Source organism: Chelonia mydas, chromosome 6 (genome assembly GCF_015237465.2).
Source record: "Chelonia mydas isolate rCheMyd1 chromosome 6, rCheMyd1.pri.v2, whole genome shotgun sequence".
NCBI classification, from domain to species: Eukaryota; Metazoa; Chordata; order Testudines; family Cheloniidae; genus Chelonia; species Chelonia mydas.
Window position 1 is genome coordinate 80,515,542 of NC_051246.2, and position 72,089 is coordinate 80,587,630.

Genomic DNA, 72,089 nt, shown 5'->3' on the forward strand with positions numbered 1-72,089 from the left:
GTAGGGTTCCCGGGGGCAGTCAGGAATGGGGGGGGTTGGATGGGGCAGCGGGGGGCAGTCAGGGAGCAGAGGTGGTGGATGGGGGCAGGAGTTCCAGGGGGAGGCATCAGGGGGCGAGAAGTGGGGGGGAGGGGAGGGGTCAGCTAGGAGGTTGGGGCCAGGCTATGCCTGGCTGTTTGGGAAGGCACAGCCTTCCCTAACTAGCCCTCCATACAATTTTGGAAACCTGATGTGGCCCTCACACCAAAAAGTTTGCCTGCCCCTGCTCTAATCCTTGGCAGCACTCCCCAAGTCCCACCATGGTAGCTGGATGGGAGGAGCACTCCAGTACCCCTCATCTGTATCTGGTTTGTAGTGTCAGGGAAGAGTATAAAAATATTGCTCGGGCATGTAGGAAAGATATCAGGAGGGCCAAATCGCACCTGGAGCTGCAGCTAGCAAGAGATGTCAAGAGTAACAAGAAGGGTTTCTTCAGGTATGTTGGCAACAAGAAGAAAGCCAAGGAAAGTGTGGGCCCCTTACTGAATGAGGGAGGCAACCTAGTGACAGAGGATGTGGAAAAAGCTAATGTACTCAATGCTTTTTTTGCCTCTGTTTTCACTAACAAGGTCAGCTCCCAGACTGCTGCGCTGGGCATCACAAAATGGGGAAGAGATGGCCAGCCCTCTGTGGAGATAGAGGTGGTTAGGGACTATTTAGAAAAGCTGGACGTGCACAAGTCCATGGGGCCGGACGAGTTGCATCCGAGAGTGCTGAAGGAATTGGCTGCTGTGATTGCAGAGCCATTGGCCATTATCTTTGAAAACTCGTGGCGAACGGGGGAAGTCCCGGATGACTGGAAAAAGGCTAATGTAGTGCCAATCTTTAAAAAAGGGAAGAAGGAGGATCCTGGGAACTACAGGCCAGTCAGCCTCACCTCAGTCCCTGGAAAAATCATGGAGCAGGTCCTCAAAGAATCAATCCTGAAGCACTTACATGAGAGGAAAGTGATCAGGAACAGTCAGCATGGATTCACCAAGGGAAGGTCATGCCTGACTAATCTAATCGCCTTTTATGATGAGATTACTGGTTCTGTGGATGAAGGGAAAGCAGTGGATGTATTGTTTCTTGACTTTAGCAAAGCTTTTGACACGGTCTCCCACAGTATTCTTGTCAGCAAGTTAAGGAAGTATGGGCTGGATGAATGCACTATAAGGTGGGTAGAAAGCTGGCTAGATTGTCGGGCTCAACGGGTATTGATCAATGGCTCCATGTCTAGTTGGCAGCCGGTGTCAAGTGGAGTGCCCCAGGGGTCGGTCCTGGGGCCGGTTTTGTTCAATATCTTCATAAATGATCTGGAGGATGGTGTGGATTGCACTCTCAGCAAATTTGCGGATGATACTAAACTGGGAGGAGTGGTAGATACGCTGGAGGGGAGGGATAGGATACAGAAGGACCTAGACAAATTGGAGGTTTGGGCCAAAAGAAATCTGATGAGGTTCAATAAGGATAAGTGCAGGGTCCTGCACTTAGGATGGAAGAATCCAATGCACCGCTACAGACTAGGGACCGAATGGCTAGGCAGCAGTTCTGCGGAAAAGGACCTAGGGGTGACAGTGGACGAGAAGCTGGATATGAGTCAGCAGTGTGCCCTTGTTGCCAAGAAGGCCAATGGCATTTTGGGATGTATAAGTAGGGGCATAGCGAGCAGATCGAGGGATGTGATCGTTCCCCTCTATTCGACACTGGTGAGGCCTCATCTGGAGTACTGTGTCCAGTTTTGGGCCCCACACTACAAGAAGGATGTGGATAAATTGGAGAGAGTCCAGCGAAGGGCAACAAAAATGATTAGGGGTCTAGAGCACATGACTTATGAGGAGAGGCTGAGGGAGCTGGGATTGTTTAGTCTGCAGAAGAGAAGAATGAGGGGGGATTTGATAGCTGCTTTCAACTACCTGAAAGGGGGTTCCAAAGAGGATGGCTCTAGACTGTTCTCAATGGTAGCAGATGACAGAACGAGGAGTAATGGTCTCAAGTTGCAATGGGGGAGGTTTAGATTGGATATTAGGAAAAACTTTTTCACTAAGAGGGTGGTGAAACACTGGAATGCGTTACCTAGGGAGGTGGTAGAATCTCCTTCCTTAGAGGTTTTTAAGGTCAGGCTTGACAAAGCCCTGGCTGGGATGATTTAACTGGGACTTGGTCCTGCTTCGAGCAGGGGGTTGGACTAGATGACCTTCTGGGGTCCCTTCCAACCCTGATATTCTATGATTCTATGATTCTGCCCCAAACAAAGGAGGGGACAGGGAAAGAAGGGATAGCAAGTGCCTCACACTAAACTCACCTTGCTGTCAGAGCTCACTAGCAATCCCTGGAAGCCTCCCAGATCCCAGGAAAACTCCCATTTGTATGGCCAGTCTCACCCTTTTAAGCACCATTTCTCTAGGTGAGGCATGTTCTGCAGGTGAGCCTAACTGGTGCTGCCTGAGTACAGGAATGCGTGTTACCCATTCCCTCCCCTCCTCCGACAGAAAGGCTGTGTCCCATCACACTGACTAGCAGCTGGTGTGCTTATTTATCTATTTGATGGTCTCTTTACTTTCCTAACTTCAAAATATCCATCTACCTTGCACACTTTACAGCATAAAGCAGTGACTTATTTTACATTAACCCTTCCAGATACCAAGCAAAACTACAAGTGTCAATCTTGGTCAGTAGTGTATAATTGATGATAAATTAAATAAATAGGCTTAAGCTGCAAAATTCAGATCTGGAATACCTGAAAATTCCAGGGGTATTTAGAGCAGAGGGGTTGACCCATTATAAAGGTAAAGGTCATTAGCTAATTTTAGTTCCAGGTTTGAATTTTAAACACTCACAGACTCTAGGTGTGTTTGTATCCAGGGTTTTAGTTTAGGTGTGTTTCCAGAATGGATTCTTCCATAAGTGAAGTTCTCTCATGCAGAGGAGAGCAGTTCATCTCAGTATCATAATTAGACACAGTTGTACTTCTTAGTGAGAATTCAAAATTAAGGTTTGTTGGAAAGAAGGCACAACACTTTTATTAGCTTCATGAGCACTCAACTAGGTCTGATTCTGCTCCGGTTTCTTATCCAACAAATTCAGGCATTTAACCCAAGTATTTGCATAGCCACTCCCATAGTAGAAACTTGATTCTTACCTTTGCAGTAGATCATTATTTAAATTTAATGGGAACTCCAGATTTTCTTATTGTTGTCTTTATTGGTGTTGATACCCTTCACATACTCCCTGGCTCTCTCTACTATTTCACGCATCCTTACAGGCTGCCTCTGCTGACCCTCATCACTTACAACCTCTCCTGCTTCCTTGATTCCAATCTCCATCTTTCTCCTTACTGCCATTCACATTGCTCCCTAGTATTCTCAATCCTAGCCTTGTTCCTTAAAACACTTTGGCCTATTCGTTTCTCCTGTGGGCTTTTACTAAAGGGAAGCTGTTCTTTCGGTTTCACAATCCCATTGGCTTTTTAAATTCTTAAGGCTTTGTAGCCATTAAAAAAAAAAGTACCTTCTTCTTGACCCCTAATCCTCTCTGCCATGCTCTGCTATGAACTCACTCACACCCTGATTCATTATAACTCCCTGCTTTACAAAAAATGTTAAACTCTTAATTAAAATAAAAAATAAAATCAGTTTTGTCTCACCATCCTTTCTGCTCCTCCTTGAGACTGCCTAATCTCACCCCACTAATCCCTCTTCTAAATCCTCTTTATAATGTAAAGAAAAATCAAATACTTTCCATTGCCTCCTTCCTACTAATCCTTTATTCTCATTCCTTTACCCTCCACAACAGCTCAATACCTGCCTATATTACTTATTGTGAATGGTTCTTTAAATAGAATGAATGTGGGTTGGGGCTAAAACTAGGGATCAGGTGGGATTCAGAGATTGGAAGGTCTGAACTGTGCATACAGAGTGCACGTTACAGCAGTCATGGTAGCCTAGTCAAAAATGGCATGACTTGGTGTCAAACTACAGACCATAAAGTCAATATGATACATTCTGATATCTGGGCTGTGCAGTATATATTAAGGTTAAGGCAAAGTCTACATTACTTTAAATCAGTCTATATTTTATTTTGACCAGACAGCAGATTTCTATTTTTTCCCCCACAATACTAACAAATTTACAGTATTGTTAAGTAGGTAAAGGGTAGGAACTTTTTTTTTTTTCAACTAATTTAAGATAATGTATGGTTCTTTTTGCAATTGCTCAACTGTAATTAAATCACAGTATTCTGCTGCTTTGTACCAATCATGCTTTTTCTTTTATGTTTATTATATCATTATAGCATATTATTGAATGCTTAAACTGAATTGCAATCCTTTTGCTAAGTGCCCTGCCTATTAGCTTCAGTTTAAATTTTTAAAAAAAAGTCCATCTTTGGAGCTTTTTTCTCAATAGATGGGGAAAGTTTTGAAGGTTCCTCAGAGAAAAGAAATATTTCCAATGAGAAACTGGCTATGTACATTCTCAAGCACTTGAATATAATTTACCTGGCACTTGAAAAAGCCCTTAACCACTCCAATATCAAGTACTGACAAATAGAAAGAGAGCTCACACTCAAGTGGAACTTGCATAATGAAAAGATTTATCTGTTAGTCTCTTTTTTTACATTTATTTACATTTTTTTGGAATGGAACTTATTTATAACATGAAACCCGCCTTCATTTCCTTCTCCGTAAATATATTATTTACTTATGTGAGGCCAGAGATCCAAATCCAGCCCTGGTAGATAAAGGCTGAAAGGAACTACCAGGCTGGTGTGGAAAAATCCATTGGTGTCTTTGCTAGATTTTCAACCTACTAGTGGGAAGCTGCAGTGGATCAGGTATTGGGTAAGAGGGAACTTCTCCCTGCTAGCACTGCTGGCACAGCCACTGATGCCCGGAGCCGATAAGGGAGAGGAGTGTTGTGTCCTGAGTAGCATCTTCCAGAAATAATCACGCACGGGCTGTATATAGTTTCAAATGAAGATCCCACAGACAACTTGTTTAATCCAGCAGCTCCCAGAAGACAGCATACAGCTGATGCAGCTTCTCAAACCATAACTAACTGAACTCCCTAGTAAAACTCCAAAACCTGGAATAGACTACTGTAACCCAGCTGATATATTCGATACGCCATGAGAAACCTGGCACAGATCACAGAATGAATTCTCCATAAACACTGCAAAGATTGTCAAGGAAATGAAGAGTCTATTGTTGTTCTGGGACCCAGAGTGAAGTAAAAGATGCTGGCTGCAGGTAGCTGAGGACCTGGCCCCTCCTTTTCACAGGAAAACTTAGAGGAGGGAACTAAAAGAGAGGAAATATCTTGCTGAATTTTCTCCTCAGTTGTTCCATCCAAGAGTGATGTTAGCTCTTCCCAAGGAACAGCCTCCCCTAACCTTCGTGGATACTCAGCAAAACTTCTGGCTCCACTCCTTAGCAGCTTGGCTAAATAGCCGGGATGCAGCAACTCCCAGACCCATTTCAAAGGCAAGTTACTGCCATGGAGTGGGGTTGCAGAAGTGTAATAAAATCTTCTAAGGGAATCCCCATGAGGCTGGTGGGGAAGAAAGATATGCACTCTGCCCACACCTCTCTAGCTATTCTGTGGATCTCCAGGCCTGCAGACAGACCTCTTTAGGACATTGCGTGGAGGAGTGGGTGGGAGAAACATGTGTGTGGAGGCTCCCACCTGTGGGAGCCTGATCTAGTCCTGACTTCCAGAGTCTGCTGGCTGGGGAGGTGTTAGACAAGAACACAGCTGGAGAGGGTGGCAGGGTGGGTGGATGTCTGAGTTGTCTTCTATAATTTCTCTGTGTAAATATCACTGTGACCAGCCATGGTAGCAATCAGATAATTTATACTAAGTTCTTTGTGCAATGAAGAATCCTATAAATGTGCTATTTAAAAAAAAATGGAAAGGTCAGATTCTCCACAGTCAATTGGACAGTATTGGAAGGGACCAATCTGACATTTCCTCTTTGCCCTTCAAAGAAAATTGTGCATGGCACCAGAACATGCCAATCTGTTTGAGATAAAGCAAATGCTAAGTTTCTAGCCCAAACTGGTTCTGCTACAGAGTGAGGCCAAGAATATATTATAAAGCTATTCTAAATGTGACTTACACTGAAGTTTTTAAACTCTCATACCTCTGTAATTTTTTAAAAATTCAATTTCCTCATATTTAGACAGAAAATTCTCTAGTCTCTTATGAATAATATATGAAGTGGAAAGGAACATTTTGGAGGATTTTAGCATCTGTTTACATCCTTCACCGTGACAAGGCTATTTTCCAGATGACTTGGAACATTGCTCCCCCAACCCATATCCATGCATGAAGTGGGCTATCTATAGGGAAAGCCCCCACCTTCCCATATATCAGTGGAACTATCTGTGAATAAAATGCTACTCAAGATGAGGGAGCAGAATGGGACCCTCGATTATCAATGTGATTTTAGGAAGCACGTGGGTCAAGCTTCTCTCTCTTTTCCTGTGCATTTTATTGGTGGGAACCTGTAACTTGAAACCCGCCTTCTGTTCTCAGTTGTTTTGGTATAAAGGTATTATTCACACAGTAATGTCTGAATGCTTAGGGCAACCCAAGGTTTATTTAGCATTAGCCCTGGCAAGAGCTGGTGCCAGGCAGGGAGCGGATGGGGCTCCAGGCCACTAAGTGGAGCAGCATAGGCAACTGATTGGAAAAGGTGAATCGTTGTCTAGCCCAGGCTTGTTCAAACCATGGGGTGACTGGTGGTATCTAGTCAGTGTTTGGGTGGGGGCTGATACTCTTGTTTGACTCTATTATTTACACAATAAAAATAAGAACGTACACATGGCTGCCTGGGATTTTCTTTTCAATCCAACTAAACATCTCACTCATGCACACATCAGGGAGCGATTAGGGTTTCCCTGCAGTGACTCCCCTGGACCATCATGATTCATGGTGGTACCAGCAATGACAGCATGTAGACTGTCTCTCTTCCCACATGCTTAATGTCCCTTGCTGGTGCCCAGCCAGCCAGCAGACACTGGAGGAAAAAAGGAGGAGGCAGCAGCCAGTTGCTTCTTGGCTGTACCAACAGGGAGATGAATAGGAGACAATGAGATTCAGTTTGGGTCAGGCTGCCAGATCTGGATAAGCTATTCACATAAACAAGTCACCCATCTGTGGTGGGGTGTCCATCCCCCACAAGGCAAAGCAGGTTAAATTACGACAAATAACCTTTGAGGCTGCACCTGGAGAAGAGCCAGGGCTTGATAAAAGCTAATTGATGTAAACATCTAAAAACGTGAAATTGAGCAATTAAAAACCCCTCTGGCTGTGAAATTGATCAAAATGGACCATGAATTTTGGTAGGGCCCTACTTATGAAACATGCAAGGCTAGGTGGTTGGTGTGCTGAGACTGATCGTTGCTACACTAATTGAGACTGTTTCACTGTTGCCTTGCCCTCCTCCTCCTTGTTTTATCTACCTGTCTGCCACCACAAACTAGACCGTGATCTTTCTGGGTTAGGAGCTGCCTTTTTATTAGCTGTGTGTATAGTCCTTAGCTTAATAGCCCTGAGATACTACTAGTGATACTACTGGCACTAGTAATGGCCCCGTTCTTCATAAGCAATGCAGCAACCAAACCTTTGAGGTTACAGCTCAAAGGAAAAACAACAACAAGGTCTGAACAGTCCTGTAGCCTTCCATGCTGAAGGCTATTGTCACAAGAGTATCTACTATGAGTCCTTAATTGCTAGACGAGATTTGGCAAATTTAGCTTGAAGGTAACATGGATAAGTTGCACATTATTCCAGCATTATGGGAATCAAAGACATACTGGTAATGATATTCAGTTAGCTTGGTGGAACTTAGTTTAGATGATCTGGGAACTGGCTGAGACATGCTACCTGCTTCTCAATATCACAGATCCAAATGAAAGAATAGAGCATGAGATGAGGGAGGCTTGTGTAGTCTTACAAACTAGCTAGTACTGCTCAGTTTGAGTGAGGGTGTCACACTCTGGCCCTAAACTAGAATCCTATACAGCTGTGGGGTTTTAATTTTTTCTGCTAATACCTGCTCACATTATTTGCAGCTCCATGAAGCACGGAAAGCACTGTACAAATCAGACTGAATGAAACAGAAAACTTATCTTCCTCCAAAAATTGTTCTCTGTGGACCAGATTCCAAAGTCATTACAATGGCAAAATTCCCATTGACTTCAGTGGGAATTTGGCTGCTGCAAGGACTTCAAGAATAGCTACTTGCTAGCCAATGTGGGCCTTTGATTATCCCAGGCACAGAATGGGGAGAGGCTCCTGCAGGTCATTTCTTCTGCCTCTGACATGCCTAAGACCTCATATGCCAGGTGGCATATGGGTGCTCTGGTGATCCATGCTCCACTCAGTGGCTGGCCAGCTCATAGTATATGAGGAGATGCTGGAGTACTTCTCCCTGCCCTGCTGGGAGTGTATATGTGGATGAGCTACCTTATGTTTCTCTCAGGTTTGTGGTCATCAGTCTTGGTGCCCTCTTTTGTCCCTCCCTTCCATCTTAAGTTTGGGTTGAGGCTGCGTATGTTTGGTTATCACCAGCTCTCCTGGAGTGCTGTGGGCTTGGCTGCTCACATCAGAAAGGCATTTCTATTTAGGGAAAGTTTTTTGCATACACTGTGTGCTTTTTTCCTGCAATCAGGGGTTTTGTTTCAGGTTGTTTTATAGACAATTAAATGTTTGTTGCAACTTTGGGCATCAGTCTACTGTTTTGGGGTTAACAGTGGCTAGTTTGCAGGATCTCAGCACAAGCTTGGGACCTGGACTTCATGCTGTTTGCAGCTCAGGTCAAATTCTTATTGGCTGTTAGGGGGTTGGTTTAGACAGTCACTTGGGGTAGCGTGGAGGATCTTCACCAGATAGGAATCTACCTGACAATTCAGAGCAGATGCTCTGATCCTTTTTGTTCTGATATTTAATGGAGTTAAGAGTTATAAATTTTCCACTTTGTCGGCCATCACTTTGGATGTTTCAGCTAAGTCTGGCTAAAACACTAGATAATATATGGGTGTGAATAATATCGCACTTGTAGGGAAATTGATTAGATGGTCTAATTGCTTTTTCCAGCTCTGACTTCTGACTTGTTGATTCATTTTGTGTGTACCCGAAGACACTTAAGTTAGCTGGGTAATCTTTTGTCAAGTTCTGGTTTTCTAGGAGTAGCAGGAAGTAGATATTTCACTACAAACTAGAGTTGGGCAAATGTTGAAAAGAGAAATTTCACAAATATTATTTTGACACTCTAAACAAATTTTCCAACTATATTTGTACCCCTTTTTTGTTCATTTCCTTCAAATTTTCAACCAATGTTGAAAATACAAGTTAAGTGAATATTGCAGAATATTTGCAGAAAGTATATAGTAATTCAAAATTGTGTGTGTACAGTCTTAAGGGCATGATCTGTGTTTGTACAACAGGCCCCTGATTCTGGATGGAGCTTTTGGGCACTATTGAGAAATAAATAAAAAATACTACTTGCAGCAGGGACCTGATTCTAAGATTTATGCTCACCCACTGAGGGAGCAGACACATGTCTAATCAAAGAGCTTGAATTTAGAATTCTTGCAACTAATTGCTTGGAGTTGAATTACAGACTGAGAATAATTCACAAATGTTATTCTTCAGATAATGCAAATAATTGATAAACTCTAGAAAAATCACCATCTGGTCCTATGTAATTCATGAACAAAAGAAGAGTCAAGATGTAATAGATGAATGGGTTTATGATTATACACCCTCCTCTGTTGCTAACAGGTGAAATCTGTTGAGCGCTGCTATGCTATGTTCAGAATGGAATTTTGGTAATGGCTGTATTTCATCGTCAGAGTCCTAGACTGTTAAAGGAAAAGGAAGGTCATTTAGCACAAAAAACAGTGGTCCTTGGCATATTGAAGATAACTGCTTAACTTCTCAGCTTCTTTAAGTTATCCACATTGCCAGGAAAACAGAAGATATTCTCTATGGCAGAAGATACATGATTTGGCTGAGTGCCTCATCTCTCATTGCAGCAGGCTGCTGAAAGAATAGAAATTTGATTGCATTTCTTCAGCTTCAGTCAGCTAGAGTCAGGCTAAAAATATAAAACATGACTAGAGCATTGTTTCTAAATAAAATGAGTTTGAATGAAATTAGCAAACTGCTTACTGACCAATCAACTTTCAAACAGCTGCATTAAGCTGTAGTAAGCATCCTTTTCATTCTGAAAGTTCCCAATGGGCAGGAGATACTCTTTGAATTCCATGGTCATCTCACAGACCTTTGCATCATAAGACATTTTCACACAAGTTGTCTGGGTATTTGGATAAAATTCAAAAAGAGGCTTATACTTCAAAGAGTAGGAAAGCTGACTTAAGCTTTAGAATAAATACCAAAAATCTCTTACCTTTTCATATTTGTCGTTTGTTATAATCCTTGCAAAAGTGGCCTCAGCAATAATAGGAAAAAAATTCACAAGATTGGCTTGACAGACTAACAAAAGCATTATATATAAATGCTGGTTAGGGGACAATTATGGTGGATTCAAGCTTCAGAAATGATAAATGCTCATCTAAATTAAAATGTACATGAATTTTCAGTGGGAATGTTTCACCATGGAAAGTATAAAAAGCTTTCTTTTGGGAATGTGACTTACATTTTTTCTTTAGCATTCATTCAATGGAAAGTTTCCCCTGGGTGCCAAGTGCAAGGACAGTGAGGCCTCATATCCTGCTGATTTTATGCTTTAATTATTGTTGTTGTTGTATTCTGGTGAGTCCCATTCTTTTCTACAAGTTTAGGACTCAAAGTCCCTTAGACAATATAGTGATGAGTGTAAACGGATTTCTTTTGTAAATTACCTTTTGATTGTGAGGTGGTTAGCTAATGTATTTCAGGTGTAGTATTATGGCAGTGTTAGTGATTATATAGTTAAGGTTGCATGGGGATTTGCACTTATATAAAAATTAAAATCCCACTATTCCATTCCACATTAAATTATTAAGATTAGTCTCCATATTAAAAACTTTTGTTTTTGTGTCAGTATTTTATACACAATTTAACTTTTTATGTTTCTTTGGGTAAAACTATTAATTTTGGCAGAGGAAACATTTAAAATGAGTCACTTGTGAAATTTTCCCTGTGAGTCTCACTCTTGAAAGAACAGTTAAACCAACCCTGCAGTTGCCCCATACACATTCCCATAATATCTCACTTTTCAAATCTACCATTTTAACACATGAAGTTATTTCTCCTATCATTGAAACTGAATTTAGCACCAAAAGTAATTAGACATAATTACCCTAATACAGTGACTTTGGGCCCCTAATGAAGCTGCTTCATGCTGTCTTGGAACTGGTCTAAGCAGCCATCTGAAGATTTACCTGAGGTAGTGATGTAGGGGAGACCCCAGTGATATAGCAGTGACACAGCAATCTCCACACCGTCCCCTTCTGGAGTTAGCCTTACTTCTCTTTACTTTGTGTGGCTGCATAGAACCTGGGCACAACCTAACATCCATAATGATTCCAATCAATGCAACTTCAGTAATCTGAACTTTTAAGTTAGCTATTTTTTCTGTGTGGGAATGTAATGGGCTAAATTCAGCCCTGGTGTTAGCTGCTACAGCTCTACCTAAATCAAAGAGATCACACCAAGGCTAGTTATAGTTCTGTAAATGCAACCTTTGAAATACTTGAGGTTAGCACTCTTATCCCAATAATAATGTCTTTGAGTCTCCCTTATTATTATTTTATTATATAAGACTTTAAGGAGCTTAAATTCATGTTTCAATCAATACTATACCATTGAAAATAACTGATTTTTAAAATATACAGCAGACATTGATTTTTCATATGCTACAATGCACTCATACAATCACCACCATTAACAAACTGCTGCAAGAAACCATTTGCTAGGGGAAAACACAATCTTGGCATTTTTTCCATTTGTTAACTCATTACTTTTTTATGATGTTTCTTTTTTTCTTATTGAAGCTTTTTTCTTTTTTTCTTCAGGTCACAACAAATGAGTTACCTTCTAGGTGAGAACACAAAGTGCAACAGCTCACTAAAATGCCACAGAGAGGTGCTCTAAGCCCACTCTAGTTATTCACAGCAGCTCTGCTGAGAGCAGATGGATCTGCGCTCAGATCCTCTCAAGACAGGATTCTTTCTGATTTTAGTACTCTTCCATTCATTTATTTAGCACTTATCGTGCAGCAACATGTGCCCAGCAGTCAGAGCTTAAAATAATGTCAGTGACTGCCACTACACTAGCAAGCCAGGTGAGATTCACCCCACAAAATGAATTCAACCAGAACGCTAATATCTAGAATCTCATTTTTCATAAATAACACATTAGTTCTAATAAAACCCTTTATAATTTGATTAAAATTATGCAATACGTGAGTTGTTTGGGCTTATTTTATATAGACCTCAATCCTGAAAACAGTTATGCACCTGTTTAGCCTTGCTCATGTGAGTAATCACCTTGATTTCAGTGGGACTACTCGCACAAGTAGTGCTCAGTATGTGCATAAAAGTTTGCAGCATGTGTTCCAGTAAGTTATGGACTAGAATTTCCCTTCTGGAGATCTGGCTTCCAAATCTGTTTCCAACAGAAATAAAATGAGTTTAGACAGGTGGGTGAGCAAAACTTTTTGGAATATGTCCATGCAGTATATGGCTTTGAGCAGTGCAATTAAAGGAAGGTTCACTTTCTTAAAGTCCTTGTGTGTCCATAACTATGTGCAGGACTTTCTAGACAGAAAGGGCCAGAATTTCACCCTATCAATGGCAAAGTTCCCACTGAGGTCAATGGAGCCAGGATTTCACGATCGTCTCATTATTAGAGCTATTAAAGCAGAACACTGTATACAAATTTCTCCCGCTCTAAGTGTGAGGAAATTTGCATCCCCATTCAGATCAGGGTTTACACTTCAAGCTTATTTCTATAATGGACCAAACTGAAACACCAAATTTGAACAGCCCCAAACTTTGAGGAAGTTTGGATTTGTATGGCTCAGGCCTCATTCCCAGTCATCATACATATCCTACTATTTACCGTACAATGAAGAGCCACTGTGTGTGGTTTTCAGAGCCTTTGTTCATTAGGCTTTCAGCTTATTTAGGCACCTCTTACAGGTGACACTACATTGTTAAGTGCTTTTACTTTTATATAGTATGTCTATCTGCTTACCCTTGTCAGGTATCCTCCTCAGAAGGCTCTCATTAACGATTCTCTTTTTCTACCTTTTATGTATAGATATTCACCAGCCTAAGAGTCTCTAAAAGCTGCTATTAACCCTACTAACTATAGAAACAGTAGACTGGTATGAAAAGTTGTGCATTTCCTGAGGTAGTGCTAAGTATTGCCTCATCAGCATTCAACACCACTGCCATAGCATAAAGGATAGAAGGGGGAAAAATCCTACAGAAATAGGAGAAGATAACAAAAAAAAGAAACAGTGAGCAGAAAGAAAAGCTCTTTATTCTTTTTTCTAATGGGCCCCACTCCCAACCAGCATTAACACTAGCACGTGGCGTGTTCTGCAAATAATAGATCAGCAATGTCACATCTGAAATTGCACCTCTCTAGCATTCAGGTGTTACAGCTAATCAGACAGCAGCCAGACTTTTGGAGGAATTACCCAGGGGTGTATTACAGAATGAAAGTGTATGTTAGATCATCTCGCAGCAATTATAGTAAACCACCTCTGGCTTGAGCCAGAATCACTGTTTCTTCCCACAGCTATGTCTCCGTCACTCTCCTATTGTCTGTCCCTTTCCACTACTTGATATCAGACCAATTTGGCTGGAATTAGTGAGGCATAGTAAATACCATAACTTCTTCAGACATTGAAATGACAGTTAGCTCTTCAGCAGTTCTCAATCATGAATAGATCTTAGTGAATAATTGAAAAGATCATCAAATTATTTATCTGAAAAGTATTGCAAGATGTATTAAGTAAATGATTTGATGCTTATTGTTAGACCCGCTCTAGTCAAGAATGTAACTTTTTTCTTCTTTCCTTTTTCTTTTTCTCATAATAGTCTCTGCAGCTAGTTGTAAATGCATTGAAAAACCCCTGCTTATGTAGGACGGAGAGAATACAGACAGTGATTTATGGTATTACAGCACTGTGCAAAGTTCAGGTGCAGTCAAAATCTCACCAGTTTCTGAATTCGGAGGGAAGAAAAAGGCTCAGCCTTTCATGTGCAAAATGTGAGTGGAATTTGCACATGCACAATTACTACAACTGTGTATGTATTTCCACATATGCACATGACAAATTAGTTGTCTAACTGACATTTTTCAGGTCCAATTACTGTGTGTATAATTTCACACATGGCAGGTGTACATGCTTACCTGCCAAGTTTCATGCAGCTACATGTGTGATATTTTTTGTCAGGGACTTCTGCAGAGAACTCCCCCAGGCAGCTGTGGGAGAGGCACAAACTTATTTCCTGTAGCCCTCCAATATGGTAGCAGTGAGGGTGTGTGGGGAGCCAGAGGCAGTTTCAGGGGCTGGAACTGGGAACTATATTGAGTCTCTATCCTAGCCTACTCAGCCTCCATCCCACCCTTCAACCCTGACCACTCCACTAGCTCCTGTTCTGCTATATTGACAACTCACCACCCTTGGCAGCAGAGCATTGGAGCCAGCAGGGCAACCAAAGACCATCCAGATGGGAGACAGACTGGCTGCCTTCATATCTATCCCCACAGTCTTAGGATTTTCCTATTCCTCACTCTGTTAGCAGGTGTTGGAATCTTGTAGAGAGCTGCAGGTCAATTAGGAAGGTTGCTGTCTCATTAGGGACTCATTTGCTTACTTGTTAAGGAAGGTGTGACTCCTCTTAATCCTCTATGAACGGAAGGAGGTGAGGATAGCTTTCTAGCAGAATGAGCTAGAACAAGCACCTACTTTAGGGGGACAGATATCCTTATGAGCAGACAAGCCTTAAACTGGGGTGAAGTAAATATGGCAACAACCAAGCCTGAGGAAAAGGCTTGGCTGGTGTTTCCATGTATTGTTTTGTAATTTTAATTTCTCATCAGTACACCTGACTCCAGCAGGTGTGATTTTTTTTAAAAAAAAATTATTTTATTCAAATGTTAAGTTTTGTTTGGTACTAGGGACAACTCTACCCATTTGCACCAGTGAAACTGACCATACACAAAGTGCTGTCAAATTCACAACTGAAAATAGAGAGGAAATATATATTCTGAAAATATATATTCTGCCTATCCAGGCACTTGCTCTTCCAAACTCTCCAAGCTATTAAAGATAAATTAAATGACTGTATTAAAAAAAAATAGAAGAAAAAGTTAGTTCATTGTTGGTCTCTGCTCATTCCACTTATGTTGTCCATATCAAAAATCTGATGGAAACTGAAACAGCTGTCAGTAGATCTATCCAGGTGGGAAGGAACTTCTTTATGGATAGTAGTAATGAACTGAATCATGATTAAAGAAAAAGTGACCTTGCTATGCCCTAAACCACAGAATATGTGAGCAATCTTGCAATTTTTGAGAGTTGAATGTGTTTTTATGATACTTTGGCAGGACACCAAAGGTTTTTTTGGATATATTTTTTTTGACACACTGAAGTTTTACTATTGTAACTTTATCAGCAAGAAAGAATCAGCCATCCAGCAGTCTGTCTGGCAGTCTCAGACTCCATTTAATTTCACATTTCAACATTTAGTTAAATCTTGGTAGTTAATTATTTGTAACGTTACTTTAAACATAATGTGGAATCACACAATATAACTGTCTAGCACTGGGAACTATACATTCAAGAGAGTGTAGAGCTAATATTTTGAGTTTGGCCTAGTTCTACTAACTGTTAAATAAAATGAATTATCATATGACCAGCTACTGGTACTGCTCCTGTAATCTTATCTGCTTGGGCAGGCGCTTACACCCATGTGAGGTCCCTTGTTGTCAATGGGACTCTGCACAGATGCAGGGTTCTGCTTGCATGGGTGAAATTGCAGGATCAGAGTCATACACAGTGAAATTATGTCTATGTTAGAAACTACAGAAGATGAAGTCTGCAACAGCTTTTTGACTTACTCAGTGACTGAGCCTTACTTACTGACAAATAATAAAACTTTGACTAGTTAGAAAACAGCCTGTTTTTTTGTGAAACTTCAGCTGTTCACTGATTGGCTGAAGCATACTTGAAAGTTGTTCCCTCAGCCAATTATAATGCAGGTTGTATAAGAGAAATGAAGTCTCTCTAGTAGAACATTTTCTTAGGATCAATGTCTCTCAATATATCTCGGCATTTACTTTCAATAGATGTCTCGCATCTCTGCCCTGGCATTTATCTAACAACGGGGGACTATTCTCCTGTGACAATGTTCTAAATCCATTGAGGTTACCTCTTTTACTCTGTGTGTGTGTGTGTGTGTGTGTGTGTGTGTGTGTGTGTGTGTGTGTGTGTGTGTGTGTGTGTGTGAGAGAGAGAGAGAGAGAGAGAGAGAAAGATGTGCAGTAATGAACAGAGCTATAGAAAGGAGCAAACTGCAAAATAAAGAAAGATCTAGGAATGTATGCTTGGACCAAATGAGTGAAGTTAAGTCTAGTAAAACCAGACAGTATTTATAAAAAAGTGTTCATTGCATAGTTGGAACTCAGTTAATATTCTGTATGGCTGAGTTATTTTGGGGCAGGGGAGAATTGTATGCTATCTAAGTTGTAGTTCATTATGCATTCCAAAGTTATTAGAGGAAGTGCATTGGGAATGGGACTTGCTTCACCTCTACAACAGGTGTATCCAGCACTCCTCACTAGCTCAGCCCTACTGTCTTTCAGTGGATGGGAGAGGGCACCCATACATTCTTCCTCTCGGGTCATTGATGCTGCTGTCAGTGTAAGACACTCATTCTTGTTTGTGATCCCCAGACCTAATTTAGGAATGCCTCTTTCACAGCTTCATTAGAGGGGAGAGAGATAACAGCACTGCCTTTCCCTCCCTAATACTGCCTCACTATTTCTCATCCCAAAGCATCTTTACAGACATGGGGAGCAGTACAATCACTATTCATTCCTGTCCGGGGCTTGTTCCTCCATTAAGCCCGTCCTGTTCCTGTGTATAATGTCCCGCCATCTAGTTGTCAGTTGGCCTCTAGATCTGCCTGACCTTGGTGGTATTTGAATTATTTTCTTTGGCATCCTATCATTTGTTTGTCTTTGATGGTTTCCCCACCATTTCTTTTTGATTGCAGCCAACCCCAGACCCTTTGTGAAATTAATTGCTTACCTGTCCATTCCCTAGAAGACAAGAGTACATATCAGAAAAAAGCCACCATTATAACTGACACCATTTTTAGTAATCTCAGCAGAGAGGTCAAAGATTAAATGAGTCTGAAATCTGAACTGTCATTAGATTGGTCCCACACAATCTAGGTGACTTCACAGCTTACTCTCCTAACTTTCTCATTTGTCTTAAAATCATTCCACTTTATACCTGCCATCTTCTGAAAAATCTCATCTCAACTGCTTCCAGTCTTCTGATGTCTGTTTCATTTAATGCAGCTGCTTCCAGACCATAGAATAATATGGTTAGTACACTGATCAGTTTTCACTTTCGTACCAACAATATTTTTATCAGTCCATAATTTCATCAACTTCTGTGCAACACTTGTAGCTAAGCACATCTCCTTTAACCTCATTCTTGATGAAACTATCAGCATTGATCAATCTTCCTTAGGATTCATAAGCTATTATTTGTAAAATCTTGTGTACCTGGCAGCCTTACTGGTGCGGCGTAATTTGGCCCTAAATAAGGGTTTCATTCACAGGTCATTTACGTATCAGTGTTTGTGGGAGAATTCTATTCTATATTTGTTCCTACACCACGCTCAGCTCCGTAGTATCCGAGTGCTTTCCACTAATGCATTAAACAATGTGACTAGCATTTCTCATGTGGCAAAAATAATGGTGTTGCTGCCTCTTGTCCTTGAGCTGCTTTTTTCTTTAACATCCAATAGTTCATGCTGTCTAGTAGGTGTGATCAGTATCTCTTCTGAAAACAGCTATTGCAGTTTTTAAGAGAAAGTTAGTCAGTTTAGCCTTCCCCAACTTGCTGTTACAGCTCCAGGCCCGAGCAGAGAGAAAGGGAATTGCACAGCTCTGTGCCTGATGCTTGGATTAGAAGCAGCCATTTCAACATTCGGCAAAAGGGTCTAGTAAACAAAAATATGATCCATTAGCACTTACAAATGAATGACTATTAAATTGAAATGTGGTGCAAATGAGTCAGCACCATTAACGTTAACAAACCAAGCAGAGAGATTACTAACTTTAATGAGAAAGCTCTTTTAATAATACAAAATATTTTTTAAATTCGTGTATGTGCATGAGGATTCTGTCAGATCTTTCAACAACCTTAATATTCTTCTGATTATCCCTTTGAGAAACTAGCATATTCTTAAGGCTCATTCTTGGCTTCAGATTTACAGGCACACCGCACTGCGTAATTTTCTAGTAGTCGGCTACAGTGCATGCAATTTCAAGTGCAGTAGCAGATTTTAAAAGGTAAGTGGCAATGCAGACTCATGTATGTAAGGGTTGGATTGAACCCTGAGGGTCTGAAGTATATTTGTTTTTCCACAAGGGATGCTGGATCACCACTGTGGGAAAAGATAAACTGCCAGGTTGGAATAACAGCTGGGATGATGTTGAGGATGCACTAATATGATTACTCTCATACAAGGCATTATAATATCAATGTCAACTCAAAAATTGTGCATACCTATTCTGTTTCAATTTGAACATGTCTTTTGGTGAGCTCAGAAAGAGCATTAAGGCCTGCTCAACTGGATCACAGCCAGAGAACATCTGCTTTGATGAGGTGCTTAATAAATGCTATTTTATTGAATATTGCTATATCTAATGAAATTAAATTGTGTAGCATCTCCTTGTTTCCTCCTAAGACTTGGAGTAGCTTTTGACAAAGTGAACAATCTCCAGGCTGTTTATCTTCCAAGGATTTAATTGAGCATGTTCAGATGTGGAAATGCATAGGCAAAGTACTGAGGATGTTCCACAACAATGTCCATTCCATTAGAATCAGGCTAGGTGTCACCACTCTGCTTTGGAACTTGCTTAGAGAAGTGTATTTGATTTTAAATACTAACATACTTGCCAAATAAATTATGTATCTGTACTTCATGAAGAAGAAAAAACAGGAAATGATAATGCAGTGTTAACGCTTAAAAATTAAGCATTTAGAGTTGATATTCCAAAAGTTAAGGTTGAGTATTGCCTTAAAATAATCTTTTTATAACAATGAGCTATTTGTCTAATATACCTTAATTTTTATACAACCTTAGGTACAATACACATACCATGGGTCAGATTGTCTCTATTAATATATTCTTGACAGGTGGGGAACTGTCAGGGAGTCCCACATTTTCAAGCTGTCGCAGTCCTAATGTAAATCAGCACAGCCTAGGGTTGACTCTAATTTACAACAGTTGGCTGTTATAACAAAGGGGCCACATGCCAGCTGAGAATTGTGTTGAGAGCACAACTCCATTCAGTCTCCTTCCTGCCTCATCATGCCTGCTATGCCATATGAGGAGGATAGCATAAGAGCTGGCTCCGCTGGCTTTACACCAACTGAGAATTCCCTTGTTGGGGAAATATGCTACAGTCAAATTAAGTCACCTGAATGCAAGTTAGGCAGAGTGAAAGGGACGGAATTGGCGCTAAGAATTTGGCCCTCCATGCAGTTGCCATACTACCAACTTGTTTGTCATTGACTATTACTCAGCTTAGCTTATGGTTAATTCATAACTTTTTCTTCTACCCATGGGGAAACCCAGAGGCACAGGATAAAGAGATGATTTCCATATAGTTCTCCTTATGTTCTTGCTACCCTCATGGAATAGGTCACACAACCTCCCCACAAACCCTGTGGTCCCAAGAGATCAATGGAGGATACCTTTTTTGGAAAACCAGTTTATGAGTGTCAGTGATTGGTTGAAACCCCAAATCTGGACCCTACAGATCATTCTAACCTGAAGAGGCTTCTATCTAATTACTAATTTTAATGGGCCAAATCCTAAAGAGTCTTGATTTCAGTAGGAGTTTGCCTAAATTTCCTTTGTACTCATAATCCCTATGAAATTGTTCATGAAAAGTACATATGTGCACTGTTACATATGTGCCTAGCATGCTTTTCTAAATTACAGATTGTTTTAAATTTTCTCCTGATCCAAACTAACAGCAAAAAAGGGTTCACAGTGTAGACTACCCCTTTGTATAGATTTTTAAATACATAAGTTTAATTCATAGGTTTAAGAATTATTGAAAGATTCATTTCCACCCTAACCATATGAATTTAAGATAATGCTATGGTATCATTTTTATACCTCTGACTTTATCAAATCACTGGCTAATTTGGTGCTCCATTTATTCTGGAACCAAGCCATTTGTATTAAAAATAACCTAACTTTCACCTCTTATTTTGAGGAATTTTCTGCACTAAGCAACTATCTGATATTTCAATTACAAGCTGTAAAAAAAAAAAAAGTGACCACAATTCAGCATGAGAGAGAAAAGGAGCCTAAGTAAAATCTTTGTTATAACAAATGAAAATTTCTGAGTAACATAATTTTGTTATTGATGGGGGTCCAGGTTGTGAAATCCTGACTTACTTGAAACTGACATGGATGTCAAAGGGATTTTTGTCTGAGGGGGGACTGCAGGACATTAAAACTCACAGTGGTATGAATTTTTACTGTATTTTACAACCATTAAGTAAGATATGTTGTCTACCCTACAGAGTTTGCACTTTAAGGGGTCTGATCCTGCAAACACTTATACATGTCGCTGGTGGGTTTCTCTGGCAACTTCTATTTCCCTGGTGCCAGATTTAAGTAATTGGCAATCCATCAAAAGAGGAATTCAGTTGCCAGAAAGAGACAAGACACCTCTCCTGAAAGAAAAACATTCAACCCACCATCCTGCTAACCAATGACTAGTATCATGTTCCCACACACACCCTGGCTTTCAGATTGAAGATGGAGAGACACTAGTAGAGGTAGTCTATCTATTTAGCATGCATACTCATCTAGAAGCTAAAATGATCTCACATCTTCCAAGGGATTATAGAGGCGGTGACGGTTTGCAATTCACCACACCAGCGCTTCCTGCTGGTCATCTTGCAGATCAGCTCCACGGGTGGCTATGCCGATACTTGGTGGTGTCTTGCCCACTGTTACTTCTGCTCCTGGACCTGTGTCACTCAAAGGACTACAGTGTCCTCTTCAGGACACAGCCCTCTGGCTGTGTCACATTCTGTGCTCTCCCTTTTTGAGAGAGCCCTTCAATCCAACAGTCCATCCACTTCCTCAGTGGTCAGTGGGGGTGAGGGACCCAGACCCGCCTATTACTCTGAGTTCAGGCTCAGAGACCTCGAAGATCACAGCCACGTGCTGCATGCCCTCCAACCTCACAGTCTATTTCCTTGGACTGCTTTCCTGCAGCCCCAGTGCCTTCTCCGCCCTTATCTCAGGGTCTCTGCATGCCAGTCTTAGCAGTCAGCCAGAAACTCGCTCTCACTCCCCTGATCCTGCTCATTACTGCTCTGTCCAGGGTGCTAGCTTTTTTCCTCCTGCAAGGCAGCTCATTTTTCCTCCTGGAGCTCCACTGACTAACTGAAGCTACTCTGCCCTGCAGCCCTTCTTATATGGGTCTGCCCAGCCCTGATTGGCTGCTTCTCGCAGCCCCTCCCTAATTGGCTGCCTTCTGCGCAGCCTCCCTAGGGTTCTATTACCCCTTATGGGCCAGTGTGGGAAGATGCAAAGTAGGAATATTCTCAAACTGTGAGTTCTGCCAGGAGGGACTTTACAATGATAATAGATGGGTAAGAGGAAGCAACATGTGGGGGGGGGCATGAAGGATCACGTGCCGCCTGAAATTTGTGGCTTGGCCTGTACTGAGCATGCTCAGTAATACTGCTGAAGCCGGCTGCCCTCACTCTCCCCCACATGGCTAGGCACAGGTCATCTCTGGATTACAGCTTTAACAACTATTGTAGAAACTGGAGACATTGGAGGATGACCTAGAATATATAAAACATTGGACTGAAAGGAGATATTAAGGAGGTGGGGACCAATAAAGGTATCTCTCAATTTTCAGAACTTTGGTTTGATTTTATTTGATACATGTTATTTTTGAAAACAGTTTAAGGATTGCATGCGCCCCACATCTGGTGCTCTCACTAATCCTGGGAGCAGATGCCATACAACAATTGTTATATTCTCCTTTATTCATGATGAGAAATGGGTTCAGACTAAGATGAAAGAGAAAAAGTGACTTATGATGAGAATCCCTATATTCCTTGACCACCTTAGAGCTGCTAAAAGTTGACTTTTTCCAAAATGGAACAATTTCAGCAATTATTTTTCCCCCTGCTAAACTCTGAGGATTAGCTGAAGGAACTAAATATGATATTAAAGGTTGCCTAGAGGCAAAGCTCAACTCTTTATGGGGAAAGCTGAAAATTCATTACATAATGATTTTAACTCAGAACTCATTCCTCCTGGAATATTTGAAGTTGATTGCTGAAGGATAAATGTTTTATTTGTCCTGCTTTTACTTTAGTTGACTTTTTATTTCTAGAGGGAACTGCATTGATAACGATTGTCCATATAGACAGATTCTGAGCCAAGCAATATTTGTGGCAGAGTAGCTGTATAATGAGAAGGATTTCTTTCCTTCATTATTTAACCTGATATTGAATTCTGCCAGTTTGCCATTTTGTAGTATCTTGCTTGGGGGTCATTTATTTGAAGGCCCTTCTCTCCTTTGAACTTAAATTGACTATTTCTTCGGCTTGATTTTTATACTTTTTAATGTTCCCATTTTTGTTAGCATTGCAGACTATTTTTAATTTGTGGACCAGGGCTAACTTCTTACCATAGTCCATCTTTTGCAATGGTGTTACACCTGCAATGAATTTCACCCACTGGGGCCTGATTCCTGGATAACAGTATAGCCCAACTGATTTCAGTGACATTCCTTCTAATTTACACTGTTATGCATGAGAGAAGAATCAGACCCCCTTTCTTTCCATAATATGGCATGTGAATTTAGTAAGAGAAAACATAGAAAATGACTCTAAACCAAGTTCTGGGGTGTGCTATATTCAGTTTTGTTATTTTTCAAGTCTAATATCTTGCAAGCCATCAGTGATAGAAATTAATGTGTATCCCTTAGAAAAGCTGGAAACCCTTCTTTCCTGATGATACCTGTCACAGTTCTGCTAGAGCTCCCCTTGGCTAGACACTCACCAAGTTGTTTTGTTTGGATTCTAACATCCTCTACTAGAACTCCATTTGTGTGGGCTCTCTGGGTTTAAAGTTTAACTCTTCAGGGGCATGCAATACTGAAAGCAAACAGACTTTCTAAAGGATTCTGAACACGATTCTTTACTTCGCATGCGAGAGCCACTCAGACCTACACAAAATAATAATCAAACCTATACACATTTCCTTGCCTCACTTTCCTCACCACTCTGGAGAGTTCTTTGGACTTGGACAGAGTCCTCTGGAGTATCCAGGATCCGTCCCCCGCAACTCATGGCTTATCTTCAGAATCATGGAGTCCTCCTCTGCCCCCAGGTCAGTTGTTTTCTCTGAGTTTGGCTGGTCCTGCAGTTAAACAGGACACCCATACTATGGAAGCATGTTCCTCTCTTCTGCTCCAAACTTCCGGTGCATTGCTCCGAGTTCCTCTAGTTCACATGCCCTCTACCAATATCGGATACTTGTTCTGCTGTGGAGGATTTTCCATTCCCCTCCCTATAGAGAAGGTGGAGGGACTAGCTTCTCCCAGCTTTAGCCAACCTACTGTCCCAAGGTTTTTCCAGCTGAATAGGGGCCTATTAAGGTTTAACCATCAGCTATTGTGCCTGGTCTAGCAGAGACCTACTATTATCCCTGTCAACAAATGGTAGATTCCACATTGAAGACTTCCATGATACACCAGTTTCCAGACATAACATCCACCGAAATTCATATGTTATACAAAAACAGATTTCCAAAATCACCACAGTATCCTATAACACAGTGGTTCCCAAACTTGTTCCGCCGCTCGTGCAGGGAAAGCCCCTGGCGGGCCGGGCCAGTTTGTTTACCTTCCGCATCCGCAGGTTCGGCCGATCGCGGCTCCCAGTGGCCACAGTTCACTGCTCCAGGCCAATGGGAGCTGCTGGAAGCGGCGGCCAGTAAGTCCCTCAGCCCGCACCGCTTCCAGCAGCTCCCATTGGCCTGGAGCAGTGAACCGCAGCCACTGGGAGCCGCGATCGGCCGAACCTGCGGATGCGGAAGGTAAACAAACCGGCCCGGCCCGCCAGGGGCTTTCCCTGCACAAGCGGCGGAACAAGTTTGGGAACCACTGCTATAACAGGTCTGTTTTTGTTGACCCTGCAGTTCTGACTCGTGTTTACTAACGTTAGAGTTACAGGATTAGGCTAGGTATTTCTTGAATGTTGCCGGCTCATAAATTATCAGACCACTTCTCCCTCCCCACACCTTCCTTCGGCACAGATGTTTCTGTCACTCAGCTAGTTTGCTTTTGTTACTAAAGACCAACTTTCTAAAGGATTTCAGCTTCACAACCTATAGCCCCAATTTTGCAATGAGAATCCACATGGATATAGAGTTTCAACACCAAAAACTTTTAAAACCACTGTACAATATCTCTAAAAAATGTCATAAATAAAATAATACATGATGGGATTGTGTAGTTTTTGCTACCCTTTGATTAGGATGGTCTCCATAATCCAGGTTATGGCTTGGTTCACACATGCAGAGAAGACAATACCAATAATAAACAACATTTTAATTATCATAGTGCCTAGGAGCCCCACTCATAGACCAGGCCTCATTGTGCTTGGTGCTATATGGACAAAGAACAAAAAAGACAGTCCTTGATTTTACAGTCTTAGACAAGAGACAGATGGATACAGACAGATGGGGAAGTATAAGGAAATAGTGAGACAATATTGATCAGCCTGGTAGAAAGTAGCCTCTGCAGACTAGCAAGCTAACAGTTGTCAAGACTTTTGTAGACATCCTGGCAAAGAAGGGTTTTGAGGGAGGATAATGAGTTAGTTTTGTGGATGTTTACAGGGAGTTTCTCTCAAGTGTGAGGGGAAGCATGGGAGAAAGCACGAACACTGCTTGTTTGAAAGTTTAACAAGTGGATGATGGAGGCTGACAGCATGGACAGAACAGAGGTGGGAATTGACTATTTGACATTGAAAGAGAGTAGATGGGGTTGGGATAGATCATGAAGAGTCTTGACAGTGAAGACAAGCAGCTTACGTTTGATATACCAGTGAAGAGGGTTTCAGTGAAGGAATGCAAAGAGGGGGTGACATGGTCAAAGGAATGAGTATGAAAACGATCTTCACAGCAGCATTCTGAATGGATATCAGTGGGACAAGATTACATTTGTCAAGACCAAAGACAAGAACGTTGCAGTAACTGCAACGTGAGAGGCTGGAAGAGAATTTTAGCTGTGTGGATGGGTTGGAAAGACTATCTTACAGATGTTATACAGAAGAAGTCTGTAACACTTAGATATAGCCTGGATGCAAGGCCCTAGAGAGGGCTGAATTGAAAATGACACCCAGGTAACAGGCCTGAGTGACAGGCAGCTTGGTGATGTCCACAGTGATCAAGAAAGTAGGTTGTGGGGATGGTTTTGGGGACATTAAGAGCTCTGTTTTAGTCATGTTGAGCTTGAGCTGATGGCTAGACATGCATGAATATATTTAGTCATTCCTAGATTGGGTCCTTGTCTGACAAAATTTAGCTCAGAGCTGTTTATGCAGCACATCTGTTTATAAATCCAGAACTAAAACCAGGATTTTGTGATGGGGATTATATCAGTGGTGTAGCCCGATGTATAAATTATACATATGTTGATTACTTAAGAATCCCCAGTTATCACTTTGAGGCTTGACAGGTTCTTCTCTCAAGATCAGGCTCAGTATTATTCAAATTATTATATAGTTGGGAACCCCAACGTGCACAGTCGCAACACTCACTCTATAGGAACTCCTCTACATTTACAAAATAATGTATTAATATTAATACATTTAGCACAGTCACAAACACCCCAAGTCAGTAAGGTAGATATATTACAGAATGTACATCTGCACATCCATAGACTCACACCATCTCTTGCAGAACAACCTGGAATGTTAGCCATCATCTTCCTTATCACCAACGCCTTCCCCATCATCACCAATGGCAATCATTCTTGCACCTAGCAAGGACTACATCTCCTTCTCCTACTGTCCCTAGGCTGGGATGGCACTTCTATAATATGTTACGCTGATGCCACTATGTTTGATGTACATTCAGCTGGGGATTTCCCCCTTTTCCTTATTTGTATTTCCTCACCTTACTAACGTTGGTATGTCATTTTTTCTCTAGGTTCGTTTATCAATGATCTAAACTTATGATCACATATGTCAGTTTGCTGCCTTGTCCCTTTAGTGGTTAGGTATCTACAGATTTAGCTCATGTAACTGTCATACACATCAATTCATTGCTGTGACACTTCTGTGATTGGATCATGTACCTGTGGCCAGAACTTCCCCTTAAACACTCTATTTTCAGTTTTCCATTTGGCTGTTTATCTGTGCAAAGTTCATAGGCCTCAAGCATTATGCTAACTTACTGAAGCTAATGCCTTACAGGATACAGGCCTGTAGGTTCCTTGCATTACTGCTGAATATAATTCAAAGCAGAATATAATATAAAGCAGTGAATATAATAAAGGCAAGCTAGCCCACTGTGCTACTGTGACTAGATTTTAAATTCTTTGGGGGCAGCAGACATCTTTTTGTTCTGTGTTTGTATAGAACCTAGCAGAATGGGGTCCTGGCCATTGACTGGGGGTCCTAGATAATACAAGTAATAAATATATTGGCATGTGCCATGCACTATGACCCCAATCCAACAATGATGGATCAATGCACTCGTGCAGAGCTCATTGCCGTAACAGGGTGCCTAATAGGAAACCAAGGCAGGTAGGCACTATGTTCTGAGTAACACAATGTGCAGAAGGAAACTCTTTACTAAGATACTGCACATTAACTTGTTGTTCTCTTCTTTTTCGGTTGTGTTATTTAGTCCTTGACACTGGTTTTCAATTTGTTAGTAATACTAACGTCTGATGAGGTTCAACAAGGACAAGAGCAGAGTCCTGCATTTAGGAAGGAAGAATCCCATGCACCGCTACAGACGAGGGACCCAGTGGCTAGGCAGCAGTTCTGCAGAAAAGGACCTACAGGTTATGGGGGACGAGAAGCTGGATATGAGTCAACAGTGTGCCCTTGTTGCCAAGAAAGCTAATGGCATTTTGGGCTGTATAAGTAGGAGCATTGCTAGCAGATCGAGGAACGTGATCATTCCCCTCTATTTAGCATTGGTGAGGCCTCATCTGGAGTGCTGAGTCCAGTTTTGGGTCCCACACTACAAGAAGGATGTGGAAAAACTGGAAAGAGTCCAACGGAGGGCAACAAAAATGATTACAGGTTGGAGCACATGACTTATGAGGAGAGGCTGAGGGAACTGGGGATGTTTAGTCTGCGGAAGAGAAGAATGAGGGGGGATTTGATAGCTGCTTTCAACTACCTGAAAGGGGGTTCCAAAGAGGATGGCTCTAGACTGTTCTCAGTGGTACCAGATGAAAGAACAAGGACTAATGGTCTCAAGTTGCAGTGTGGGAGGTTTAGGTTGGATATTAGGAAAAACTTTTTCACTAGGAGGGTGGTGAAGCAATGGAATGGGTTACCTAGGGAGGTGGTGGAATCTCCTTCCTCAGAGGTTTTTAAGGTCAGGCTTGACAAAGCCCTGGCTGGGATGATTTAGTTGAGAATTGGTCCTGCTTTGAGAAGGGGGTTGGACTAGATGATCTCTTGAGGTCCCTTCCAACTCAGTTGTTCTATGATTCTATGATTTCTGCTTCAGTGTCAGCAGCAACTCAAAATAAAACAAATCTGAAAGAAGTTTAACAAAAATAAGTTTTATAGACAGAAGTTACCCAGTATCCAGTTTTTCCATTTTCTCTAGTATTTTTCAGCAGCAAACTGTCTTCCAGCACAGTTAATACTGCCAAATAAAAGACAATTTAAACTAAACTTTTTAAAAAAAAATCATTGCTTTTATATAAAATAGTTTTTCTGTACCCAAGGTGTCATGATTTAATGATCTTGATGTTAATAAATGATTACAATAGAGTATAATAACAGTAGATTTGGGTATGACATGAGCAAATTTTCATTTAAAGTAAGAATATCCATTATAATCAGAGACAGGGTACTTGAACTGAGGATCACCACTTTGTTAAAATAATTTTTTAAAAATGGTATTTTTAATAGAAAACATCACATGAATACATGAAGAGCAGTGCACTTTTAAAAATGTTTTCTAGAAGTCTATTTTGCCATTTTGGATTTTAGTGTTTAAGCAAAAGAAATACTTTAAAGCTATTTTAGCTGGTACAAGGCTATGTTTAATTTTATTGGAGATAATAAGGCATCTGAATCCATAAAACTGCCCCGTGTTGCGCTGTATATGAAAACAGACAACCAATCAAATAAATGTTTAAAACCACAAAGCCTAATTATAAATGGAAGTAGATAACCACAACATAAAGTTATAACTCACTCTAGAGGCTCCACAAATGTCATAAACTATGGAAGTGCAATTTGAGTCGTTTTTGAGGATAATTTTAGCTCCTTACATTTGCTTGGTGACAGACAATAATCTAAGGTGTACAAATTAAACAGGGCTTCCATTATTAACAAAGCCTTACAAGCAAAAGGCTGTATCTCAGCATGATGGCTTTTACAAAATCTTCAGAGCTTATTTCAGCACTTCCCATCCACACAGCCAGGCTGCTGAAATTAATGAGAAGTAGTGTAAAGTTGATGTTAGAGGTTGTGGGGAGACAGAGAATATTGCAAATACTTTTGAGCAGGTGTTTTTCATTTTAAAATTAAGATTTGCTACTAAATCTGAAATCTTAGGTGCACAAGCCTCATTTATAACATGCTATAAAGCTCCAAGAGCATGGGAAAGTGGAAAAGGATAGTGGATTGGTTCGAATCATAACAAGAAAGCCCTTTTTCAGTCAGAGTTGTCTGTTGTCCACACAGATGGGCATCGCTTTCCTTATTACAGTTCCCATCATGGTTCAATCAGCTACTAGGATTTTCTCCAAGTGTCAGCTGCAAAGCTATCATCTTCGTTTGAAACAACAAATTTCATCACCATACTGTAAGTTGAATGTAACTTAGGTCTTTTAGTTGCAATATGGTTCAGTGGTGTGCATATATTCCAGGTCTTGCTTAATTAGCAGGGATTAATTAGAGTAACTAAGAATGATAAATCTGGTCCAGTGAAGCGCAATGATTTCTCTGCCTCATTCTTCCACACAGAGGATGCTGAGGGGACACCTATTTTTGAGGCAACAAAAACAAGACACAATTAGAGACAAAGGGAACAAGGACCAGATAGCTCTTAAGTTCCCTCAGAACTCTTGGATATAAACTAAGGACATGATTCACAAAAGTAATTGTGCATCAAAGTCTAAATTTTAGGCTTCTCTGTGATCCACAAGACTTCTGCCAAACCCCATAGGTGCCTAAATTTTCAGGGCAAAAGTTCCCTCCGTGCCTATGTTTCCACCTCTGGGCATGCACACTGTTGCCTCCCTCTAGATGTCTTGATCTCTATCTCTCACCTAAACCCCAGGGCAATTCACAAACCAGGAGAACATAGGCCTGTGAATGCCTATCTAGTAGGTGTGCTCAAAGGCTGCTTATTGAATTGGGTCCTATTCAGAGCCTGACTGGAGGAAGAGGAGGAGGTGCCCATCTTATAACTTTTACCCCTCTGGTTAGAGCACTTGCCTGACATGGGAGAGACCCAGATTCAGTTCCACTGTGGATAACTAGAGTCACTGGAGCAAAGGGAGTGGACTATGGGTCTCCCCCGCCTAAGTGGGTGCCCTAACCACTGGGATACAGTGTCACTCTCTCCCTCCACAGGGGAACACCTTCAACATGGGAATTTGAGGGGTCGGGGTCCCATGTCAGAATATCCCATAGTTCAGTGGTTAGAGCATCCTCCTGGAAAGTGGAAGACTCCTGTTCAGATCCTCTCCACCTCTGGCAAAGTGGGGGGACTGCATCATCAGTGAGTGCTCTAACCCCAGGGCACCACCACCTCCTCTTCTTCCAGTCATTTCTTGTGGAGCGAGGCAGGGACCTAACTCATCCTCACAAGAAATTCCGTAGGCACCTAAGCTCCCTGACTCTAGGGGAGGGGTTCCTGGTTGTGGATCACAAGCAGAGAGAAGTTCTAAACTCCATGAGCGGGGTGGGGCTTAGGGTTCACTCCTCTTGTTGGCTAGTGTCATGGATTTTGTGAACCACATTCTAAGGCACCTATCTCTCCCCATGCACTGTGTAGGGAACCTAGGTGCCTAACTCAGGCTTTGTGAATTGCAATGTTCCTGAGATGTTTCTAGGTGCCTAAAAGTTAGGTGTGGCAATGCTCAGTATCACAACATCTAAGTCCTTTTGTGAATCTAGCCATAAATGGCTGAGCTGTCAACAAAAATATGCAGTCTCATTATGATCAGTGATTATACCAGTTGATTGGAGGATGGCAATGTTGTTACTCACTTAAAGAAAGTGCTACTCTCTGGAATAACAGATCAGTAGGCCTGATTATGGTACCATTTAATTGTTTTAAAACAAGAGTTAGTGCACAAAACACCCACAATAGATAAAAATGATATCTGAGGGACAAACCAGCACAAAAATGATAGCTCAATATCTGTGAATCCTTAGAGTGGCTAAGAGGTGGAAAAAGGAGAAATGGTAGATATATTTATTTAGATTTTCAAAAGGGGCTTGTCCCTCACTTGAGATTGTTAAAGAAAATAACTAGCCCTGGGGCAAGAGGTGAAGTTCTGGCATGGCTTAAAACTGGATAAGAGACAGGCGGACAGGTCATTGGCTATGGCCAAGGAAGACTCAGCAGAGGTCAATGAGCAAATCTCTTCTTTGCTTTCCTGCAATCTCAGCCTGAAGACATGGGCCTCTATTTCCTATACCATCATCAGGGCTAGATCAAGTAGTTGGTATTAAGTTTATCTCAGTTGTACTACATCTCAGTACTGATGCTAGAATGATGAATGTGTAGACATGTGATATGGGAACTAGAGGTGCTGAAGTTCTTTGATTTCTATTCACAAGAGATTTGTGGAAATCTTTTGTTTCATTTTGGGTTAAAGAACAAAAAGTCAAAATTACAGGTTTGCATGGTTTCCATGGAAATCCATAATTTGTCCCAGGCTTGCTTAACATTTAATCTAGGCTCACTGAAAAGCTTGTAAACCTCAGCAAATCTTTAAAAACTAGGCTAAAGATTCAAGTGCATAATGTAAAGAGAAGCAAGTCAATTTAAATTATCAGTTGATTTCATGAGACAGGTTTTGCACAGTTGCATTGGGAACATTAAGATTACAAACTCCATTATTGGTTTCCTTGCTTAATTCAAAATTTCTCATCTCTCCATGCTGAATTAACGTTAAACATATAAATGTAAACAGTATTGGAATTCAATGTAAAAAAACATGCCATGTTTACTCCAATGTCCATGCACAGTAGCCTTGAAGTTTCACTCCATTGTCCCATTCAGCCGTAGAAGACATATGAACAATTCCGCTCAGTAAACACTGGAGTTGATACTGTCACATGGCAACATTATATGTCACATATGATACTGTCACATGGCAACCCATTATACCTGGGAGAAGGATTATGCTCTTCATTTGTAGATATAAAGCTCTGATCGTGTTTTTTATTTGATGCATAATGGCACAGTGTGTGACGTATATTACAGAGTGGGTGCACATTTAATACTCATTGTACATATGGGCACTGGAAAAATGCATCATTCTGATTTTAAGGTAGCCCAAAAGCTGTGCTAAACCTGGAACTTGCTCAGGTCTATGTCCCCTAAAAACATAACACCAGTGCCAGTCCTTTCAATGTCTCTTTCCCTAATCCTAATGCTTCTGAAAAATCTGGCTCCTTCTTTTGTTTGGCTCTGTTAGTCACGGGCATGTGGTTGCTTCTATATCCTCCAGACTTCTCTGAAAAACCTGGGGAGAATCCAGGAACACACAGGTTCCTCTGCAGCCAAGAAGAGAATCTAATTTGGTGCCACATGCATATTCACTCCTGACTTCATAGATAATATTGTAGTGTGAAGTGACCTTCTGTACCAGCAGTTCCACTACCCCTGACACAGAACTGGCATGTCTGTCTGTAGATTGGTTCAGGTCATTTAACAACATATTGACAATCCTGCAATCCAACAATAAATTCAAAGAAAGGTGAGATTAGTGACAGATGTTCCACACAGGACTGCCTAGGTCATTACAGCAACAGAGGAGAAGAGCTCTAATATTGCTGCATCCCAAGAACGGTCCGACATTGGGCACCTCTACATAGAGAATTAAAGAGAAGAGAAAGTGTCTGTGCTTTTTAAGTAAGACTGAAATCTGACCACCAGATGATTCTTCCCTCTTAAAAATTCGGTCTTTTCTTAAATGCCTAATATAAATATATTAAAATATATTTCTGTATAAATAGCTTGTGTCTTGGCACACTTTCTTGGACTTCAAGAACTATGATACCACATTCACTGGGTGGTTCAGGGAAAAAACACAACCACCCATCAACACATTGTTAATTCTTTATCCTCCAAGCTGGAACACAGACAATATGATGTGAAGTCAGAAATAGAAACTTTATTTAAACATGTACAGTTGATGCAAAGAATCATTACTATAAGTTCATGCACATGGAGTTAAGTTCACAATTACATGAAATATGTATTATTACTTTTGCTTATATGCTTTCCTTCTCTAGATATATGCCTGAACAGTTTGCATTCATTTAGGGTGTCATTTCCCCCCATTTAGCATTAGAAATATTTAATTAAGTTTATTACAAATAAAAATAACTCGCTAAAAGTGCCAGTGTGTCTGTCTCTCTAGTCTTAAGGAGCTGATGCTGTGAGGTGTGAAGACAATGGGAGTTATGGGTGTGGGTAGTACCTACCAGGATTTAGCTATAATTGTTTAAATAAGATACATATGGCTGTCTGAAGTTAAAAACTGATTATATTCTGTAAATAATTATCTCACTTTCTGCCAATCAGATCTTTCTGAACTCATAATTTAGTACTTTGAAAGACCCTGGTTAGAAATCAGCTGCTGAATAATACCACAGACTCTTTAATTTCTATTAAAATAAGTTATAACTAAGTAAAGCTAAATTCCCTTACCTGGAGCTAAAGGCATACTATTATTATCTTTACTAGAAATAAGTAAAATAATGAATAAACTCTTACCTTATTTGGAGTTGCATAGGCAGAGCGGCTCATCTCTGTTTTATGGTCACCTCTCAAACTGAAAAAGATGATACCTTTATCAGGTATAAACATATTCTACCATTTGCAAGTCTCCTATTCTGATAAGAGCAGCATCAGTGCTTTCCAGTTGTGGATTTTGGGGTTGTTGGTGCAGGAGTATAAAAAATAAACTGGTTGATTTTAGTTGCAATTTAGTTGAGCTCATAAAAACGAAAATGGCTTTTGCAATCATTTTGCAGGAGACCAGCATATTTTCCAAAACAAAATGTAATTTAAAATAGACTTTTTACATGGCAATGCAGTTAAAAATCCAAGAGACTTTTTAGGGGTCATTGTTATTCTAGACATCATAACAGCAGCCATATTAGCATAATAGAGATGTAATCATTTAGTCTGATCTTACAGGGAGCCACTGCAGCCACCTGTATCACAAATCTGTTAATTACAGCCATCAGTAAATAGGCCTTGACATGAAGGACCATCGGTGATAGCGCCAAAGCCTGTGCAACTGTCTCCAGGTAAGCTTTGAAATGACAAATCCAAACAGTTTCAAAGGAGATTTTAGGTCTCCATGACTGCAGATTAAAGTGTCTCCAAGTAGTCTTTGACATTACAGTCCATAAACAGCCCCTATAGATCCATTAAGTATATTATACCAATAATCTATGAATTGAAAAAGTTGACAAAGCCCTGGAAACAAATTTTATTTACACAACACTTCTGCTTATATGAAACACTATTTTTTTCTGCATTCCTCTTCCTTTTAAGGGAACCTCACAGAAAACTGAAAATATTTATTTAAATCCAGTTTTGTATCTGTTTCCTAGATGTCTCCTCCCACTTTCTTTACTACTGAAGGTATTTGCAGTGGAAACCGGAGTTTTGTTTCTTTAGCTCCTTAATTCCCACCTAATTCTCTGTGACATTGCAACAAATTGCATGCGAATAAAGGGTTATTAATAGATTCATAGAATTTAAGGCCAGAATGGACCCTTAAATCTTATGTCTGGTGTCTTGTATATCACAGGCCATTAAATTGCACCCAGTTATTCCTGTATTGGGCTCAATAACATGTGTTTGACTGGTTTCAGAGTGGAAGCCATGTTAGTCTGTATCAGCCAAAAAAACGAGGAGTACGTGTGGCACCTTAGAGACTAACACATTTATTTGGGCATAAGCTTTTGTGGGCTAAAACCCACTTCATCAGATACATGCAGTGGAAAATACAGTAGGAAGATATATATACACAGAGAACATGAAAAAATGGGTGTTGCTATACCAACTGTAACAAGACAAATCAATTAAGGTGGAATTTATCAACAGGAGAAAAAAAGAACTTTTGTAGTGATAATCAGGATGGCCCATTTCAAACAGTTGACAAGAAGGTGTGAGTAATAGTAAGGGGAAAATTAGCATGGGAAAATAGCTTTTACTTTGTGTATGACCCATCCACTCCCAGTCTTTATTCAAGCCTAATTTAATGGTGTCCAGTTTGCAAATTAATTCCAATTCTGAAGTTTCTCGTTGGAGTCTGTTTTTGAAGTTTTTTTGTTGGAGAATTTGCCACTTTTAGGTGTGAAATTGAGTGACCAGGGAGGTTGACGTGTTCTCCGACTGGTTTTTGAATGTTATAATTCTTAACGTTTGATTTGTGTCCATTTATTCTTTTGCGTAGAGATTGTCTGGTTTGGCCAACGTACATGGCTAAATCACATCATCTTCAATCATGACTGGATGCCTTTCTAGAAGAAGAATCCATCACTTTCCTTGCTAGTTTGCTCCAATAGTTATCACCCTCATGGTTAAAAATTGTGCCATGTTTCTAATACAAATGTGTCTGGTTTCAGCTTCCAGCCATTGGTTCCTGTTATGCTTGTCATCCCTAGATCAAAGAGCTCTTTGGCACCCAGTATTTTCTGTCCAAACAGTGATTAAGCCACCTCTCTGTCTTCTTTTTTGTATGCCAGATAGACTGAGCTCTTTAAATCTCTCACTGTCAGGCAGTTTCTCCAGCCCTCAAATCATTTTTGTGATTCTTTTCTGCAACCTTTCCAAAAAATGTTGTCTCCGGAACTGGATGTAGCATTCCAGTATGGTTATGACATAAAGTAAAAAATAAACAGCAGAAATAAGTGAACTCTTAACAAAGATCCTGATTATACACAAAAAGCATCACTAGCAACAGGGCCAGATTAAGGCAGGGGCTTTAGGGGCTGCAGCCCAGGGCCCTGGCTCAAGGGGGCCCCACAAAAATAAATCAGAGGCAGTGATCTCTGGGGTGCTCAGGCAGGCTTCCTGCATGCCGTGGCCCCACGCCACTCCCGGTAGAGGCTGGCTGCTGGCACGTCTCTGCAGCCCCTGGCGGGGAGCGGGGAGGCAGCCCTGTGTGCTCACCCCGCCCCCAGCACTGTCCTCACAGCTATGGGGGCATTGCTTGAGGGCACGGGCAACCCACAGAGACAAGCTGTCCCCCTCCCCATAGGGGCTGCAGAGATGTGCTAGGAGCTAGCCACTTCCTGGAGCAGCATAGGGCCAGGCCAGGCAGGCAGCCTGCCTGAGCCCTGCTGCGCCACTGGCCGGGAGCCACCTGTGGTAAGCGCTTCCTGGCCGGAGCCTGCATCTTGCACCCCTTCCTCCATCGCAACCCCCTGCCCCAGGTCAGAATCCCCCTCCTGAACCCAAATTCCCTCTAAGACCCCACACCTCCTCCTGCACCCCAATCCCCTGCCCCAGCCCCATCCTGCACCAAACTCCCTCTCAGGAAAAAGACTTGTATACAGGGGCCTGTAGTGAAGCAGTGTGGTTCCCTGCTGTCCTGGAGAGAGACGAGCCCCTCTGGACACCAGAGTGGGCAGAGCCAGGGAGCTCTAAGCCCACCCCCCAAAGGGTCAGGCGTTGCCCCGGAATCATAAAGGCCCAACCCCAGGGCTCAGTGGGAAAGCAGCTGCCGGGGAGTCCAGACGCCTCCGGCCTAGCTCGCAAGTGGGAAAGCCCAGCGGCCTGCGGAAGACCTGAGGACTGGCTTGACCTGCCCCGCGCCAACTACCCAGAGAAGCTGCCGAGCCTGCCCCGTGCCAGCTATCCTGAGGAACTCATGGTGCTGGATCCCCCTGAGGACACCACTCTGACCCAGGTATCTCAAGAGGGGGAGTCTGGAAGTAGCCTGGGGGCAGCCGACTCTCGTCTGGCTGCAGCACTTCCAGAGCCCATGTCAGTGTGTTGTGGCCAGGATCCCCACTGACTCAGCAGCGGGTCTTCTACCGCTTCTAGAACCCCGGGCTGGGAAGCAGTGGAGTGGGAGGGTCTGCGTCTCACCTGCCACCCAACTCGTGGGTGGCAGTCTTCGCCTCTTCCAGGCCCATTGGAACCTAGGGCCTGAGCCTGCTGTTACTATATATGGTTGTTACTCAGCCCCTGCCTGAGGGCCTGAGCGCCTGACTCCCCATTGACCTGCCCTGACCTAGGGCCTGGGCTTATTATGTACTGTTACTGCTCAGCTCCTGCCTGAGGGCCTGAGCGCCCTGACTCACCAGTGTCCCGCCCTGACCCAGAACCTGGGCTCACTGTGTTTATTTGTACTCTCACTAAGGCCGTAGAGGAAGACTCCCACGGCCAGACTAATTCCCCGCAAGAGCTATTCCCAAAGGGGTTGAGGTGGTGTGGTTCCCTACTTCCCCAGAGAGAGATAAGCCCCGGCTAGCCTCTCTACACATGGAAGAGAATGTGGGCATGATCCCTTGACCCCTGTGAAAAGGGGTCTGGGGGGGAACGTACCCCAGACAGAGCCATGGATATGGACAAATTTCTCAAGCTCCTGACCGAGAGCCAGGAGCGGCAGCAGGCGGCCCAGCTCTAGCAACAGCAGCAGCAGCATGTGGCCCAGCTCCAACAGCAGCAGCAGCTCATCCAGCAGCTGAGAGCATAGCAGCAGCAGCAGCAGCTGATTCGGGACCTGGGGGTTTAGAACCAGGATCAATAGTGGCAATGCCTGCAGCAGCTGGCAACGGCACCGCTGCGCCAGTGCGGCTGACCAAGATGGGACCCGATGATGACTCCGAAGACCTTTTGGTAACTTTTGAGAGAGTAGCCCTGGTTGCAGGGTGGGCCCCTGACCAATGGGCCACTCCTTTGGCCCTGTACTTAACCGTGACAGTCCAAACAGCATACAGAGAGCTGTCTACAGAGGATGCATGGGACTATAACCAGGTAAAGGCAGTGATTCTGGACGCCTTGGACGTCAGCCCGGAAACCTTTAGGCACTGGTTCTGGAGCCAGACCTATCCCACTGGCACCAGACCCCGGTTAGTGGCCCAAGAGCTGAAGGAAGTATGCAAATTGTGGCTACACCCAGAGTGGAGGACCGCGGACGAGGTCACGGAACAAATTATTTTAGAATAATTTGTACACATCCTCCCGGTGTGAGGAAGGACCTGGGTGCTTCGCCGTCGGCCAGCGACACTAGCCGCTGCCGTCGCTTTGATGGAAGTCTTCGTCGCGGCCGAAGCGCCGGTGGGGCCAGCTACCAGAGGCCAACCCCCATGACCAGAGTGCCCGAACCCCGAAAAGAAAGGGGACGCTGAGACCAAAGTGCGGAATCTCCCACGCGGGCAAGAGGCTCGCTCGGGGCTTCCAGCTATGTCAAGGTTCCTTCCCCACTCTGAACTCTAGGGTACAGATGTGGGGACCTGCATGAAAGACCCCCTAAGCTTATTCTTACCAGCTTAGGTTAAAAATTTCCTCAAGGTACAAACTTTGCCTTGTCCTTGAACCCTATACTGCCACCACCAAGCGTGTTAAACAAAGAACAGGGAAAGAGCCCCCTTGGAGACGTCTTCCCTCCAAAATATTCCCCCAAGCCCTACACCCCCTTTCCTGGGGAAAGCTTGATAAAAATCCTCACCAATTTGCATAGGTGAATACAGACTCAAACCCTTGGATCTTAAGAACAATGAAAAAGGAATCAGGATCTTAAAAGAAGAATTTTAGTTAAAGAAAAAGTAAAAGAATCACCTCTGTAAAATCAGGATGGTAAATACCTTACAGGGTAATCAGATTCAAAACATAGAGAATCCCTCTAGGCAAAACCTTAAGTTACAAAAAGACACAAAAACAGGAATATACATTCCATTCAGCACAGCTTATTTACCAGCCATTTAAACAAAAGGAAATCTAACGCATTTCTAGCTAGATTACTTACTAACAAGTTCTAATACTCCATTCCTGTTCTGTTCCCGGCAAAAACCTCACACAGACAGACAGATCCTTTGTTTCCTCCCCCCCACCTCCAGCTTTGAAAGTAACTTGTCTCCTCATTGGTCATTTTGGTCAGGTGCCAGCGAGGTTATCCTAGCTTCTTAACCCTTTACAGGTGAAAGGGTTTTGTCTCTGGCCAGGAGGGATTTTATAGTTCTGTATACAGAAAGGTGGTTACCCTTCCCTTTATATTTATGACAGGCTAGATGTCCCAAGCTCCCACCTCAACAAGGATCTGTGCCCCCTGTGCCGAATGTCCAGAGGACCCATCAGAGTCCCCCCCAGGGGCCCAATGAGAGCTCCCACCCAGGATGGTTAACTGGAACTCAGGCTCTGCTTTGTATGCTGGAAATATGGATACTTACAGCCCGACAGCACTGAGATGGACTGCAACTTCGGCCATGTCTGTGCGGGAGAGATCCGGGCCTGGCTGCCACATGTCCCCAAGATCACAGTTCCGGTAATTGTCGGGGACCACCCAACCCTAGCCTTGATTGATTCGGGCTCTTGGCAGACGCTAATCCATCAGACCTTGGGGCCCCGGGCCAACCCCTTACTCGGGCCTACGGACAATTAGCCGCCGTCGATGGGGCTGTGATTGACCCACATGGCGCAAATCAGTGGCCCCGGTTTGAGCTACGCCGTGACCATCTTTACCGGGTGGAACAGGATCCCCGCACCAGAGAACCATGGACCCAGCTGCTGGGGCCTCGGTGCCACCGATGAGCAGTAATGAAGCTCTCACATGACATCCCTGCCGCAGGGCACTTGGGCCATGAAAAGACTCTCGCCTGGATTTTGACGTGATTCTTTTGGCCCAGCGTTCACCAGGAGGTGAGGAACTATTGTAGCTCCTGCCTGGAGTGCCAGTTAGCAGCTCCCCCATGGGTACCCAAGGCCCCTTTGGTTTTCATGCCCATAGTGGAGATGCCATTTGAGTGCATGGCCATGGACTTGGTGGGCGCGCTCCCGAAAAGTGCCGTGGGATTCCAGTATGTGCTGGTCATTGTTGATTATGTCACCCATTTTCCCAAGGCTGTGCCATTGTGGAGCACCACCGCCCGGACCATCGCCGGCAAACTAGTGAAGGTCTTCGCCTGAATGGGCCTGCCCCAGAAAATCCTAATGGACCAGGGCACCAATTTCACCTCCCGGCTGTTGCAGTAGGTATGCAAGCTCCTGGGAGTTAAACAGTTACGCACCTCCATCTACCACCCACAGACTGATGGACTGGTGGAACGATTTAATCGGACCCTGAAGGAGATGCTGTGCAAGTTCCCCGCAGAGGAGCTACTCTGGTGGGACCAGCTCCTCCCGCCCTTACTGCTGGCAATCTGTGGGGTACCTCATTCATCAATAAAATTTTCCCCATTCGAGCTGCTATATGGCTGCCGCCCACAGGACCTATTAGACTTAATGCGGGAGACATGGGAGCAGTCTCCATCTCCAACCCAGGGCCTCCTGAAGTATGTTCTCCAGCTCCAGGAGCACCTCACTCAGGCCAGAAACTTAAAAACCATGCAGGAAGCCCAGGAACGAACCTATAACCAAGAAGCATGGGTCCGTGCCTTTGAGCCAGGTGATCGGGTCCTGCTCCTCCTACCGTCGAGCGAATTGAAGCTGCTGGCCCATTGGCAGGGACCCTATGAGGTGGCCTGGAAGGTTGGGCCTGTCACCTATGAGGTCCACCAGCCCAACTGGTGCAAGAAGACCCAGCAATATCATGTGAATCTATTGAAACCATGGCAGGAGTGGGAGAGCCTATTAATTAACCCTTACCCACTGGAACCAGAGTTGGGTCCCCACACGCCCCTGACAGAGGACCCTGCAGGCCCCCAGCTCGGTGACACATTCATGGAGGAGCAGCGAAAGCAGGCCCAGTGTCTCTTGCAGGCTTTCAGCCCCCAACTAAAACCTCTCCAGTGCATCATCAAGAATCTACAACCTATCCTGAAGGACCACCCATCACTCTCACAGATCTTGGGAGACAGGCCAGTCCTTGCTTACAGACAGCTCCCCAACCTGAAGCAAATACTCACCAGCAACCACACACCACACAACAGAACCACTAACCCAGGAACCTATCCTGGGTTATATTGGTTTTACCTTTACGGTCCTACCCGGTTACATGACCCTGGTCCATCATGCTATCCAGATCAAACCAGGGAAGGTAAGCCAGGAGATGACCAGGCCACTGCCACACCGAATGTGGCAGGAGGTCAAAGAGGAAGTACAGGCCAGGCTAGCCCTAGGAGTCATCGAGCCATCGCAGAGTGAGTGGCGCAGTCCGGTGGTCTTGGTACCCAAGCCTGATGGAACACGGCACTTCTGTATAGACTTCCGGGTGGTCAACAAGATCTCAAAGTTCGATGCATATCCCATGCCCTGTGTGGATGAACTGCTCGATCACCCAGGGGAGGCCTGTTTCATCACCACGCTCGACCTCAGAAAGGGGTACTGGCAGATCCCACTTGACCCCATCTCTAAGGAGAAGACAGCGTTCGCCACCCCAACGGGACTTTACCAATTTATCTGGATGCCCTTCGGCCTCCATGGGGCCCCAGCGATGTTCCAACATCTAAAGGATCACCTTCTACAGCCCCATCAAGACTATGCAGTGGCGTATTTGGATGACATCGTAGTCTACAGCCGCCAGTGGGAGGACCACCTGGAACGCGTAGCCGTGGTCCTGAGATCCCTGCGAAAGGTGGGACTAACGGCCAATCCAAAGAAGTGTCGCATTGGGTGGCAAGAGGCAACAGACCTCGGATACACCATCGGGGGAGGACAAGTGAAGCCCCTCGTGGGGAAGGTTCAAGCACTGGCAGCCTGCCCGCCACCCACCACGAAATGCCAAGTGCGATGATTCCTGAGGCTCGCCAGCTACTATCAGCAATACATTCCCCAGTTCGCTTCCATCTCAGCCCCCTTGACGGGACTTTTGACTAAGGACAGCCCCTGGCACATGACGTGGACTCAAGACACCTTCCGGACACTCAAGGAGTGCCTCTGTGGGGAGCCGGTCCTAAATAGCCCGGACTTCGACCGTGACTTTATCCTCCACATGTATGCCTTGGAGGTTGGGCTTGGGGCCGTCCTGTCCCAAGAAATCGATGGAGAAGACCACCCGGTCTTATATCTTAGCCAGAAATTATTCCCCCGTGAGAAGAACTATGCGGTAATAGAGAAAGAAGCACTCGCGGTGAAATGGGCCTGTGACGCCCTGCGGTACTACCTCCTCGGGGCCCTATTTAGACTAGTCATGGACCATGACCCACTCCAGTAGTTAACAAGAATAAAGAACAACAACACTAGACTACTGCGCTGGTACCTGGCGTTACAGCCCTATGCTTTCACCACCCGGAATAGAGCTGGCAAAGACCATGTGAATGCCAACTTCCTGTCCCGCCTAGGAGGGATGGAAGAGCCTGGCGCTGTCGAGCGGGAGCTAGACTAGAGGGAGGGGGGTGTAGTGAGCCAGTGTGGTTCCCTGTCACCCCGGAGAGAGATGACCCCTCTGGACACTGGAGTGGACAGAGCCAGGGAGCTCTGAGCCTGCCCCCCAGAGGGTCAAGCATTGCCCCAGAAGTATAAAGGCCCGACCTCAGGGCTTACTGGGAAAGCAGCTGCCGGGAAGCCCAGACACCTCCAGCCTAGCTCACGAGTGGGAAAGCCCAGCAGCCTGCGGAAGACCTGAGGACTGGCCCTGCCTGCCAGCTACCCAGAGAAGTTGCCGAGCCTGCCCCGCACCAGCTACCAGATGGAGTTGCCAAGTCTACCCCTGGCCAGCTATCCCAAGGAACCCATGGTGCTGGATTCCCCTGAGGACACCACCCTGACCCAGGTACCTCAAGTGGGGGAATGCGGAAGTAGCCCATGGGCAGCCGAGCCTAATTTGGCTGCAGCACTGCCAGAACCCATGTCAGTGTGTTGCAGCCAGGATCCCCCTGACTCAGCAGAGGGTCTTCTACCACTGCTAGGGCCCCGGGCTGGGACGCAGTGGAGTGGGAGGGCCTGTGTCTCCCCTGCAACCCTGCCTGAGGGCCTGAGTGCCCCCCTGCAACCCTGACCCAGGGCCTGGGCTCACTGTGTTTATTTGTACTCACACTAAGGCCGTAGTGGAAGACTCCCATGGCCAGACTAATTTCCCGCAAGAGCTATTCCCAAAGGGAGTGAGGCGGTGTGGTTCCCTGCCACCCCAGAGAGAGACGAGCCCCGGCTAGCCTCTCTACAGGGTCCCACAGGAGAGTTAATATTACACAAAATGTAATAGCCCTGGGCCCACAGGAGAGTTAATCCAGCCCCGACTAGCAGTAATCTTGGAAAGAAAAATAAACACACACACACACACACATATACACATAATCTAGACTGTTCTCAGTGGTAGCTGATGACAGGACAAGGAGTAATGGTCTCAAGTTGCAGTGTGGGAGGTTTAGGTTGGATATTAGGAAAAACTTTTTCAGTAGGAGGGTGGTGAAACACTGGAATGCGTTACCTAGGGAGGTGGTGGAATCTCCTTCCTTAGATATTTTTAAGGTCAGGCTTGACAAAGCCCTGGCTGGGATGATTTAGGTGGGGATTGGTCCTGCTTTGAGCAGGGGGTTGGACTAGATGACCTCCTGAGTTCCCTTCCAACCCTGATATTCTATGATTCTATGATAATCCAGACTATAGAAGTAGAATTGTTTTCCCAGACTGCAATGTTTGCAATTTCAAATGAACCATCAGCTGCTCCTTATGTGTTACCAAATAGAACATGCCTAAGGCTTGATGTTAGAAAATTTTCTGCAAACATTTAGTGGAATTCTGATTTTTTAAATATTTTTAGTTCACTTTGCTGCAAAGGTTGAAATTTTTGACCACCCGAATTGAGTGCTGTTTGGGGGAAAGATTTTATTCAAATGTTTGGGGGAAAGATTTTATTCAAACATACCCTATAGGTGTATTTTTATACAAGTGTATGAATGTGTGAATGTGTATATTTTAGCTGGAAATGTCCATCCAGCTGTCATACATTGCTACTTTAAGCTCTTCCTTGGGTTTAGGGTCCATAGAGGATTGCTGTGATGGAGCTCTGCCCTTTCTCTACCTCCAACATGCTTCTTCTTAATTGTGAAATGTCCCCCTCCCTTTCTGATTTGCCCTCAATGCTGAAAGAGGGTGCACTAAGGGGCAGGGCCCACCAGCAAGATAGATGTAACAGCAGGGAATTATTTTCTAGGGATTTGTTACTGAGTTATAGCCCCTTTGCATCACTCGAGGGAACCCAGCTTGTAAATCTGGCCCATTGGTTTTGAGGATTTGGAAGTGAAGGTTGCAAGAGAATGTACGAAGCTAGAGAATGAGAAGCTAAACACACTGTTGTCATTCTTATCCATTAATATCCTCTTCTTTCCACAGCCTCCCTTCAGTGAGAAAACAGAAATAACGTGACTTAAATGACCAATTACATATTTGGAATAGTGCATCTTCAAATTAATACTCACAAAGAACAGCGTTATGATCATTCCATAGGTTGAATTATGCTCATTGTCAAAAAACAAACACATTCAAAAAATTGTGTCCTTTTCATAAGCAAACCAGAAGAAAACTAAGCTAATTTCAATAGACACACTGACCGTATGTTGTTTCCCATGAATAATGTGACCAGTTCTAATCTTGACACTATAATCATTTTCAGCCATTCTGGTCTGTCCTGCCAGTGGCCCACATGTTAAAGATTGTGTACTGTACCAAAGCCAATCAGGTAAAGTCTTCTGTATCAAAAATCCATTCATTATCCAACACCACTGAGATGGTTTTACTGATGACATATGCTGCAAATAAAAGACTAAGGCAGAGCTGTGTGGTTTAAATTAGATCCTTAACACCAGGTTCTAACATCTACAGTCCACTTTGTGGTCAAATGCCTTACTTGTGCTGGTTCACAAGCCACTATTATCTCTTCATTATTTCTCCTGAAGACCCACCTCTGCCATGACGGCTACCAATTAACTATAATAGTAAAATTTTCCTGCAACAATGTCATAATTACTTGTGTCGTAGACATCATTGTAGAGGAAGATCTTCAGGAGAAATTTCAGGATCAATCCTGAAAACACACGTGTTCAACTTTATGCATTTGTTTAGGATTATTCATGGGGCAACATTGAGCATGTACATATTATAGCACCAGAGCCTAATGAAGAGAAGCTGGTGGACTTGCAGATCATATCAGGAAGCATTACATGCGTAGGAGATGGACATAGAAACAGACATCTGTTGTATAATCTACGGATTACTGACACAAACATTAACTGCTCATTTACAGTATAAATGCCAATTTGGAGACTCTAACACATGCTCATTGGCAGGATGGGCCATAATGACTAGAAATTATTATAGGAATTATAGAATTTATATATTTAATATAGAATATTTAATATATATAATATGATATATTTATTTAATATAGACATTATTAATATATTACTATATTAAAATATATTATTGCAGGTGGTCAGTTTATTCATTGAAAACAAGTTATCTGCTTAAATTAGTTTTTGTTTGTGATTTTTCCTATGAGGAGGTCAGTTTTTTCGGAACGTGTTGGCCTCAGTTCCCCTGAGAACAATGGGTGGAGTTAGCAGCCATTTTGAAAGGACAGTTCTCCCTGGAATTCTCTGTGGTAAAACAGCATTATTCAGTTTCTGCCGAAGAAGTAACTTTCAGCTATGAAGAATTTGGGGTCTGGGCAGAGAAGTGACCATTAATCCTAAAATACTTCCTTCAAATGTAGCATATAGACAAGAGTTCAAATGTAAATTATAAGGGAAGTTGTGTTTGTTATTCCATTAGGGAGTTCATTAAGTATAACAGAGAGCTCTGAAACCAAATGTTACATTTCTTAAAGGGACCATTTAAAATTAATTTTAACTCCTAAACTAATTAACATATTTACTTGTATATTCTCATAAAATTCATTCTATACTCAAGAAGTACTACAGTTTTGGAGATGTTGTGCTGTATTTTTTCATACACAAGAGGTTGAATATTTGCATTAAGTGCACTGTGCAACTCATCATTTGAGTCTCCTTACTTAAGATTACCTCCATAATAAGTAGTGAGTTAATCATGGCTCAGATAAACATCATAGCATTAGCACTTTTTAGTATCAGGATGTGGCCAATTGATACCTGATTATCCTACTTGTTTGTTGTTTCCCTTTCCGCTATTCCAGCTCTTTATTTGCATTGTATTGGGCTCTGTCTACACTACAAGCTAGAGGGTGTGATTCCCAACTCACATCCCTTATGTGTATAACAATAGTGTAGCTGTGGTGGCACAGGCAGTGGTGACATGGCTGAGCCTCTGCCAAGTACATACTGACAGGGTTCATGGGGGTTTGTACGTGGCATGTCTAAGTTGTGACACCACCTCTCATGCTACACTCATGCTAGCTCTTCCTGAGCTAGTTTGAGTATGTATACATACTTGGAATCACAAGCCTAATTTGTAGCATAAATGTAGCCTTATTTAGATTGTAGGCTTATTAGGGCAAATTTTTTGTGTTAGCAGAAACAAGTAATAAATCTTAAGAACAATAAAAATGAGCACCGGTATAACTGAGATCAGAATCTGGCCCTTAATGTTACTTTTGGTAGTGTTTTGTTTGTGTGTGTTCACTTAATAATGCAAGCGTTTCTAAAGTCATTAGACAATTCCACCCCTGCTATGTAACTCTTTTTATTTATGATAGCTGCATTCTCACTACTTCAGATAAGAATTTGCAATCAGTACTAAAAACTCATTATTGTGCAATTGTTCCCTCATGGTTTCTTTGTTTGCATATTGTAATTATGGATAGCATTAATTGTTCAAGCTACTTTTGCTAATTATATTTGTATTCCTATATTTCAAATGTCTAGTACATATTTTCCATTTATGGAGTATAGTCTTGTTTTATTGTGGTGTCTCAATGGGTTCGTTATTTTTTACTGCTACACAATATATACATAAAATACAGGGCATGAATATGTGATTGCATGGAGAGCTTTGCTGAATAAATATTGGTCCCAGTGTTAGGGGAAACAGATTTAAAATTAAGATAACAGATAAATAAAATTATTTTATTATTAAAAGGGAGTTTTAAAACTTAGTCTTATTGGTGTCAGTGGGATCCTATGTGGGTCAAAGGTCTGCTAGCCACTGAAAGATCAGAATCTTCCTTTTTACGAGTTGCAGAATGCAGTTTGTTTACTTTGCTAGGACAGTGACAATAGACAAATATGTTTCAATTTCATGATCACATGCACTTAGAGCCTGATCCAAACCCGAAATGCTCTCATTGGATTCAGTGGCTTTGGATCAGACTCTAACATGGTTCTGAAATGATTATGTTAAAAACATTCCACAGAGTGTGACTCCAGAAAGAAAAAGTCACTAGAATTAAAAATTAGGTGGTAAAGTCTGGGGCATGAGGGTGGGATCACCCCTGGGAAACGTTTATCTTATTTTTTGATCTTATAAAACCTGGCTGTCATAAATTTTAGGCCTCAATCCCATTTAGGCTGCACAGTTGCACAGTGTATTTCTTCAGAAAAAGACTAACTCTTGAGTTTTGTGTTTTTCTTTTATGGCACTCATACTCACATCAGTGAAAAACAATGAGAGCAACAAGGACATTTATTTTTTCCTTTCTCTACCCTCTCACTCAGAAATGCTATACAACATTTTTTGTCACCGATTTGACTTATAATGTATCCCACTGTATATAAGAGATTGGCTAAATTCTCTACAGAAATTTATCTAAAATTCTCCTTTCCCCCCTTTTACTAGATTTTCTTTAGTTGTGATGCTTTTCCTGCTACCGCCTAGGTAATGGTTCATATTATTCAACTTGCTTCCCATTCAACACATATATTTTGCTATGAGCTGTCAAAATAATTAAATACTTAGTATAATTTGAGCACTTAAAATGACAAAAAATGCTGCCGATAAGAATAATGGAAGAAACAGAAAAGCAAAAAAAAAAAAAAAAAAAAAAACCCACAAGGGTAATTCAAACTGCTTCATCTGTAAATAATGAGAATTTAATGAGGCTGATATTCAAAAAGGCTCTCATTTCTTAGTGTATAAAACATTCATTTTTCACATTAATTGTCTTCCTGGTAGCATTCTTAAGACACTGTTCAAAGAGAAAAGGTTATACTATTTTTGCACAGAATGTACATGCATGCAGTTTTTACATAAGACTCTTTTTCCCTGTTGTAAAGAAAAGTCAATTCACCTGTGCAGCTAGATGAGAATGGTTTTCATGTTAAAAATCCAAAACAGGAAGGACTGACAAAATCATCCCTCTTAGTTCCTGAGTGGAGGACTCATGAGAGACTTGTGTAAAAACTTTTATCTCAAAATACACCCTTGCCTCTGAACCAAAGAGGTGATTAAGGCAAGAACAAGAGAGGCATGAAAGACGAGCATCAAGAAAAAGAGAGAAAATGCTCAATATTCTGTGCAATGTCTGCCCAGGAAGGTGGTGGTAGTGGTAATGGGGGGTGGGTTTGCAGGGAACAATTAATCAAGCAAAGTATTTTGGCAAACAAACTGTTTCAAAGCTTATGAGATTTATGCCGCGCAAATGATAGGCTCTCTCTCTTCATTGACAACCTGAATATGCCCAGAAAATTTATAATGAGAATGAGGATACAAAGTATTTTTAAATAAATCCTTGTTAGGAAATCTCTACTAATCTGAGAAAGATTAGAGCCATGGGGACTGTCATGGAGCACACTCACTTCCAGGGCACCCGCTCCTGCCAGGACACAGCATTGCAGGGGTTCTTCCACTCTAGCACCTCTTGTAGGCCATGTGCCTTTGTGAATGCTTCAGCTCTCCAACAAGAAGGGTCTAGGTCTGACATATTTTGGAGTAACACAAGTTCACTCCAACATCCAAAGTGTCTCAACAAATCAGCCCTTCCTCTGAGCTCTCTCTTCATTACTCTGTCTCAGCTACTCTGGAGTCTTCTCTCCAGCTCTGGTATTGAGCACTGGCCCCTCAAACTGAGTATTCCTCAGGTATCTGTTCTTCTGCAATCTTTGGCTCAGACTCCTTGAAAGAAGTCTCTCTGCTCCTTATGGTTCCTCCCCTCAGATTGAGCTCTCTCCAGGTGTCCATTAAGATATCACCTCATGCCTCTTATTATGGCCTCTCTGTCTGAGAAGCAACTAATTAATTATGGTACAGGTATAATAATTGTGAATAACCATATTTAAACCCTTTCGAGCCTGTGATGGGGTTTCACAGGTAATGAAATAAAGGATAAAGTTCAGAATGAGAGCATAACACTATCATCTTGTTCTAAACCAAAGATGTGGGATGTCTGAACTGAACTTAAGTGCACTGTGTAAAGTGATGACCCCTCCAGACCATCTAAAAAGACTTTGGAACAACTGAAGAAGAATGCCACTCCAATTTTATAACCACCCCACTGCATGCTAGGACAGTAAGTTGGGACTGAGTCAAGTGATTTCTTTCAGTCTCACTATGACTGACTGTCCGTCAGCCAGCTAGCCAGCCAAGAATGAAGGCCATTCTACTTGGATTATGGGAAGTGATGGTGAATGCTATTCTTCCCAACTGTTACAGTCAGGGTCCGGATGCCTCAAGGGGAGAACAGAAGGTTTAAAATGCAAACATAAATGGTTAAATCAAGGGATTGTATATTATGTCATTGTATTATCCAAATACATTGAGAAAAGGTTTTTTTAATGAAAGCTTGTAATGTTCTGAATTTGATAGTCATGATGATATATAGATAGATAGATAGGTCAAGGTTATGAATTTATGTATTTGTGTATATATAGAAAAACGTGCACACAACTTCAGTTCAACTTCACAGGAGGGCAGGGACCAGTCAGGCTGGGAGAGGCACTTCCCAAACTAGTTGTTTAAATGAAACCAGTTTTAAGTACCCATCCATTGTCCAGCCTAGGAAAGAACAATGATGGACCATTAAAGTTAATGGAAAGACATTGAGACAAATTGTGGATTATTCCCCCCACTCCAAATAACCACGTGACACCATCTCAGGAGACTTAAAAAAAAATCAAAGGGAAAAAAAAGGATAAAAAGCCTTTAAAAAAGAACGCTTGAAATGAAAATGTTCATCCAAAAACTGAGGGCTATCCTCTAGGCAGGAAACGTTGACTAAGAAGCTGGATCTGCTCCTACAGTTATGGGGCATGCTGGAAAACTAAGCAAAGGCAATATGTAGCTTGTATTAGAAAAGGGATTTTATCAAATACAGAACTGTAAAAGCCTGAGCTGTGGCTTTATGTTTATTTTCTGCGTAATTTGTCTATGTTTGCTCTTCCTTACTATTTCATCTTTGAATCTCTGTTTTTCCTATTAAATACCATTTTTGTTCTTTTTTACAGTAAGCAAAATCTCTCTGGTGTGCAAACTGTGTGGAGAGTGTGTGCTCCAGTGTGAACTGATAACTGGGGATTTGATTTCATGCCTTCAGGGGTGAGGAACAAGAGGAGGGAAATCCAAGTGTCTGATAAAATTAAGAATTCAGGAAGGACAGATTTGGAATCAGTAGGAAGGAGAGAGCCAGGGTGAGACTTTGTGCTTGGGGACAAGCCTACCCCTTACTGGTCTGGGAGATCCCCAAAATGTCACACCAACATCATCACCAAATGTCTGACTAGACAGACTGTTTGTGAGGGAATGAGAAGGAATTCTACCAATTGTGTGTGTGAGAGAGACAGAAGGAGAGAGAGAGCTATATTAGGAGAAGGAAGGTAAACCAAGGCAAGAAACTGAAGGCTTGTTACTTGACCTTTGCTAGAGAGGGCAAGTTTATTGTTACTTGAAATAATTGTATTTCAATACAAGCTTTCAGTTGTGCTAGATTAGTTAGATTTGTAATGGGATATGGAGCTTTTTATTTCAAGTTTCCTTGTTCAGTATGACTAGATTGGTAGTGACCAAATGTTACTGCCTTTACTACCGTCTAATCTGCATAACACAGGCCCCAAAATGTCAACCAGTGTTTTTTCTTCCCAACAACTTGTGCTTGAGCTAAATACTTTCTGTTCAGTAACCTTTTTTAAATGAATGGAAGATCTGAGTTAGCTGAAATTTACTAGTTTTTTATTATTAGATTCACAGTTCTTAATTGAAAGCTGATCACATCACAAAAAGCAGTATTACATTTAGTACCTTTAGTGGGAGTTTCAAGACCAAGGTAGTTTGTGATAGTGGTAAGACAAAGGATTGCATAAGCATGGAAACCGAGCTGCACTCTGGACCCCAAAAATGGTCTCTCCAAGTCAGCTTGAAGCACATTAGATAGTTGGGAATAAAACTGGATGCAGGCCCAGGACAAAGCAGAAACATTACAGTGTTTACCACCAAAGGGATTGTGGTGTAAGACCCACAATGGGCAAAAACTAAGCCTAAAAGCTCACAAAAAGCCTTCAAGCTGTCAGGTTGGAAAAGGAGTAGCTCAGGGACTTTTGAAAGCCAGGGCCTTGATTTATACTCATTGTGTAGCCCTATCCAAAAGGTTTGGCCACCACTGTTCCAGAGGGAAATTTGAAAACAAATCTGTTTCTTGCATTAAAAACAGCTATAGAGATACCAAATCCCTTTGCTTTGGCAATGTACTGCTCTCTAGGATTCTCTAACTGTTCTCCCTCTACACATTTTGTAATGATAGCTTAAACTCTGGCCATGACTGGATGCAGAAGCCACCGGGATGCTGGTGGCATAAAAAACAACTCCAAAAGGAAATCTCTAAATTTTACTGCAGTGCTTGGATGCAAAGCCAATAGGTACTCTACAAAACAATAAACAAACAGGCAACTTGAAAAATGCTAAGCTGGGTCTATGTTCCTCAAAGGTGACAGTTTTTCTTACCTATATATTAATTTCAGGCTTCTTGAGCAAAAGGGTATGATCAGTGTTTTGGCATCTATCACGGAAGAGATCTGAACTTGAGTCATACCCCTTCCACTGTAGAATGGTCCTACTCTAGGAGCCATGACTGAGTGACACAGAGGCAGTTATGCCACTTGCTGATTCCTCTACACAAAGGGAATACTCAACTGGCTGTTGAGGTCAGGTCTCTGCCCCCTGCACAGTGCTAGAGTGACACAAATGGGAATGGAGTGGAGTGGGAGACAACCTGCCGAGACATATTGCAGAGTGTTGATTTAGTGAAGGAAGATGTTTATAGTTGGTAGATAAACTGACACTTCTTTTATGCCTATAGGATCGAATGTTGAGATCCTAATTTAGACTAACCCAGGCAAATATAATAGGCCTGACAGACTACAGTCTAACTTTATTTTTAGGCTGGTGTAATTGCACTGAGGCCATGTCTAAGGGATGAGGTAAGGGAGGGCCCAGCTTCTCCTCTGCACAAACCAGCAGAACTGGTCAGGCACAGAAGGGACTTATTTAAAGTGTGGCAGAGCTGCCACTCGGCATAACCTTATGTACATTTCCCCTGCCAATGCCTTATATACCTCTTTGTTCTCAATGTCTGTGTACCTTCCCTGCTATGCCTTTAAGATACAATCTAGTCCTAAGGCTTTTGCTAAGATAAGGTTGTTTTGCTCACGCACAGTGATCTATCCAGTATATGTCTTTTTCATCCATACTCAAAGCTGGAAATGACTTTTGTTATTTGAAATCAATGAATTTACACCCGCATAAAACCGGAGTAAGGCAGTAGTGGACCAGGGCCAGTGCTCTGCTTGAGAAGGGACCTCATGACTTTGCCTATGATGAGGAGTGACATACATACAGCATGCAGTGGTATATCTTAAAGCCCACAATGCAATAATAGCCTCATTGAGATATTATGATTAAAATCAATGCTACAATCTCATTTTGGAAATCTATTTACTTAGGTCTCTTCCAGCACCAATTATTCAGTGATTTCATTGGTTTATGTTCCATAAAACGTAGGCAGTGGTGTGTGAACTATAGGGACATCTTTTCAGATATAGGAACAGTTTCCAGTGAGAAGGCTCATTTCAAGGTTCATTAGGAATATATTTTTATTGTTGCAAATTAGTCAACAGTCTCCTCCTTTTAAGCATTAGTTGAAGCTTTGAACCAGCCAGTAATATGCAGCTGGAAAGGCAAAACAAAAATTTTATTACAGTTACTGATGCAGAGAAATACTACTTTACCTTCACCTTGGCCCTCTTCTTTTCCCTTTCAGGTTCCAGAGTGTTTTGCACCTAATAACTAATGTCCCTTTCAGCTCTGAGCGTGGATGAAAGAGGCAGATACTGAATAGATCACTATAGATCAGCAAAACAACTTTATCTTAGCAAAAGAACTGTACATAGTGCTGCTGTGCAAATGTTAAATCCCAAGGGCTAGACTGTCTTAAAGGCAGAGCCCTGCATTGACGGCGGGATGCTCTGGGCCTATGTTGCACTGGCTGCACTGCCATCCTTTAAACTGATACAGTGTGTACTCCTGTGGTATGCCAGTTCAGAGAATAGACCAGACTATGATCCTTTGGGGCAACTAGTGCCACTAACAGAGATAGCAAGAACAGTGGCTGCGTTCCTCAGCCATAGTATAGCTGGACTCTGGCAAGGATACATGTGTTTAAGTGAGTTCACATATTTTGTGCCCTTTCCTCTCTCCCTTGCATGCTCATCCAAGCCAAGAATATAGGCTAGGGATGCTTTCAAGAAAAAAAATTGTCTGTTTTAGTTTTTGAATTTCATGAAATAATTTAGAACAGCAAATGATTTGCATTCAACACCTTACTCCTTTCAAATCCTTGATATATTGAAATCCTCATAAGAGGCTGTCCAAGGCACTGATGTGGGTGTTGTTATATTGAACAAAAAACGAGAGGCTCAAAAGAATTCTTAAAAATTTGGAAAAGAGAAAAACTCAGAGACTGCAAAGAAAATCAATATCAGGACAAGACTGCTATGTCTTTAACTTCTAATTTGGATCATTCCCATTCAGTTAAGTGTGTAGGGTGAGTTGAAGTTTTTCCTATAATATGTAGACTTTTTCTTGTATCCTGTATTCCCTGTTCCCTATAAATTCACTCTTCATATATTTCGTAAGTAGTACAGGCTTCCAAACAATTCTAAATCAAAAAGAAGTTTTTTACATTTGGTTTAATTAAAACTGCACATATTTCCGATATGCAGTCTTTGAAAAAATGGTCCCCACCATATAGAATAGCACATTCTGAGATAAACTCTAACGGATCCATTGAGAATGTATTGGATCAGTTACCGATGGTAACATTACTATGGATAGCATCCCAAAGTCTGCATTCTACTGGGGAGCAATGTTGATTCATTGCTATGAGTTTTTTAAATATGAATGTTAGATGACAACATTGTTTAAACAATTGCTGCATGAGTGTACTGTGTTGTTGAAGCTGGCTTAAAGTTAGGCACATGTTTAAGTGATCATAAAGTAACCTCTGGACCATAAAGTAAACATATATATATATATATCCTGATTCTATTTACAAGTGATACTTAGGCTTGATCTATACACAGTTTTTGTACCAGTGTAACTATTTTGTCTAGGGACTGTGATTTTTTTACTGATATAGTCATACCAATACAACCCCAACTGTGGACACAGTTTATCAGTATAAAGGTGTCTTGTACAAGTGTAGTTTGTTTACCTTCCCATGAAGAAATAGCTATATTGGTTCTTTATACTGCTATAACTACAACATCTGCTCTAGGGAGGTTGTATCACTTTAAGTGTTTGTCTATACATGAAAGTTGGTATGTTTTTTGTGACATTTTCTATCCTTAACCATGTGCCTTGTCTATATCTGTCTTCCTGAGTACTATGATTTTTAGATCTGTTAAATGCTAGTATGTATCTGTTTTGTCTGTTTTGCTTGGGAAATATTACATGATGTAGGATCCTTACCTTTTAGCCAGCTAAAATACTGCTGGAGAACAATGTATAATTATTTTCAGGATAGGATATATACTGTAAGATCTGTACTTTATTGTCTCTGACTACAAATGGAATTGTATTCTTGAGAAAAGAAGATGGAAGGGGAGGACCCAATAAGAGGTTATTAAGAGGACGGTGATTATTGTTCTGTATGTCCAATGAGGGTAGGACAAGAAATAATCAGTGTAATCTGAAGCAAGGGAGAGTTAGTTTAGCTATTAGGGAAAACTTTCTAATAATACTTTCTAATAAAACTTTCTAATAATAAGGGTAGTTAAGTACTGGAATAGGCTTCCAAGGGACGTTGTAGAATACCCATAATTGGAGGGTTTTAAGAACAGGTTAAACACCTGTCAGGGATGGCCTAGGTATACATGGTACTGTCTCAGCCTGGAGGGAATGGACTAGATGACCTCTGAAGTTTCCTTCCAGTCCTCCATTCTATGATTCATCCATTCAAATGCAAATATATGTGTATGTTTCATGTTGACCGTTTAAGATATTTTAAATATATGTTACTGGTCTGATTTTCTGACATGCAAATTTGCATCCACAGGTCCCATACACTTCAATGTTGTAGATAGTCAGCATCTTAGATAATCAGACCATTGGAGTCTGATTTTCAAGTTGCTCACAAAAATGAACAATTAGACATTCAAGTGACCATCTGCACTCTCAGTAACTCAGTATTCATGTGTAATACCAATACAAATAGGTTTGAATATCAGGTCCCCTTAATTTAAATTAAAAAAAAACTTTCTGGGGCTATTTAAACTGTTTCTTTTGTTAATAGGACAAAGCATTTTGAAGCAGAAACTGTCTGGTGATCTGGTGATTCATGCTTGTACACGCAACACAACAGGACCTTAATCTTGATTGGAACTCTAGGCACTACTGTAATATAAACATTTATTATTATTATTAATAATAATTAATAATAATAATGAATAAATCTACCACTACTTAGATTATTTAGCAGCCTTGACAAGAGATTTGCTCTATTATAGACATGGATAAAGCAGGAAGGAAAGGACAAAAAGAGACCTATGTAAACATTGTCATTTCTGCAGGTTGAACTGTTTCTGCTTTCTCTGTGAAAGCGTTTAACGGCACATTTCATTTCTTACTCGAGTTTTAGAAACTGGCATTGCAAACGGTTTCATTCACAAACAGAGTACAGTATATATGGCTTACTTGGTAATCAAAAATTACCAAGTAATCAGTTGTTTTATTACCTCCACAATCAGTTGTTAGTCACTATTATTTTACCACTGTGACTTTAGCTGTGTCACCAAACGCTGACCAGTCTAAGGATGTTATTTAGTCACTATGAAAAAAATTCTAGCTGCTTATTTAATTGACACCTTAAAAATAAATTTTGTATATCTGTCTGCAGCACATAAAAGGGCAAACTTATATTTCATTTCACACTGTTGCCTTTGGATTTACAGGCTTTCTTTGTTGTCCTTGGGGAACCACTTTGAATGCAGGCAGCTATAGTTATAATGGTTAGAAAGAAATCAGCAGTTACATGGGAGGTGATCAAACAGTAAATAAAATCACCATTTGGGGCTGTTTTAACAGTATGTCTTTATGGGTGTTTGGAATTGTATTTGAATAAAGGCTTTAAGCCTGAGCTAGGATTTAAAAAAAAACAATTTCAAAGGAGCATGCAAAACTACTCAACTCCTTTGCAGTCCTCAACCATGGGGGTGATGGAAAGTATAAAATTTTACTTGCCTATGCTTTTACTTCTGGCAAAAATGATTTCCACCATATCATTCTTTTCTGCCGCATAATAGGACTAATTTATAATCTGTGCTTCAGTAGTGAAGGGTTCTCTATCTTTCCCCATCCTCATCCCGCTTAACATTTATATTTGCTGTCTTTTCTCATATGTATGCATTCCCTCCCCTCTTTTTCTTTTTCTTTATCCACTGTAGTGACTGTATTTTGAAAAGAACCATAAGAAAAATTTGAGCATATAAAAAGGCAGTGGGCTGACAGCAGTTGAAACTAAAGTTCCCCTATTTAGCTACAGGACATAATATATACTGCATAATAATGATACTTAGCTCTTTAATGGTGTTTTTCACTCATAGGTCTCCAAGTGCTTTGCCAAGGAAGGTAAGTCATTGTCCTCATTTTTACAGTTGGGGAAACCAAGGCACCAAATGTAGTACTTCACAGCAGATAAGTTGCACAAAGCAATGTAAAGAATCCAGGTCTCCTGACTCCAAGTCCATCTTTCTGTCCACTGACCCACGCTGCCTTCATAAGCATTGTGTTTCCCTCTAAAATGTGTAACTTGTGTTCCATACCTGTGACCTGGAGGGACTATCTCCAGGTCTTAGGTGGTAATGCAGTATTCCAAGGGCCCCCTTGCTAGCAAGTGTCAAAGTTGCGATAAGGGCAACTTTTACATTAGGAGCTGGATTTAAAGTAACAGCTCATTTCACACAGGCAACTGAACAACTTCAGGTGATGATAACATTTTGTCATTATGAAATTAGTTGGATTCAAACCAGTGGTTTAGCAGTGAATGACGCCCTAGCAAGTTTCCAATCCCATGAGTCATTCAGTCCCCTAGGTGGGCCTTTACTTCTTAATAGCCTCATTGTCACACTCACTCACTCTTCATTGTCACAGAATAGGATCTTAGTCTAGGCCTTTGTATCAGTGAATCTTTGTGGAAAAAAACTGTATGCATCCTTCGAGCCCAGTGAATGTTTTCTGTTGATTGTACATTGCACACTCAGTGGCATTCAGGAAGCTAGGTCCATGCAGACTCCCCATTTTCCAAGAATTCAGAAGTAGCAGTGTGTTTCTGACAAGTGTTCTCCAGTATATCAATGTGGCATTGCTGTTCCCCTTGTCCTTAAACCTGTTTCTTTCCCCTGGTCACACAGTTCACTCTGTGACTGGGGTGGGTAACCAGCCACGTACTCTGTGCATCAAGGGGTAAAATCAATAATTATTTGAATTGTTTCAGCAGATAAAAGGATTTCTGAAAAAATAATGAAAGTAATCTAATTAAATTCACCATATAACACTTCTGGATGTTAAAACATTACAGATCCACTCATTGAATGACACAACCAAATTAACATTTTCTCACTGTGTTGCATCTGAGACACCTGATCTGATTACTGATAATGGGAAGCAAGCTTCCTGGATACTTTAGGTTTTGAACATAATTATGGTTTCTTACCTGCGTTGGTTTTTTTGCTCTGCCTCTTTTCAAATCTGCTAAGACATACCTCCTTCCTTATGTCCTATATTAGTATTCTGCCTAAAGTACAGTCTTCATTACTGTAGATAGAGAAGATTTATCTTCATATACAGCAGCTGTCACCTGGGAATTTTAGAATGATCTAGTTTAGAGATTCTGGGAAGCAGCTTGAGATTCTCATCTTCCCTTGTTTTTGTCATTGGCAATACATCTGCACTGAGCTACACTCCATTTCTGTTCTTTTGTCTAGGAGGCTTTTATGCACTGGAATGCTAAAGACACATGTTTCTTAGGGGGTTAGAAATAGGAATACAAACCCGTTTTGATAGATGATCTAGTTTATTCTTCACACATCCCTGTTTTATTGATTTACAAACCAGAAAGACTAATCCAAATTTACATTGTATGTATTTTCTCTGTCTCAAAGGAATTTCCCTCCTTCCCACAAGATTTAACAAAGCAATTTTGTCTTTGTATCCAACAGCTTCTGTGACAGTCAAGAAACCATCAACTAATCAATTTTACTGCAAAACTAATTTTTTACTTTAAACAAACATCACCACACTTTCTTGACGCAATTAAATAATTTGTCTGTTATGCCATATATCTAGCCTGCACCCTAGAGAGCAGGTAGAAGCTACTGCAAAAATCATGGCACACATGCTTTTGCATGAAATTAAATATTTCTCCCTTAATCCTATCACCAGCAGCTGTTAGGTACCGTGGCTTATTGCACATGGCCTATATAATGAGACAGATTCAGGCAGTTCAAGCTCCTCTGCTGAATGCTGAATAGGGCCCTTCTCTCCAAGGACACTAAGATGTACTGCTGTTGAAAAAGAGAACTCCTCATGCAAATGAATAGCTTCAGCATACACGTTTCAAGACAAAAAACATCATTAGAAACAAGGTTTCCTAGCACCAGATAGATCAAATAAGGAGTGGGTTGGTACATGAAATGAAAACTATAAGCAGGGAAGCTCCTTCAAGGTTAGGGTTAGGATCTTTGGTCATGAATAAAACTGTCCAAAATGGGTCAAATCAATATTTTAATAACTAAATAACTTTTAAGTAAGTCTAAAATTGTAGACAAATGTTTCTAATAGCTGATATGATGTCCTGATGGTAGTATAATAGACATCCAGGGACTGTGCAGAAGAACAGAACTTTCCACATGTAAATGATACAGTTAATTGACCCTTGGTATTAAGAATAGAGATAATCCAGTCCCAGTTCTATTTTATTTTATCTCCCAGTTCATTGCTCAGTCAGCAGCAAAGTTAAGGGCATTCCTCTCACATGGCAAAGACAGCATTCCCATATTTGAATGTTCAAACAAGATTAAAAGGACTTCTAAAACAGCAATTAAAATAATCTAGTAAAAATAATCTGAAAACATGTTTTATAAACTTGAAAATTGTAAAGCAAAACAGGTACACTCACTGAGGCAATGTGATTAATATTTCCCCCCTTGTAATGCACAATGTTGGACTTCATTACAAGTGTGGGAAGCAGGTTTTTTGATCCCATTTGAGTTTTGCATGTAAAAGCAGATTAGTCTAAATGGAAATAATGTTTCTTTTGTGTTTCATGTCAAGCATGGTGAAAATTAGTTTCAACGGAATGATTGGGGTGCTTATGTTTATAGGGCCAAATCCTCTCCCTAGTGCACAGCCAAAGCCCATGAGTTGTTCAACAGGGGTTGAGGGGTAGAATTGCACCAATACAAGCACAATGCAGCTGTTACCTTAGGGCTGTAGTAGCCTTTGAAGCTGCTGCATTCCCTCTGTCAGACACCAGTATGTGGGTGGTTGTGCCTAGTGGTTGGAGCAGGAGTCGGTTGCTAGGATTCAGAGGCCAGGACTTCTCAGAAGTCAGAAATTGGAGCCGAAGGTTAGAGCCAGGTTACCTGGATGATGAAAGGCAGGGGCAAGGCTGTGGTCAAGACAAGAGCAGGGCTTGGAACAAGCAGGCCAGGAGCTATTGAAGCCATGGGTGAATGCTTTGAGTAGCCACCATGCAGCTGATGCTGCTGGGCTTAAAAGCTGGTCTGCCAACTCTTGTCACCAATCAGGTGGTGTAGCCAATCAGGCAGCCTACTATAGGTCAGCTGGTCTTGTTCGGCATCAGGGCCTGCAGCACAGCCAGTCTCTGGGCAACCTGACAGTATGCCTCCCCAAAGACACCTCTTAGAGGCCCCAGGGCGCAGTTTCTTGGAGTACTTCCAGTGGAACTCACGCAACAGATCCAGGACATGGATGTTCTCTACTGGTTCCCAAGACTGCTTGTCTGGACCATAGACTTCTTAGTCCATGAGGTAGTGGAGCCTTCCCTTAACTTACTAAGAGTTGAGGATTCAGTGGAACAAGTACTCCTCCTATTTGTGGACTGTTATGGATGGCAGTGGCAGGTTGGAGCGGTTTGGGTATGATTTCTCAGTGTAGAGCTTTAAAAATGAGATGTGAAAGACAGGGTGGATCTTCAAGAACTTGGGCAGCTGTAACCTGAAGGTCACTGGGTTTACCTGTTCTATAGTCTTGAAGGGGCCCAGTTATTGGCAATCTAATTTGGTGGATGGGCAGCTCAGTTTAAGGTTCTGGGCAGAGATCCACACCTTGTCCCCTATGTCTAGATTTGGGGCAGCCTGATGATCTTGGTCTGCATGGCATTTATAGTCTTCTTTGTTTCTTGAGGTCCCGGTGTACCTAATGTAGGTGGGAGTTTAAATCCAGTAAAAATATATTACCTCAACTACCTTCTTGTTAATGTCCTGGGACCAATATGACTACCACTGCCAACAGCTTCTTTAAAAAGTGTCAGTCAATTTAATGAGGAGCAGAAACACCAAGCAACTTAGCTGACCATTTCAGAATAACCAATAGACTGGAATATGGTCACATTGAGCAATTAAAAATAAAATCACAAATATCAAAACTGTTTTCAAGCAACTCACGAAAAGGCTAAATTTGCAACAAATCCTATTCACAGTGAGTAATTTAACAAGGTGTTGGTGAAAATGATATAATTTTTGACAGTAGCATTGTGGGAGTCTAGGGTAATATTGTAAAGCAATAATTACCTCTCCTAATGTTGATGAAACAAAGGGGGAGAGGGGAATGCAGTTTTTAACAGTTTCATTGCCTGTCATCCCTTCTCCCTGATGTACTGCCATACTCTATTAATGGTCCACTGGAAATCAATAAAAGGTAGTTCATTTTGTGAGGAAAAAACATTACATATTTGATAAAAAGAAAAGGAGTACTTGTGGCACCTTAGAGACTAACACATTGTACAATAGTTGACAGGTTATTTTTTAATAATAATAATAAAGATTTATATTTATACAGCAGTTTTTTTCTTCTAATCTTAACCCAATATTTAAGCTATAATTAGGCACATAATCTCTTACATTCATGGGCCAGGAGGAATGATTAACACAGGCCACAGAATATCAGACATAATTTCTGAATCAAGCCTATATGTCCTGTAGCTCAGCCAGATACTCTTTTGGAATGACATTCAATATTAATTTTAAGACTTCAAAAGATGATGAAGAATCTACCATATTCCTTGGTAATGGTTAACTACCCCCACAGTACCTTATTTGTACCCTGAATTTGTCTTAGTGTCAACTTCCATTCACTGGACCTTGTTGTCCCTTTGCCGGATAGATTAAAGTGCCATCTACTTTTAGAAATCTTCACCCACCCATGTTCATAGTATCAGTCTATCCCAATGTGAAGAAAAGATTGGAAGAGGCCACTATAACTCCATCAGGTGCTCTTTAATGACCTGAAAATCAAAAAGGAATCCTACAAAAAAAGTGGAAATACTGTCAAATTGATAAGAATGAGTGCAAAAAAATAAATAGCACAAACGTGTAGGGAGAAAATCAGAAAGACTCTGACACAAAAACAATTACAATTAACAAGGGATAAAAAAAGCAATAAGAAGAGGCTCTATAAGTATCTTAGGAGCAAAAGAAAGATGAAGGAAAGTGTAGGTGTTCTTCTAAGCGGGGAAGGAGAACTAATAATGGATGATAAGAGCTGAGATGAATAATGCCTATTTTGCTTCAGTCTTCACTAAAAAGAGAAATTGTGACCAGATACACAACACAATTAATATTAATAACAAGGTGGAAGGAATGCAAGCCAAAAAAGGGAAAGAACAGGTTAAATAATATGTAGCTAATATAGATGTATTCAAGTTAGAAGACCTTGATTAAATTAATCCTAGGGTACTCAAGGAATTAGCTGAGGCAATCTTGGAACAATTAGCAATTATATTTGAGAAGTCCTGGAAGATGGGTCTCAGAAGACTGGAGAAGGATACGTATAGTACCTTAACAAAGGAAACAAAGAGGACCTGGGGAATTACAGATCAGTCAGTCTAACACTGATACCCAAACAGATACTGGAATAAACAATCAAATTGTAAGCATTTAGAGGATAAGGTGATAAGTAACAGCTAACATGTATTTGTCAAGAACAAATCATGCCAAACCAATCTAATTTTTTTAGTCTAATAGAGAGAGGAGGAAGCTGAGATGTGATATGTCTTGATTTTAGTAAGGCCTTTGGCACAGTCCCACATGAGACTCTCAAAAAAGCAAGCTAGGGAAATGTGGTCTAGATGAAATTACTACAAAATAGGTACAAAACTGGTTAAAAGACCATACTCAAAGAGTAGTTATCAGTGGTTTGTTATCAGACTGGGGGGATGTATTTAGTCAGATTCTGCAGGGGTCTGTGCTGGATCTGATAGTATTCAATATTTTGGATAATGTAATGGAGAGTATGCGTGTATAATTTGCAGATGACACCTAGTTGGAAAGAGTTCCAACCATTGGGGAGGACAGGATTACAATTTAAAACAATCTTGACAAATTGGAGAATTGGTCTGAAATCAACAAGGTTAAATTCAATAAAGACAAGTGCAATGTACTACACTTAGGAAAGAAAAATCAAATGTACAACTATGAAATAGGGAATAGGGAATAACTGGCTTGGTGATAGTGCAGCTGAAAATGATCTGGGAGTTATAGTGGATCACAAATTGAATGTGAATCAACAATGTAATGCAGTTTCAAAAAAGCTAATATAAGTCTGGGGTGTATTAACGGGAACATAACATAAGAATGGCCCTACTGGGTCAGACCAAAGGTCCATCTAGCCCAGTATCCTGTCTTCCGACAGTGGCCAGTGCCTGGTGCCCCAGTGGGAATTAACAGAACAGGTAATCATCAAGTGATCCATCCCCTGCCACTCATTCCCAGCTTCTGGCAAACAGAGGCTAGGAGCACCATTCCTGCCCATGCTGGCTAATAGCTATTGATGGACCTATCCTCCATGAATTTATCTACTTGTTTTTTGAACCCTGTTATGGTCTTGGCCTTCACAACATCCTCTGGCAAGGAGATCCGAGGTTGACTGTGAATTGTGTGAAGAAATACTTCCTTTTATTTGTTTTAAACCTGCTGCCTATTTCATTTGGTGACCTCTAGTACTTGTGTTATGAGAAGTAGTAAACAACACTTCCTTATCTACTTTCTCTACACCAGTCATGATTTTATAGACCTCAATCATATCCCTCCTTAGCCACCTCTTTTCCAAGATGAAAAGTCCCAGTCTTATTAAACTCCTCATACGAAAGCCGTTCCATTCCCCTAATAATTTTTGTTGCCCTTTTTTGAACCTTTTCCAATTCCGATATATCTTTTTTGAGATGGGGCGACCACATCTGCACACAGTATTCAAGATGTGGGCATATCATGGATTTATATAGAGGCAATATGATATTCTCTGTCCAATTATCTATCCATTTCTTAATTATTCCCAGCATTCTATTCAGTTTTTTGACTGCCACTGCACATTGAGTGGGTGTTTTCAGAGAACTATCCACAATGACTCCAAGATCTCTTTCTTGAGTGGTAACAGCTAATTTAGACCCCATCATTTTATATGTATAGTTGGGATTATGCTTTCCAATGTGCATTACTTTGCATTTATCAACATTAAATTTCATTTTCCATTTTGTTGCCCAATCAGCCAGTTCTGAGAGATCCTTTTGTAGCTCTTTGCTGTCTTCCTGGGTCTTAACTATCTTTAGTAATTTTGTATCATCTGCAAATTTTGCCACCTCACTGTTTACTCCTTTTTCCAGATTATTTATGAATATGTTGAATGGGATTGGTCCCAGAACAGACCCCTGGGAGACACCACTATTTACCTCTCTCCATTCTGAAAACTGACCATTTATATCTACCCTTTGTTTCCTATTTTTAACCAGTTACCAATCCATGAGAGCACCTTCCCCCTTATCCCATGGCAGCTTACTTTGCATAAGAGCCTTTGGTGAGAGACCTTGTCAAAGGCTTTCTGAAAATCTAAGTACACTATATCCACTGGATCCCCTTGGTCCACATGCTTGTTGACCCCCTCAAAGAATTCTACTAGATTGGCGAGGCATGATTTCCCTTTACTAAAACCATGTTGACTCTTCCTCAACAAATTATGTTCATCTATATGTTTGATAGTATTGTTCTTTATTATGGTTTCAACCAGTTTGCCCAGTACTGAAGTCAGGCTTACAGGCCTGTAATTGCCAGGATCACTTCTGGAGTCCTTTTAAAAAATTGGCGTCACACTAGCTATCCTCCAGTCATCTGGTACAGAAGCTGATTTAAATGATAGGTTACAGACTACAGTTAGTAGTTCTGCAATTTCACATTTGAGTTCCTTCAGAACTCTTGGGTGAATACCATCTGGTCCTGGTGACTTATTGCTGTTTAATTTATCAACTTGTTCCAAAACCTCCTCTAATGACACCTCAATCTGGGACAGTTCCTCAGATCTGTCACCTAAAAAGAATGGCTCAGGTTTGGGAATCTCCCTCACATCCTCAGCCGTGAAGACCAATGCAAAGAATTCATTTAGTTTCTCTGCAATGGCCTTATTGTCCTTGAGTGCTCCTTTAGCACCTCGATCATCCAGTGGCCACACTAGTTGTCTAGCAGGCTTACTGCTTCTGATGTACTTAAAAAAAATTGTTATTACTTTTTGAGTCTTTGGCTAACTGTTCTTTGAATTCTTTTTTGGCCTTCCTAATTGTGTGTTGTATTTAAGACATGGGAGATAATTGTCCCACTCTACTTGGTGCTGGTGAGGCCTCAGTTGTTGTAGTGTGTCTAGTTGTGGGTGCCACAGTTTAGGAAAGATGAGGACAAATTGGAGAGAGTCCAAAGGACAGCAATAAAAAATGAAACCTGATCTATGAGGAAAGATTAAAAAAACCTGTTCACATTTAGTCTTGAGAAAAGAAGACTGAAGGGGGCCTGATAGTCCTCAAATATGTTAAGGGCAGTTAGAAAGAGTATGGTGATCAGTTGTTCTCCATGTCACCTGAAGGTAGGACAAGAAGTAATGGGTTTAAACTGCAGCAAAGGAGATTTAGGTTAGATATTAGGATTTCTAACCATAAGGATAGTTAAGCACTGGAATGGGCTTCCAAGGAAGGTTGTGGAATCCCCATCATTGTAGGTTTTTTGGAATAGGTTGACAAACACCTGTCAGGGATGGCCTAGGTATAGTTTGTTCTGCCTCAGTGCAGGGGTCTGGATTAAATGAACTCCCGAGGCCTCTTCTCAGAAATGCAAATTCAAGTTAAAAACAAGAATTTTCAAATGCCTCTGCCAGTTTATAAACATATTGTGAGATATGTGTCTCACCCTATGAGCTTTCAAACTTCAGTACTAAATGAAATGAAATGAACAGAGCTATCTTTGAACATATTCTGTATGATACATTGTATCATAAAATCCCTCCTGGCCAGAGGCAAAGTCCTTTTACCTGTAAAGGGTTAAGAAGCTAAGATAACCTCGCTGGTACCTGACCAAAATGACCAATGAGGAGACAAGATGCTTTCAAAGCTGGAGGGGTGGGGGGAAAGCAAAGGGTCTGTCTTTCTGTGTGATGCCTTTGCCGGGAACAGATCAGGAATGCTCTTCAGAACTCCTGTAAAAATTTAGTAAGCAATCTAGCTAGAAATGCGTTAGATTTTCTTTTGTTTAATGGCTGGTAAAATAACTGTGCTGAATGGAATGTATATTCCTGTTTTTGTGTCTTTTTGTAACTTAAGGTTTTGCCTAGAGGGATTCTCTGTGTTTTGGATCTGATTACCCTGTAAGGTATTTACCATCCTGATTTTGCAGAGGTGATTCTTTTACTTTTTCTTTAACTAAAATTCTTCTTTTAAGATCCTGATTCCTTTTTCATTGATCTTAAGACCCAAGGGTTTGGGTCTGTATTCACCTATGTAAATTGATGAGGATTTTTATCAAGCCTTCCCCAGGAAAGGGGGTGTAGGGCTTGGGGGGATATTTTTGGGGGGGGGAGACGTCTCCAAGTGGGCTCTTTCCCTGTTCTTTGTTTAACACGCTTGGTGATGGCAGCATAGGATTCAAGGACAAGGCAAAGTTTGTACCTTGAGGAAGTTTTTAACCTAAGCTGGTAAGAATAAGCTTAGGGGGTCTTTCATGCAGGTCCCCACATCTGTACACTAGAGTTCAGAGTGGGGAAGGAACCTTGACAGCATCATTTTACTGTGCCCTTGATAATCCATATGACGTTCTTAAATTGAGGTTCCACAAGTGATGTGTGGGAGCTGTGTGTCCTGATGAGTGACAGTATCCTATGGTAGAGTAGACAAGGGCCAGTGAAGAGGTCTGTAGAGGTTTTGCAACCAATCAGCTCCCCAGGTCCTGCCAGTTTCTGAATGAGATTTACACACACCTTTATTTTATTGTAGATACTTTTCAGGTGCTGATGGTTTGTGTCTTATCTGCTGATCATTGAAATCCATGTGCAATTTCACCATAGCTTTTTGATTGTTTAAATGAAATGCTGACACAACAGTCTTATTGGGATTTTAGACACCAATATAACAAATATTCATTCATGATTTTAAAGTCCTTAGTTAAGATTTGCTCTACAGCAGGTAAAACCCCTGCCTGTGTTTTCAATACGTCATAAGCACAAGCAAATTTCCGTGATGATGTTTGAGGATCATCACTGGTATAGATATTAAACAGGATCTATACTAGGTCTGATCCCTGTCACAGGCCATCATTGAGAGTGCATGGCCTGCTGACGTGCTCACCAATGCAAAAACTACGATTGGGCAGAATGTCTCAGAAGAATAATATTGTTGTATTTCATGGAATAATTTTGTTGGCTTAAGAAGGGGGCCGTTCCTCTATAAGGTGTCGTAGGTCTAATTCTAAGAAAGCTGCCCCACTGGGGAAACACTGCACTGGATACTGCCTAAAGGGACATTCCACTCCACCAGATGTTAATAGATCCTAAGGTATTGCTGTGCCTGAGCCTATATTAACTTTCCCTGGTTTAACTCATGGATTCTGGAGGTAGAATTTGGAGCAGATCAGGCAGCTTCTCTGCCTCCCAGCTCCACAAAACTGGAAAACTGGAAAGTGGACCCAGAAGAGCTGCCACAGGAAAAAGCATGTCACAGATGCAATTGTCCCCTACTGTGATTACATGGGGGACTGAGAGCTTAATAGTCTCTACTGTGTTTTGGCCAAGAGTTTCCTAGCATCCACTGCCTCCTTTCTAATGTGAGAGAAAACCTAACATTTATGGGAATTACAGACAGCAGCAGTCATTCTGAAGAAACATCAATATATATTTCAGCAAATCTGTTTTCCTCTTCAAATAAACCTGAGTTGCAAAACTTGGATCTGAAGTTTCCTAAAATTTGGGGGTGACTGGAGTTGGAGTTTTGGTACATCTACTTGGGAGATGGAGCCAGTCATAGATTTCTAGGCCAGAAGGGACCACTGTGATCATCTGGTCTGACCTCCTGCATAACACAAGCCATAGAACTTACCCCAGATAATTCCTGTTTGAACTAGAACTTATCTTGTTGGAAAAAAAACAGCCAGTCTTGATTTTAAAACTGCACTGATGACAAATTCACCAAAACCCTTGGTAAATTGTTCCAATGGTTAATTATCATTATGAAGCTTGGGTACAAACCCAACTTCCTAGAGGTTGCTCTGGGGAGGAATGGGGTTAAGAATAAAGGTATATGCCATTTGATTAATGTTTATTTATTGAAGTGTAAGTTTGACTACAAATCTCATTTCCATAGACAGTCTATTACCAGTTCTAATGGTTCAAAAATCTTGAGTCAGGCTCTCCCCAGATCACAAAGACTGGGTTAAAAATCATGATATTTAAAACATAATTAATTATTTTGTTTTCTGGTCTGTCTCAAGATTTTTTGTTTATCTTTAGGGTGAAGCCTGCTTCCTGAGTTTGAACATTCTATCTTAAATGCAGAAAAATGCACAAAATAGAGGTCTCCCTTACACATTGCTGCTGAGATGGAGAATTCACTTAATGTTACTCACTCTTAACTCTACAGTGGGGAAGCTGCCATTGCATCCCTCCTCTTCTCCCTCTCCCTTCCCTATCCTGCCTTTCTTACCATCTTCCACACAGTTTTCTGCTCACACCTTCCCCTCCCTACTCTCTCAATCTTCTGCAGCTCGCATTGTCTTTCCCTTTCCCTTTTGTCTCCTGCATTGCCCTGCCCAAACTCCTGACCCCATCATCCTTTTGGCCTCACATTTCCAATCTCTTCAACCCAGTCTCATTCACATCTCTATAATTCTCCGTCCTCTCACTTTCTCCTGGTTCACATACGTTGAATGAAGGGCATCTATTTTAATTCTGAACAGTCTGGCTTCAGGTCCTTGGAAGAAATGGTGGATGGAAGCCATCTTTTCTGTGGGCAGCTGTGGTTTCAGTTCAAAAGAGAAGAACGGGAGAGAGTAGTTAATTTTATTAGGGCTAAGAAAGCCATAGTCCTTGGGTTTACATGACATCATCATCCGCTTAAAAACAGCACCTAAAATTGTAATGTTCAAGGTAATACTGTAAGAATTGGCAACTCTGTAAACAACTATGTATGGGCATGTGTGGGGGTGGGTGACTAAATCAGGCTCAACGTACTGAAAATATAGCTCTTTGCTAAAGTGTAATCAGATGGTGCCTGCAGAGGGAGTTCCAATTCCTGGAGGAATTCCTAGCACCAGGGAATGAGCCCTGCCTTGTTGTCTCTAGTTTTGGGGGCCTAGGAACAGGCTTCTCCTCCTACATTCTATTCAGAGACAATCCTATTCAGTGTTTGCCATCCATCCATATACTTGAAATCTGAAGAACTTTTTTTTTCATTTTTTTTAAAAGACATATGAGTTATTTTAGAGAACTTTAAATGTGTTTAGTGCACAGACACACACGATATCTGGGTTTGGTGTGGCATCCCTTACCCTCTTGTTGGTATTTGCTTTAGTAAATTTTTAATCCACTCAGTGTTATGCTCTTTTACTCCTATGCTGTTAAATTTTGGTGTACGGTGATCATCCTAGGGTGAAGCACCACATTTTGACCTGTGCTACCAGGTCCCTGATTAATTTTCTAGGACCCTGAAATCTTTCCAGTGCTGGTGCAGGGCATCAAGGTAATGTAACAGCTGATTTGAACATGCAAAGGCAGGGTTGCAATATTCTACTAATGTGCCCACATTTGAAAATTGGACACAAAGCGTCTTACCTCCTCCACATTATCCTATGATTTTGGTGAATTGTTACTTGAGTAAAAATGACTTCTGCACAGTTGGACCAATCTGACTTAAATATCTAGGGACCTGATCCCTTGAAGTCAATGGGAACTGAGAGCTCTACTCACCTCAAAGTTTAGGCTCTGAATTACAAATTTGTGACTGCAAAGTGAATGGGTTAATTTTGCTGGTGTGTTTTCGACACAATGCTCCTCATCACTAGAGCAGATTAATCTTGTGCCATTTTCTGTTTTGATTACAATCTTTGTCACACAAGTGAGGCAGCAGAATGTTAATGTCACATATTATCTCTGAAAGATAGTAGTATTCTCCATTGCTTTGACCTTTTCAGTGTTCTGCATTTCGATTTGATCTGGAAGTTGATGATTAATGATAATTACAATAATTACAACTAGAGGCTTGAAATATAAATTGTCAAATGTTCAAAAGAAGGAGTACAAAACATTTAATGCATCTTTAACAATATATCGGCCATTTTCTCTTCTTTTTCAGATGTGATACAATCAATAACATTTAGTAAAAAAATAAAATTATAGATGGGCCTGAACCAAAACCATAGATCTGAATACCCCAGATCTTTGGGAAAGATTGGATCCAAATCTAAACTTTATAGCTTAGACTTATCTATAGCAAAAACACAGGTCAGGTTGAAGCAGGAAAAAATAGAAAAGATGTGATTTGGGAGCCATGTTTTAGGTATACCAAAAAAAAATCAATTTTTGAAATCAATAACATGCTCTTTTGCTCTAACAGCTTTGCTTAACAAAGAGTGAGCATTACATAAAACAAGCTTTGGCTTTGGATTCAGATCATTAACTATGATTCCCATTATATTGTTGGTGCCAAAGGGAAAGGGATAGTTACTTTTCTGTTCAACTTTGCTTTATTGGATTTAATTTTGGGGAACTAAACTTCCTGGAGATTAGATACCAAGTTGGGTGGCTGATTAACAGGTGTCCTCATTTATCTGAGGGGAACAGGTAACTGTATGCTATAGTGCATTACGCCTGAATGAGAGAATCAATTTGTAATCGTAACTTAAACAACCCCCCCATCCCAGTGCTTTTCGTAAGCTAAATCCTGGCTGTCTCCAAGAATGGTAGACTTAATACCCAAGTGTATGTTAGTATTAAAATAGCCTATAGTCCAGCCCCCTCTCTGTAGGTACAGAGCTTTTATAAGCAACACAGTAGATTCTGAGACCTTGTTTACACTATGAGGGTAAGTGGAGCTAAGTTATGCAGCTTGAATAACTACGTGAATAACATAGCTGGAGTTGATGTAGCTTAGGTCGACTTACTGCGGTGACTACACTGCGCTGGGTCAATGGGAGATGCTCTCCCATCAACTTCCCTTATGCTTCTCGTTCTGGAGGAGTACCGGAGTCGACGGGAGAGCGATCTGCGGTTGATTTAGCGGGTCTTCGTTAGACTCGCTAAATTGACCTCCAGTGCATCGATCACAGCAGCGTCGATCCCCAGTAAGGGTAAACGTGCCCTGATACATAAGGACATCCTCATATAACACAAAACTTGGCTCTGCAAAGGCTCCCTGTGTCAGTGCACTAGGGGGAAAGTTGGGAATGGAGCATGGTTTAGGATGGGGGATGCCCCACAGCATATTCAACTCATCTTTGTGGGAGTGTCCTCTGAGAGGCTGTCATTGTGCTGCAGTAGCCCACAAGCTCTTTGGCCTGGGGGAGAATTACTCTGCTCCATGCATCAGTTCATCTGCCAGCTCTGCTACTGTCCCCAAAAGATTAGCTCTTCTTCTAACTTCAGCCCAACACATGCATATTTTGCAATATCCCCGCATATCTTGTTTTCTGACATTTCTAATACCATTCTAATGAATTCTTTTGGTGTCTGTGGCCAAAATTACATCTATCTTATCAACCTACAGAGGTATTTCTAAGACCCTATTGCCTGTTGTGCACTACTTGGTTGCTTTCTTTCAACCCAGAGATGGCTGCATTTCTACAGTGCTGTAACTAGACATTTTGGGGCAGTCCTCAGCTGTGGTAAATTAATGAAATCAGTGGAACTATGGTAACTTACAGCTGCCCTGTAAATGTAAACTGTATTTTTACTGAGTTCTCTCTTTCCCTTCCAACTTTTGCATTGTTTTATTTTGCGTTATTTTCACTGTAGATCTATTTCTTTAATAGTCTGTAAACAATGGTAAAAAAAAATCATTCCTGGCTTACTTGGTGCCCTGTAATTTCTGTTTTCTCAATATTTCTTTCCTAGAGGCATTATAATAAAGGTCAGATTGATTTTGCAATCATACTCCCCAACAATGTGTTAAATAAATAAAAACAGTATGCTGCATTTTTTGTTTTAGTCACTCCATCATCCTCAATAAATCCATCCCCTTATTATACCTCTATGTTTGACTTTTCTGTCTCTCAAAGTTGCAATAAGTGGCTTATATTAAATGGGAGCA

The 72,089-nt window shown here is 41.5% G+C and overlaps 1 long non-coding RNA gene across 1 annotated transcript; it reads right to left on the reverse strand.

Annotated features, from left to right (window-relative positions):
* Positions 1-31,895: 31,895 nt before the first annotated feature.
* LOC122466253 lies at positions 31,896-57,165 on the reverse strand. Its single transcript, XR_006291629.1, has 3 exons — positions 57,070-57,165; positions 33,509-33,566; positions 31,896-32,457 (listed from the first exon to the last, which is right to left on the reverse strand). It is a non-coding gene; the product is annotated as an uncharacterized LOC122466253 (long non-coding RNA).
* Between the last annotated feature and the right edge of the window lie 14,924 nt (positions 57,166-72,089).